At 42.5% G+C, this 52,952-nt stretch overlaps 1 protein-coding gene and 1 long non-coding RNA gene across 3 annotated transcripts; both read left to right on the forward strand.

Moving 5' to 3' along the window:
* Nucleotides 1–23,878: 23,878 nt before the first annotated feature.
* LOC149270122 (uncharacterized) lies at nt 23,879–33,011 on the forward strand. The gene is given in 2 exon segments (XM_089464976.1): nt 23,879–24,595; nt 24,597–33,011. Coding segments are annotated over 2 exon segments (6,840 nt in total). The 5' UTR covers nt 23,879; the 3' UTR covers nt 30,721–33,011.
* Nucleotides 33,012–38,661: 5,650 nt separating this feature from the next.
* On the forward strand, nt 38,662–46,391 carry LOC149270123 (uncharacterized). 2 transcript variants are annotated; one of them, XR_016269028.1, is made up of 2 exons: nt 38,662–40,500; nt 45,753–46,391. It is a non-coding gene; the product is annotated as an uncharacterized LOC149270123 (long non-coding RNA). The 2 variants fall into 2 exon arrangements; XR_016269027.1 differs by lacking the exon at nt 45,753–46,391 and adding an exon at nt 40,805–41,090.
* Nucleotides 46,392–52,952: the final 6,561 nt, after the last annotated feature.

A 52,952-nucleotide genomic window follows, 5' to 3' on the forward strand; every position in this document is an offset into this window, starting at 1 on the left:
TAACCAACACTGCTCCAGGGCCGGACGGGATCCCAAATCGTGCGCTAAAGCTAGCCCTCGCCTTGCACCCTAGTACGTTCGCTGAATTATTCAACGAGTGTCTGATTCAAGAGACGTTCCCGGCAAAATGGAAAGCCCAGAACCTGGTGTTGCTACCCAAGGCCGGCAAACCACCAGATGATCCATCTTCATAGAGACCGATCTGTCTGGACTGATTGGACTGGACTGGAGACTGCTTTTGGTAGCGCCGGAGGCCTATCACTAAATCAATTTGGATTCCGGAAGGCCCGGTCAACAACGGATGCGCTAAACAAAGTTGTTGGTCTGGCCACTTCCGCCATCCATGGCACAAGATGGAAGCATGGGACGAAGCAATACTGCATTATTGCGACCCAGGACGTAAAGAATGCCTTAAATACAGCTAGTTGGGATATGATACTGAATGCGCTGTCACAATATAATATCCCTAAATATCTTAAAGAAACAATAAAGAGTTACTTCAGAGGAGGAACACTGGTATACAATACGATTGAGGGTCCCCAAACTCATACCCCAAGGCTCAGTGCTGGGGCCTTTCCTATGGAATATCATGTACGACGGCGTACTGCGCTTGGAACTACCAGCAGGTGCGCACACCATTGGCTTTGCTGATGATGTAGCTGTCGTAGCCATAGGAAAGGAGCTCAAAGATACAGAGGATATGTGCATACGAAGCTGGTTGACTGGAGCTGGGCTCAAGCTAGCGGCACACAAAACTGAAGTTGTCCTAGTCAGCAGTCGCAAAAGAGTGGAAACTGCCAATATAAAGATCGGCAGCGTTACCATTGCGTCAAAGAGGGCGATTAAGTATCTTGGTGTCATGATAGACACAAGATTAACTTTCCGCGAGCACTTAGAGTATGTGCATAACAAGGCAGCTGATTCTTGTAGAGCTCTCTCGAGAATTATGCTTAACACGCGGGGACCTAAACAGCAACGACGTCTCCTTCTAATGAGCGTCATTAGGTCCGTCATCCTCTATGCTGCGGCTATATGGGCAAGAGCGATGGCAACGCCGAGCTACAGCCGGGGCATTTGCGCGATCTACAGACTGAGCGCAATCAGAGTCAGCTGCGCTTTCAGGACTATCTCCGATGACGCGGCGCTCGTCATAGCTGGTATGGTACCACTGGAGTACTTGGTCGCCGAAGCCGTGGAGCGGAATTCGCACGCGCCTGCGCGTCTTAACGCTATCAGGGCGAACAGCATTGCACGATGACAAAGAAAGTGGAATAGCTCAGCCAAAGGGCGGTGGACGCACAAGCTCATCCCGGAGCTTGAACCATGGGTCAACCGCAAACACGGCGAGGTAAACTTCTACCTTACGCAGATTCTCTCGGGCCATGGATGCTTTCGGAGCTATTTGAAGCGCTTTGGCCACGAGGAATCTGACGAGTGCCCCTGGTGCGAGCGAGGGCATGTGGAAGACGACAACCACATTCTTTTCGAATGTGGACGGTTCCTGGAGGAGAGGCGTCGTCTGGAAGAGGCAGTGGGCCGCTCCATCAGAGCGGACAACATTGTCAACGCCATGCTGGAATCGGAGGAAGCTTGGGAACTAACAAGCACCTTCGCGGCCACAGTGATGATGGAGCTCCGCAGAGTCGAGCGATCGAGAAGACGAGCTGTCCCAGGCTAAGGTAGCGCATAGTGCTTGCGAAGCAATGCTTTACGGCCGTCCCGCAAGCATCGCGCACTATCCTAGCCACCACACAACTTGCAACTTGTATTAAGATTGTCAATAAACGAATATAAAAAAAAAAATACATACACATTTACACACACATACACACACAAGCATAAACACGCATGGGCGCAGTGTGCGCTTACTATGATAACTCAATTGTTTAATAATATTAATGTTTTTGTGAACGTACGATCTTCATGAAACTTTCAGATTATGATTATAACATGGATATGCATGTAATTGCCCAAGCACAAGTCTCTAGTATTTGAAATACGCTTTTTACAAAAGTGATGGTGAGGGGGTGAATTTAAGGGTGGGGGGTAAATTTTAACAAAAAGCGAAATTGTATAAATTGCATATAAGCATACATTAAAAATTTGGAGACTATAGCAATAAAGGTGTAGAAGATATAATTTTATAACTGGTTTTCGATAAGATTTTTTTATCGAAAAAAAGATTGGTATGAGTTATCGATTTTTAATGATAAACTTGATATGCGCGCTGTAATTACAGGCATTTAAAAAAAAAATTTGAAGTCTCTAGCTCTTATATCTTCTGAAATCGACGCGTTCATACAGACGGACAGACGGACAGACAGACGGACAGGGCCAAATCAACTCAGCTCGTCGCCCTGATCAAGAATATATATACTTTGTGGGGTCTGCCACGCCTCCTTCTCCCTGTTACATACATTTCAACAAAACCATTATACCCTGATTTCCCATTGAAAATGGGTTCAGGGTATAAAAAGAGGACGATACAATATAATGGTGTCATATTAGGCGTAAGACAAACAAGTAAGAAAGCTCTAGTCGAGACTGCTCGACTACGACATCCCCTGAACCCTTGGAGCAATAGATACTTCAATAATTTTTCGCGTCTTTCAGCTTACACAAGAAACACGCACACACACACACGCACGTACGCACACACAGGCATACATACACACACACGCATACAGACACACATACACACACACACGCATACACACACAAACGCATACACACACACGCGCATACACACACACACATACACACACACATACACACACATACACAAACATTTACATACATATACGCTTACTATGAGAACTTAATTGCTTAATAACTTAATAACCCTGATTTCTCATTGAAAATGGGTTCAGGGTATAAAAACGCATTTCAAATAGTAGAGACCTGTTTTTTTTAAATGTAACCATATGAGCACTCTCTGAATGTTTCATAATGAAAGTTATACTACAAGAGAAATTATTCAATTAATAAATTTTCATAATATTGCCCACACTGCAGTGCAGCCCAAGCGCAGTCGATGTAACTGAGTAGTTAGCAGAGCGCCTGCTTATGCATGCTCGTACGTGCGTGTTTATGCATGTTTGCCTAAAAGAAGTGCAGAATGAGTAGAACATCAGCTTAGAGGGTTCACGGTACGTCCCAGTCGAGCAGTCTCGACTAGAGCACTCTTACTTGTTTTAGATGAAGGCGTGGCAGACCCCATGAAGTATATATATTCTTGATCAGGGACGACGACGAGCTTAGTTGATTTAGCCCTGTCCGTCTCTACGTCCGTCCGTCTGTCCGTATGTTTGAAAGCATCGATCTCAGAAGATATAAGAGCTAGAGACTTGAAATTTTTTTCCTAGGTCCGTGTATATCACGCGCATATCGGGTCTTGTTTTAAATATCGATAAATTGCCCCGTCATTTTGATATCGATTAAAAACATTATCGAAAACCAGTAATAAATTTATATATCCTACATCCTTAAGGCTAGAGTCATTAAATCTTTTATTTATTTATGCATTTTATACAATTTCGGGTTTTGTCAAAATTTACTCCCCACCCCTAACTCACCCCCTCACCCTTACATTTGTAAAAAGCGTATTTCAAATACTAGAGACTTGTGCTTTAGCAAATACATGCATATCTATGTTATATTCATAGTCTGAAAGTTTCACAAGGATAGTCTATTCACAAGAAAAGTTATTAAACAATTAAGTTCCCAAAGTAAGCCCACACTGCAGCCAATTCGTGTTTATGCGGGCGTACGTATGTCTGTGTGTGTGCGTGTATTTGTGCATATGCGAATAATTATTGAACTATCAGTTGCTCGAAGGGTTCAGGGGATCTCGTAGTCGAGCAGTGTTCTTACTTGTTATTGATATGCTTGCTTGGCTGTCCAAAATAGAACTGAACTCAGGTCTGCTTATTTACGTCGCCAGAAATCTTTAGTATAGCCTCTGCAGTTCCGTTGTCTGTGTCGCCAGAAATCTCGAGAATTGTTCCTATGCTCGTTAATTCTGTCATCTGGGGCACCGCTGTGTGATAGGCAAGACACGACAGCTTTGGTGGTGACATCTCGAGGGGAGTAGAGATGGTAACTCTTCCCCCATAGTGTAAAGTACTGGCCAGAACGAAGGCTGGAATGCGTATAAGGCTGGAATGCTTTATGCTATGCGTGCAGACTTATTTATTATATATACATATGTATGTATGTATATGCGTATAGGTATTTGAGGGCTATTTAAGAAGAAACAAATTTAAGCTTATAAAATTATTTGACTAAGAAAAAGAATAAAATATATATTTTATAAAAAACGAAATATGTATGAAAAAAAGAAAATATCATCTAAGAGGTTTCGAGCCTCCCCTACTCTCACATAACTTTCGTCGCCCTTGCTTTATCTACCAGATGCTAAAATAGAGCAACTTAATAATGAAGCGTCATCTGAAAAGCTACAGTAACGACTAGAAAACCCAGAAGTTAAGATTCTAAGAACGAAGAAAGAAGAGAAAAGGCGCGCTTCTGTATGTACGCATAGAATACACGATGAGTGTGTGCAAATGTATAGTAAAATCGCGCTGATCTGCTGTTAGCTTGAAGCCGGTGTCCAATGTATGGAAATACATATGTAACAACACTAACCAGAGAGCACATAGATGAGACAACTAGTGTAAAGCGTTTTGCACACTTATTTTCGAGCGTAATCTCCCAAACACTTCGTATTTGCTCGGCTCTTCGCTTTTAGGGTTCAGGCTACGAAAATATAGGAGGTCAAAATCATTCGTCTTCATGCGCTCGACCACTAACCAGAGAGCACATAGATGAGACAACTAGTGTAAAGCGTTTTGCACACTTATTTTCGAGCGTAATCTCCCAGACACTTCGTATTTGCTCGGCTCTTCGCTTTTAGGGTTCAGGCTACGAAAATATGGGAGGTCAAAATCATTCGTCTTCATGCGCTCGACCGAGATGGTCGACTATTGAACAAAAGATCTCTATGCGCTGAATGTTTCCCTTGCTCTCTCTCTCTCACGATGCTCTCTGCTCTCTCAAATATGTATATGTATGTATGCATGTGAGCCTCACATTGTGAGCACAAGCAGCAGCTCACGAAAATTGAAATTTCTTCGCTGCGAGAACCCATGCCTTCCCTTCTGTGTGAAGAGTATACCGAACTTTTCAAACCGTTTGTCATGCGTTTTCCTTATTATTTGTGGGAAGGGTATGAAAGCGTTGGTGCGCATAATGAAAATGTTTTCGCGACGAGCATGCACACACACACTTACAGTATGCTACATGTACTATGAGCATTTGTATGCCTGTGTGTGAAGCTCTGGCTGCCTGTAGCAATTTTGAAGCCCAGCATTTGCATTTGTCGATCTTGTGAAGTGCTCACATACATATGTATGTATGTATATACATTTGATTGTGTGTACGCATGGGAGGTGCTGCTCACAATTATGGGATATAACTTGTAGAAGCACTTGTATGCCTGTGTGCCTTTACATGTGCGTGTGTGTATGCATGGGAGATGAATATTGGCGTGTGCCTCCCTCAACTTAGAATGGTGTGAACGATTTTGGGTTTCATTTGAAGAGGCGCGCTTACATTTAAGTAGCTGATTTTATTTCAATGATCGTGGGCTTGCCTATCAGAATTATTTTTTCTTTTAATGTAGTACTTGATTAATCCCAGTGGGTGCTTACATTTAAGTAGCTGACTAACTAAAGTAACAAGTGCACTTCCCATTGCTTTTATACGTATTTTTTAATTGCATGATTTTTATGACATCCAACAGATGCACCCTTTAAAATGTGTCCATTTGGCCACTATATGTATGTATGTACATACATATGCTTCTTATTAAAAAGATAAATTTCACCTGTATATGGTCAGGTGCAAGGGATCGAAAATCGCATTCCAATTAGCCCACTGGGATTAATCAAGTACTACATTAAAAGAAAAAATAATTCTGATAGGCAAGCCCACGATCATTGAAATAAAATCAGCTACTTAAATGTAAGCGCGCCTCTTCAAATGAAACCCAAAATCGTTCACACCATTCTAAGTTGAGGGAGGCACACGCCAATATTCATCTCCCATGCATACACACACGCACATGTAAAGGCACACAGGCATACAAGTGCTTCTACAAGTTATATCCCATAATTGTGAGCAGCACCTCCCATGCGTACACACAATCAAATGTATATACATACATACATATGTATGTGAGCACTTCACAAGATCGACAAATGCAAATGCTGGGCTTCAAAATTGCTACAGGCAGCCAGAGCTTCACACACAGGCATACAAATGCTCATAGTACATGTAGCATACTGTAAGTGTGTGTGTGCATGCTCGTCGCGAAAACATTTTCATTATGCGCACCAACGCTTTCATACCCTTCCCACAAATAATAAGGAAAACGCATGACAAACGGTTTGAAAAGTTCGGTATACTCTTCACACAGAAGGGAAGGCATGGGTTCTCGCAGCGAAGAAATTTCAATTTTCGTGAGCTGCTGCTTGTGCTCACAATGTGAGGCTCACATGCATACATACATATACATATTTGAGAGAGCAGAGAGCATCGTGAGAGAGAGAGAGAGCAAGGGAAACATTCAGCGCATAGAGATCTTTTGTTCAATAGTCGACCATCTCGGTCGAGCGCATGAAGACGAATGATTTTGACCTCCCATATTTTCGTAGCCTGAACCCTAAAAGCGAAGAGCCGAGCAAATACGAAGTGTCTGGGAGATTACGCTCGAAAATAAGTGTGTAAAACGCTTTACACTAGTTGTCTCATCTATGTGCTCTCTGGTTAGTGGTAACAAGTAAGAAAGATCTAGTCGAGACTGCTCGACTACGAGATCCCCTGAACCCTTCAAGCAACTGATATTTCAATAATTGTATAAAATACATATAAGTTTACATTTAAAATTGGGAAGCTTTAGCTCTAAAGGTATAGGAGATATAACTAAAAAGACAGTTTTAGAGAAAATCTCGATATTCGCGTGATATACACGGACCTAGGAAACAAAATTTCAAATCTCTAGCCCTTATATCGTCTGAGATCGACGCGTTCATACATGCGGACGGACGGACAGAGAGACGGGCAGGGCCAAATCGACTCAGCTCGTCGCCCTGATCAAGGATATATATATTTTGTGGCGTCTGCCACGCCTCCTTCTGCCTGTTACATACCTTTAATACATACATGTTACATACTTTTAATATATTTTTATACCCTGATTTCCCATTTAAAATGGATTCAGGGTATGAAAATCAAAATTGTATAAATTATTTGTATATGTAATTTGAAGATCCTAGCTGCAATGATGATAGCAATAGCTATCGATGATTTTCCAATTTTAAGGGGATCATACCTTGTTTTTTGTTGCGCACTAGACTTGAAAATTGCACTATATACTCTGGTTGACAGCGTTTGGGCTGTGAATGAGTATTCTAGAATCGGTATCGCCCGACTGCAACGTTCTGTGAGGTGGCCTTTTTTGCCCACCTTACATGTTTGTAGGTAATAGGTAAAGATATCGAATGAAATAGATTTTTGTTATGGTGAATAGGATTTGAATAGGATTTGAGGCATAGTTTGATTTTGTAGAGATTAAGGAAATGAAATGGAATTTTGTTGTTATGGATTTTGATTTTTGTAATTATTAAGATCATATTTCGAAATCGTTGTTTATATTTCAGATGTAGGACGTAAGTTGATATTAGATGATTATTATTAGGTAGTAAGTAGAATAAGCGTTAGTTCGTAAGGTAGCACTAAATAGTTAATAATTAGATGTAAGTGCCGTACCGATTAGCCTTAGAAAGTAAGCGAAACTCAAATGAGTGGGCGGGCACGCGATCAGCAATGCAACCGTGCAGCTCGAAAGCTCGCGGTGGTGAATTGCATTGCTGGACGCGTAGTAAAATCTGCACAGCGGCAGAAGAGGATTGAAAGCTGCGTGTAGTTTTTAGTCAGTCTGGAGCTCTCGATGTGAGCAGACGCGCTCAAAAGGGAAGAATAAAACTAATTAGCAAACATAAAGGTTATAAGGCGACATCCCACAGCACGCCTTCGCAGCCCCGACCCCCGCAATCTAGAGTGCGCTTGACCGCGCCACTCGATTGCGGCCGCCCTCCCGCGTGCAAACGCGTGGGCGTGGTCGGCGAGCTCAGGCCGCGTGGTCGCCTAACCTATAACACTCCTTCCCCCCCCCCCCCCCCCCCACCCCTCTCCCATTTCTCTAACTTAATACGTCCCGTATCAACTTACAAATTTCTTGTGAGTTATGGCCCTGGGCAGACTGAGACTCTGACCCCGGCTGGAAAATAATGTAACCTTACAAGTGGCGCCCGAGCAGGGACGCGGGGCTAGAGAGAGTGTGGTATACGGGCGGCGTAAAAACCCGCCGGCATACCCAAATAGAGGTGACGGGCAATAGAGGCGATTGTGTAGTTATTTGGTGGTTAATTTTAATATAAGCAGTGTGCGTATAAATGCAGCAAAAGGCAAGAACATTCATGGTAAAGTGCAAAAATTATAAAGTGAAGACACCCGTTGCGGCGCCGAAATGTACAGTGCGTGCGAAAATATTACGCAGAAGCGTAAAACCGAAATGCATAAGCATGTGCACGCTCGGGGGCAGCGTAGCGAACGTCGCCGAAATGCAGCAACGAGAAATGGTAAGAGCAGTGTGTACATACATATGTATGCACACACCAAAAGTAAGTAACAGAGGACAAAAAAAAAAAAAAGGTGGTCAGAGTGAACGAAATTAAAGGTCAACAAGATTATTGATGCCGCTGCAATTGCACCAAGGAGCTAATAGTTGAGTATAAAAGTGGTTACGAATGAAGTAAGAAGAGAGGTGAAAGCATTTAGTGCCGACAAAAAGTGAAATAGTGAAGTGTATATATATACATATGTGCGCATAGACCAGTGCGCATATGTATATATATGTGCATGTGAGACAATGAGTTAAGAGGGGGTGAGCGGCGGAGTGTATATATGTATGTGCGTGGGTGCATGCGTGCGTACATATGTACATATATACATGCGCAGCGCTCAGTTAAGAGAGAGTGAACAGTGAAGGGTACTATGCGCGCATAGGCAAGGGTACATATGTGTATATGTATGTGAGAAAACAAATTGAGAGAGAGAGAGCGATCGGTCAAGCGTATGTGTGTGACTATGCGCATATGACACTGGCCGATTTTTTTTTGTATGCTTGCACATGCGGGTGCGTGTATGTGTGTAATTATGCGCATATGACACTAGGCGATTTTTGCTGATGCGCATGTGACACTAGGCGATATTGCTGATGCGCATGTGACACTAGGCGATTTTTCTGTTGCGCATATGACACGAGGCGATTTTGATCGTGGGAGTGGACAATAGGCCGAGACCACTGAAAATAAAATAAAATAAAATAAAATAAAATAAAATAAAACAAAATAAAATAAAATAAAATAAAATAAAATAAAATAAAACAAAATAAAACAAAATAAAATAAAATAAATAAAATAAAATAAAATAAAACAAAATAAAATAAAATAAAAACGCACTGGAACGGAGCGAAGCGGAAGCGGAAGCGTAAGCGGGATAAGTAGAGACAGGAAAGTCAAGTAAAGTAACCAGAGTAAAGAGAAGAGGAGTAAGTCAAGTAAAACGGTAGTAAAAGCAAAGCAAGTTAAAGCGAACAAACTAAGATAAAGGGATAAAGTTAAGTCGGATGAGCAAGCGGAAAGTGTAAAAGAAAAAATAATATAGTTTAGATTATTTTACTTTGTTATTTCTTTTTTTTTTTTCTCTTTCAATTTTACTTCTTTATTGATTTTATTCCCCTTCTTTTTTCTTGTTTATATATATATATATATATAAACAAGATAAGTAAACTAAACAAGAAAAAAGAAGGGGAATAAAATCAATAAAGAAGTAAAATTGAAAGAGAAAAAAAAAAGAAATAACAAAGTAAAATAATCTAAACTAGGTTGAGAAAGAATAAAGAAAGCGAAATAAAACAAAATAGATTAAGAAAAATAAAGAAAACGAAATAAAACTGTAAGGTGGCCTTTTTGCCCACCTTACATATTGCATTCTAGCTGTCGAGTTTATTGGAGTTTGTAGTGAGTAAGTTAGTAGTAAGTTATATTTGTAGTGAGTAAGTTAGTAGTAAGTTATATTTGTAGTAAGTAAGTTGGTTAGTGAGTTATATTCGTAGCATGTAAGATAGTGAAAGGAAATGAATTGGATTATAGTCATTAAGTTTATATCTGTAGTTTTGTAGCCATTAAGTTTACATTCTGGAGTCATTGATTATTTTGGTAGATAGTAAGTAGGCTAAGTGTTAGATAGTTAAGTAGATATAGGTGTCATAGTCGTTAGCTTTAGATAGCAGGCAAAATTCAAATTAGTAGGCGGGCACGCGATCAGCAATGCAACCGTGCAGCTCGAAAGCTCGCGGTGGTGAATTGCATTGCTGGTCGCGTGGTAAAATCTGCACAGCGGCAGAAGAGGCTCGAAAGCTGCGTGCAGTAGGGAGTTAGTTTTGAGCTCTCGATGCGAGCAGTTGACAGCGAAGAAAGTAAGAAACAGATAAACAAGGGGTGAAGGACGTAAGGTAATAATATGGAATAAAAATGTTAAATGTATCTATATAAATGATTGTGTACTCATTTGTAGTTGATTTGACAACAATAATCTACTAATAATAACAACACTAACTGGTGGTTAGAACGAGGGCAATCCTGTTCGCCAGAAGGTCAAAACTCTGGCACACAAAATCGCGTGGTCTGGAGAGAACGCCGGCGACAACGCTGGGCGTTCCTCGATCTGCGATCCACCAATGATAGAAGCCCCACTAACACCCCGCAATATGCCTTTGTAGCCCCGACCCCAGCAATCTAGAGTGCGCTTGATCGCGCCACTCGATCGCTGCAGCCATCCCACGTGCAAGCGTGTGCGGGCGTGGTCGGCGAGTTCGGGCTGCGCGGCCATTTAATACATAATGACTCCCTCACCCTCTCCCATTTCTCTAACCACGTGCAGTCCCGTATTAATTTACAAATGTCTTGTAAGTTGTGGCCCTGGGCAGACTGAGACTCTGACGCCGGCTGGAAAACATAACCTGTAAAATTGTAACCTTACAAGTGGCGCCCGAGCAGGGACGCGGGGCTAGAGAGAGTGCGGTATACGGGCGGCGTAAAATCCCGCCGGCATACCCAAATAGAGGTGATGGTATAATTGTTGGTGGCGGTTATTTCATGCAAGGTAGTGAGCATAGAAAAGTGAAGAAAAATTAAGGAAAACTAAGTACATTCGCGAAAAGTGTCGTAAATTTAAAATCGAATATACCCTACGACGGCCAGGGGGTCGGGGGTAAAAACTTCGAGAAGCGTCGAGAGAAAAAAAAAACGGGATTAGAAAACCGTTGCGGCGCCGAAAAAGTACAGTGCGCGCGAAAATATTACGCAGAAGCGTAAGCCGAAGACGCATATGCACAAGCATATGCACGCGCGGGGGCAGCATAGCGAACGTCGCCGAAATCCAGCGAAGAGAGGTGGTAAGGATATAAAACGGGTATATGCGCCCACACCGAGAGTAAGTAACAAAAAAAAAAGGAGAGAAAGAAGGGTATCATGAGTGCAGCAAGAAGCCAGAAGCTGAATTGGAAAGTGGTAAAAGTGAGCGAAATGAATCATCATTAAGAGACAGTGTGATTGCAGCAAGAAGTTAATAATTGAATGTAAAAGTGTTTGTGAGCGAATATACCCGGTGACAGAGAAGTTAAATTGTGAAGGGTATTAGCGCACGCATATGTAAGCGTGCATAGATGCGTGTATGTATGTATGTATGCATATGTATATATACAGGCATATGAAAATAGTAAAGTGTTCGATAAAGAGTGCATATATATATGTATGCACGTATATGTATATATGTGTGTATGTGCATATGTATGTGTATATGTGTGCATATATATATACATATATATATAATTAGTGAAGAGTAAATAGTGGTGAATATTCCATGATGCGCGCATAGATGAATGCGCGCATGTATGTAGGCATATACATATATACATATATATATACTGGCATGAGAGAGTGAAGGGTACTTGGCGAGAGAGTGAAGAGTTTTGTGCATAGGAAAAAGGGCAAGCGCATGTATATATGCATAGGTGCAAGTGAGAAGGCGAGCGCGAATACATATATATGTATGCGAGAATAGATCAAGAGAGAGAGAGAGTAATTGGTCAAGCGTGGGCGATTTTGCTAATGCGCATATGACATGAGGCGATTTTGTTGATGCGCATGTGACACTAGGCGATTTTTGATGCGCATATGACATGAGGCGATTTTGTTGATGCGCATATGACATGAGGCGATTTTGATCGTGAGAGTGGACAGTGGGCCGAGACCAGTGAAAATAAAATAAAATAAAATAAAATAAAATGAAATAAAATAAAATAAAATAAAATAAAATAAAATAAAATAAAATAAAATAAAATGAAAACGCACTGGAACGGAGCGAAGCGGAACATAGCAAGGTTAAGTAGGATAAAGCGAAGCGAAGTAAAAGCAAAGATAAAGCGAAGCCAAGTCAAGGGAAGACGAAGTGAGGCGATATGAGATAAAGTGAAGAGAAAATGCAGCAAGGAGAACTGAAGCGGAGTGAATCAGAACAAAAGCGGAGTAATAAAGATAAGAGTAAAGGGAGATAAAATAAGGCGGAATAAGTAGAGACAGGAAAGTCGAGTAAAGTAACCAGAGTAAAGAGAAGAGGAGTAAGCCAAGTAAAACGGTAGTGAAAGCAAAGCAAGTTGAAGCGAACAAACTAGGATAAAGGGATAAAGTTGAGTGGGATGAGCGAACGGAAAGTGAAAAAAAAGGGAAGGGGAACAAGATCAATTGAGAAGTAAAATTGAAAGAGAAAAAAAAAAGAAATAAAACAAAATAGATTAAGAAAAAACGAAGGAAAGAAATAAAACAAAATAGATTAAGAAAAATAAAGAAAGCGAAATAAAAATAAAATAAACCAAGAAGGGCAAAGAAAGAGAAGTAAAGTAAATTGAGAAAAATAAAGGAAAAGAAATAAAAGAAAGTGCATTAAGAAGAATAAGATAAAAGAGAATAAAGTAGATTAAGACGAATAAAGAAAAGTAAACCGAAACTAGAATAAGTGTAATATAAGATAGATTAAGACAGTAAAAGCAAACAGAATTGTATAAGATAAGAAAATTTGGGGGAAAATATATATAATAATAAATAAATAGATTAAAAAAAAAAAAAAAAAAAAAAAAAAGAGAAAGAGAAAAAAAAAATTATTAAAAAGAAAAAAAAAGAAAAAAAAAGTAATAATAATAATAATAATAAAAGAAGAAAAGAAAGAATAAAGGAAAAAAAAACGGAAGAAAAAAAAAGGGGGAAAAAAAAAGAGAAAAGAAAAGAAGAGCTAAACGACTGGAGATTGTTAGTATAAGTAACCAAAGTAACGCAGAGCACCCAGGCATCAAGGATGGAAGGAGCGGCATCCCACAGTTCGGGACTGAACGTCGGCTGGGTTTACCAGCGCTGCAAAGAAGAATTGATAGCGGTTGCACGAGATCTCGGCCTTGACGACGAGGGCCGCGTGGAGGATTTAAGAAAGAGATTGTCGTCCTACATCCAGGGCGGTAGCTATTCGGCGGAGGTCAAAGGGCGACTGACCGAATGGGAGGCACGATTCTATTCGGGAGGTGCGATGTCGAGCATGGGCGGCCGCGCATACCAAAAGTCAGAGCCCGATCTGCGAAAGATCCAGGAGAATGGTTCTAGTTCGACAGCGCCGCTGAGGCTTAGCGTACCGACGGCAAGCAGCACGGCTGGGAGCCGGAGGGACGAAAGGTCGAAGGGGTCCGGCAATGGAGGCGAGATGAGTGTTGAGCGTCGGACTCCAGCGCTCTCACCGCCACCAGAGAGGCACCCGCCTTGGAATATCGCCGAGCAAGTCAGGAAGTGGGGAATGAAGTACGACGGTCGGTCGGATCCCCTCGGCTTCGTCGAGATCTTGGAGGAGCGAGCCATAACTTATGGAATCGAGCTGGACAGGATGCAGAGGGCACTGAGCGAGGTGTTGGTAGACAAGGCAGCCAAGTGGTTCCTGACCAGCGGGCTAAGAGATGTGCCCTGGTTGGAATTTAAGAAGGAGTTCTTGGACTTTTTCTTACCCCCCCAATACCTCGAGCGTTTGGAGGATCAGATCCGGGCGCGCCGGCAGCGGGAAGGCGAACCCTTCAAGGACTACTTGATTGAGCTGCGTCTATTGATGCGTCAGGCTAGATACAGCCCGGACCAAGAATTGAATAGGGCCTACGAGAACGCATCCCCAGAATGCAGATTGTACGTACGGAGGCACGATTTCTCATCTCTAACGCAGCTGACCCAGATGGCCGCGGAGTTCGAGAACGTGAGGAGTCAACAAAGAGAACAAGGAAGGAAGGCTACGGTGGAGACCAGCTGGCCCAAGCCGGTGGAGGTGCGGCAGAGTAATGCCTTCCGCGCAAAGACATCTGATCCCCGATCCGGAGGACAAGCCGAGGGGCGGACAGAGACGCCGGCGGCGACACAGCCGGCGGAGGCAACTAGCCGGATGATGGCCCAGGACGCTGGATCTAGGCCAAGCCGAGTTTGTTATCGATGTGCACAACCCGGACATTTCGCGCGAGAGTGTCATAACGCACAGGTGTTGTTTTGTCGACACTGTGGTCAGCGAGGCCGGACTGCGAGGGAGTGTTGCGAACGAGACGGCTCGGGAAACGGCCAGGGGCGCCCTCCAAGAGAGCGGAGCGGCGCCAATTAAACACGAGGGATGAGGAGGAAAACCCGCTCCGAGTGAAGGAGTGGAAGATCGTCGCGACGGTGACGGTCGGGGGTCAAAGGATGACCGCCACGATCGACACCGGGGCCACGCGCAGTTTTGTCAGTGAAGGCTGCGCGCGCCGGCGGACGATAGGAGGCGAGCGTTGCCAGATCGAGTCGCGGATCAGGTTGGCCGATGGATCAGCACTGAACGTGACGGAGATGGTGAGGACAGATGTGAGCCTGGCAGGAAAAACGGCGGAAGTAAATTTGCTGATAATGCCGACCATGCTGGACCATGTCATCCTCGGTATGGATTTCCTATGCGCCATCGGCACTACGGTGCGTTGTGGCAACGCGGAGCTGGAAATGAGGATGGTGGACGACGTGGGAGAAGGGGCGTCGCCACCGAGTGAACGAAGAGGAGAGAAAGGCAGCAGCGGCTTTGGAGAGCAAGGCCAGCTCACTAAAGGATATGTGAAGGAGTCGGGCCCAGAGGTGTCGCGCGAGGCCGCGACGTCGAAGGAGGATCCGAGGTCGGCAATCACGGTGTCGACAGTCGGCGTTCAGGAATCGTCGAGCCAAGGCGCACCGCCCGACAAGAAAAGAGGAGAGAGGAACCAGGGGAAGAAAAGCAGAGGAAAAGAATGAAAAAGGGAACGCCGGAGGAGAGACTTAGAGGGAGTCTCCCAGCGACAAGGAGAGATAAAAAGGACAGAAGCGAGATAATGGAGGACAAAAGGGGAGCTGAGCCTCCCGCGAGAGCTGTGAAGCAGAGCGAGGACTTGAGGAGCGGACCCGAGGAGCGGTCGCCGGAGTTTAAATCAGTCGAGTTGGAGAGGGAAGGTGAGCCCGAGGGCGGCCCACTGACAAGAGAGGCAGCAGAGAGCGAATACGGAGGACATGAACGATCCGCGCCCAATAGCAAGGAGTGGCCGGACGAGTTAGAGAAAGAGTTGCAAGAATTCCTTGAGGCAGAGTTGGCATTGTTCGAGGATCTCAGAGGCATGACGCACATCGCTGAGCATAGCATCCGGATGAAGGACGACAAGCCTTTGAAGCAAAGGTACTACCCTAAAAATCCGGCTATGCAAAAGGTGATCGACGAACAGGTGGACGAGCTGCTTCAAGCTGGAGCGATTGAACCGTCGAAGAGCCCACACAGCGCACCCATAGTCTTGGTCAAGAAAAAGACTGGGGATTGGCGCATGTGCGTAGATTATCGACAGCTCAACGCTCACTCAGTCCCGGATGCGTACCCTGTTCCGCGGATTCTTCACATTTTGGAGAAGTTAAGACACGCACGATTCATATCCACGCTGGATCTAAAGAGCGGTTACTGGCAGATCCCAATGGCGGCGGATAGCAGGGAATACACGGCGTTCACCGTACCAGGCAGAGGATTGTTCCAATGGCGAGTGATGCCATTCGGTTTGCATTCGGCGGGGGCGACATTCCAGAGGGCATTGGATACGGTCATCGGGCCCGACATGGAGCCTCACGCGTTTGCGTATCTAGACGACATAGTGGTCATCGGAGAGACGAAGGAGCAATACGTGGCCAACCTGAAGGAAGTTTTCCGGCGGTTGCTAAAGGCCAATCTCAGACTCAACAGAAAGAAATGTAGTTTCTTTCGGGAGAAGTTGGCATACCTTGGCCACGTGATAAGCGGAGAGGGGTTTGTACTGATCCCGCGAAGGTCGAGGCGATCCAGAGCCTCCCATCACCTTCAAATCTCAAGGAGCTGCGGCAGTGCCTAGGGATGGCATCGTGGTATCGACGCTTTGTACCAAACTTCGCGTCACTGGTACAACCGATGACGAAGCTGCTAAAGAAGGGCCAGAAGTGGAGCGAAGAGCAGGAGGAAGCGTTGCAGAAGCTTAAGGAGAGTTTGACAACCGCGCCATCAATTCGTCGGGGGGCGTCACAGTCGCTCTGTCGAAGTAAGGGGGGGGTGTAAGGTGGCCTTTTTGCCCACCTTACATATTGCATTCTAGCTGTCGAGTTTACTGGAGTTTGTAGTGAGTAAGTTAGTAGTAAGTTATATTTGTAGTGAGTAAGTTAGTAGTAAGTTATATTTGTAGTAAGTAAGTTGGTTAGTGAGTTATATTCGTAGCATGTAAGATAGTGAAAGGAAATGAATTGGATTATAGTCATTAAGTTTATATCTGTAGTTTTGTAGCCATTAAGTTTACATTCTGGAGTCATTGATTATTTTGGTAGATAGTAAGTAGGCTAAGTGTTAGATAGTTAAGTAGATATAGGTGTCATAGTCGTTAGCTTTAGATAGCAGGCAAAATTCAAATTAGTAGGCGGGCACGCGATCAGCAATGCAACCGTGCAGCTCGAAAGCTCGCGGTGGTGAATTGCATTGCTGGTCGCGTGGTAAAATCTGCACAGCGGCAGAAGAGGCTCGAAAGCTGCGTGCAGTAGGGAGTTAGTTTTGAGCTCTCGATGCGAGCAGTTGACAGCGAAGAAAGTAAGAAACAGATAAACAAGGGGTGAAGGACGTAAGGTAATAATATGGAATAAAAATGTTAAATGTATCTATATAAATGATTGTGTACTCATTTGTAGTTGATTTGACAACAATAATCTACTAATAATAACAACACTAACTGGTGGTTAGAACGAGGGCAATCCTGTTCGCCAGAAGGTCAAAACTCTGGCACTAAAAATCGCGTGGTCTGGAGTGAACGCCGGCGACAACGCTGGGCGTTCCTCGATCTGCGATCCACCAATGATAGAAGCCCCACTAACACCCCGCAATATGCTTTTGTAGCCCCGACCCCAGCAATCTAGAGTGCGCTTGATCGCGCCACTCGATCGCTGCAGCCATCCCACGTGCAAGCGTGTGCGGGCGTGGTCGGCGAGTTCGGGCTGCGCGGCCATTTAATACATAATGACTCCCCCACCCTCTCCCATTTCTCTAACCACGTGCAGTCCCGTATTAATTTACAAATGTCTTGTAAGTTGTGGCCCTGGGCAGACTGAGACTCTGACCCCGGCTGGAAAACATAATCTGTAAAATTGTAACCTTACAAAACAAAATAGATTAAGAAAAATAAAGAAAACGAAATAAAACAAAATAGATTAAGAAAAATAATGAAAACAAAATAAAATAAAATAGATTAAGAAAAAAAAAAACAAAACAAAACAAAAGGAATAAAACAAAAGAGAACGAAATAGGTTAAGGCGAATAAAGAAAGTACAGCAAAACTAGAATAAGTGTAGAAAGGCAAGGAAGAGGATAAAGGAATAAAATAAGATAGATTAGGACGGGGAAAGCAAACAAAATTGAAGAAGGAGAAAAAAAAATCTTAATAATAATAATAATAATAATAATACTGATAAAGAAAGAGTAAAAAAAAACAAGTAAGAAAGCTCTAGTCGAGACTGCTCGACTACGAGATCCCCTGAACCCTTGGAGCAATAGATATTTTAATAATTTTTCGCGTCTTTCAGCTTACACAAGAAACACGCACACACACACACACACACAGGCACGTACGCACACACAGGCACACATACACACACACGCATACAGACACACATACACACACACACACGCATACACACGCAAACGCATACACACACACATACACAAACACATACACACACAAGCACCCACGCATAAACACGCATGGGCTGCAGTGTGCGCTTACTATGAGAACTTAATTGCTTAATAACTTTTTTTGTGGACGTACGATCTTCATGAAACTTTCAGATTATGATTATAACATGGATATGCATGTAATTGCTAAAGCACAAGTCTCTAGTATTTGAAATACGCTTTTTACAAAAGTGATGGTGAGGGGGTGAATTTAAGGGTGAGGGGTAAATTTTAACAAAAACCGAAATTGTATAAATTGCATATAAGCATACATTAAAAATTTGGAGACTCTAAAGGTATAGAAGATATAATTTTATAACTGGTTTTCGATAAGGGTTTTTATCGATAAAAAAAGATCGGGATAAGTTATCGATTTTTAATGATAAACTTGATATGCGCGTTGTAATTACGGACATTTTAAAAAAAGTTTAAAGTCTCTAGCTCTTATATCTTCTGAAATTACGCGTTCATACATACGGACAGACGGACAGACGGACAGACGGACGGACGGACGGACGGGCGGACGGACGGACGGACGGACGGACGGACGGACGGACGGACGGACGGACGGACAGACAGACGGACAGGGCCAAATCGACTCAGCTCGTCGCCCTGATCAAGAATATATATACTTTGTGGGGTCTGCCACGCCTCCTTCTGCCTGTTACATACTTTTAACAAAACCATTATACCCTGATTTCCCATTTTCAATGGGTTCAGGGTATAAAAAGAAAGGAAATAAAACAAGGCAAAGATATTAGTATAAGCGAACAAGGAAGCATCAAGACAGCAAGGCATCAAGAATGGAAGGAGGAACACCCCATACTTCGGGACTAAGCGTCGGCTGGGTCTACCAGCGCTGTAAAGAGGAGTTGATAGCGATAGCACGGGATCTCGGCCTTGAAGATGAAGGCCGCGTGGAGGATCTCAGAAAGAGGTTGTCGTCATTCATCCAGGGCGGCAACTATTCGGTAGAAATCAAAGGGCGACTGGCCGAATGGGAGACACGTTTCTCTTCGGGAGGCGCGGCGTCGAGTATGGGTGGCCGCGCGTACCAGAAATCAGAGCCCGATTTGCGGAAGATCCAGGAGAGTGGTTCCATTTCGGCGGCGCCGCTGAGGCTTAGCGTGCCGACGGCGAGCAGCGTGGCTGGGAGCCGAAGGGACGAGAGGCCGAGGGAATCCGGCAGTGGTGGCGAAATGAGGATTGAGCGTCAGGCTCCAGCGCTCTCGTTGCCGCCGGAGAGGCACGCACCTTGAAATATCGCCGAGCAAGTGAGAAAGTGGGGAATGAAATACGACGGTCGGTCGGATCCTCTCGGTTTCATCGAAATCCTGGAGGAGCGAGCCATAACTTATGGGATCGAACTGGACAGGATGCCGAGGGCGCTGAGCGAGGTGTTGGTAGACAAGGCGGCTAAGTGGTTCCTAACTAGTGGACTAAGAGACGTGCCCTGTATAGAATTCAAGAAAGAGTTCTTGGATTTCTTCTTACCTCCCCAATACCTCGAGCGTTTGGAAGATCAGATCCGGGCGAGCCGGCAATGGGAGGGCGAACCCTTCAAGGACTACTTGATCGAGTTGCGTTTATTGATGCGTCAGGCTAGATACAGTCCGGCCCAAGAGTTGAATAGGGCCTACGAAAACGCATCCCCGGAATACAGGCTGTACGTACGGAGGCACGATTTTTCATCCCTGACCCAGCTGACACAGATGGCTGCAGAGTTCGAAAACGTGAGGAATCAACAGAGAGGTGCGGCAGAATAATCCCTCCCGCGAGAAGATGTCTGATCCCCGGTCTGGAGGACAAGCCGGGGGGCAGAAGGAGACGCCGGCAACGACACCTTCGACGGAGGCAACTAGCCGGATGATGGCGCAGGACGCTGGACCCAGGCCGAGTCGGGTCTGTTATCGATGCGCACAACCTGGACACTTCGCGTGGGAATGTCGTAACGCGACGGTGTTGTTCTGCCGGCACTGCGGGCAGCGGCGGGAAACGTCCAGGGGCGCCCTCCAAGAGAGCGGAGCGGCGCCAATTAGATACGGAAGACGAAGAAAGGTACCCGCTCCGAGTAAAAGAGTGGAAGATCGTCGCGACGGTGATGGTCCGGGGTCAAAGGATGACCGGCACGATCGACACCGGGGCCACGCGCAGTTTTGTCAGCGAAGATTGCGTGCGCCAACGGACGATACGAGGCGAGCGTTGCCAGGTGGAGTCGCGATCAGCGCTAGACGTGACAAGGATGATGAAAACGGATGTAACTGACTGGAAAGACGGCGAAAGCGAACCTGCTAATAATGCAGACCATGCTGGACCATGTCATCCTCGGCATGGATTTTTTATGCGCCATCGGCACTACGGTGCGTTGCGGCAACGCGGAGCTGGAGATGAGGATGGTGGACGACGTGGGAGAAGGAGCGTCGCTACTGCGTAAACAAAGAGTAGAGAAAGGCAGCAGCGGTTTTGGAGAGCAAGGCCAGCTCGCTAAAGGAGATGTAAGGAGTCGGGGCCAGAGGTGTCGCGCGAAGCCGCGACGTTGAAGGAGGACCTAAGGTCGGCAATCATGGTGTCGACAGTTGGCGTTGAGGAGGCGTCGAACCAAGGCGCGCCGCCCGACAAGGAAAGAGGTGAGAGGAAACGGACGAAGAAAAGCGGCAATAAGAGGAAAAGAATGAATAAAGGAACGCCGAAGGAGAGACTTGGAGAGAATCTTCCGGCGACAAAAAGGAATGAAGAGAAAAGAGGCCAGACACTGGAGTATAAACGGGGAGCTAGGCCTCCCGCGAGAGCTGTGAAGCAGAGCGAGGATTTGAGGGGCGGACCCGAGGAGCGGCCGCCGGAGTTTAGGTCGGTCGAGTTGGAGAAGGGAGGTGAGCCCGGAGGCGGCCCACCGACAAGAGAAGAATCAGAAAGCGAGTATGGAGGAAATGAACGATCCGCGCCCGGTAGCAAGGAGTGGCCGGAGGAGTTGGAGGAAGAACTGCAGGAGTTTCTAGAAGCAGAGCTAGCATTGTTTGAGGACCTCAGAGGCGTGACGCACATCGCCGAGCATAGTATCCGGATGAAGGACGACAAGCCATTGAAGCAAAGGTACTACCCTAAAAAACCGGCTATGCAAAAGGTGATCGACGAGCAGGTGGACGAGCTACTCCATCGCAGGGGCGATTGAGCCGTCGAAGAGCCCACACAGCGCACTCATAGTCTTAGTCAAGAAAAAGACTGGGGATTGGCGCATGTGCGTAGATTATCGTCAACTCAATGCCCACTCGATCCCGGATGCGTACCCCGTTCCGCGGACTCTGCACATTTTAGAGAGGTTGCGGCACGCACGTTTCATATCGACGCTGGATCTAAAGAGCGGGTGCTGGCAGATCCCGATGGCGGCGGATAGTAGGGAATATACGGCGTTCACTGTGCCAGGTAGGGGACTGTTCCAATGGCGAGTCATGCCGTTCGGCAGCATGTGGCCAACCTGAAGGAAGTTTTCCGGCGGTTGCGGGCGGCCAATCTGAAACTCAACAGAAAGAAATGCAGTTTCTTTCGGGAAAAGTTGGCGTACCTTAGCCACGTGATAAGCGGAGAGGGGATTTGCACGGATCCCGCGAAGGTTGAGGCGATTCGGAGCCTCCCATCACCTTCGTGTCTAAAGGAGTTGCGGCAATGCCTGGGAATGGCATCATGGTATAGACGGTTCGTGCCAGACTTCGCATCGCTAGTACAACCGATGACGAAGCTCCTGAAGAAAGGTCAGAAGTGGATCTGGAGCGAGGAACAGGAGGAGGCGTTGCAGAAACTCAAGGAGAGTTTGACGACCGCGCCTTTTCTGGCCTGTTCGTGCTGCAGACCGACGACAGCGACTACGGCCTCGGTGCAGTGCTGACGCAAGTTGAGGGGCAGGAGCGAGTAATAGCATATGCCAGTCGGAAGTTACTGAAGGCGGAGCTTAACTACTCGGCCACGGAAAAGGAGTGTCTCGCGATCGTCTGGGTGATCCGAAAGATGCGATGTTACCTGGAGGGCTACAGGTTCGACGTCGTCACGGATCACCTAGCGCTGAAATGGCTCAACTCTATAGAAAGTCCCACGAGCCGGATCGCTCGTTGGGCGCTAGAGTTGCAGCAATTCCAGTTCGACGTACGCTATCGCCGTGGGAAATTGAATGTGGTGGCCGACGCACTGTCCCGACAGCCCATAGACAGTTGCAAGCAGGCCGTGGAAGAAAATTCCCCTCGCGGGTGGATAAAAAGGATGCGTGAAAGGATCGTAAAGGAGCCTGAGAAGTTCCAGTATTACGTGGAGGAGAACGGGCAGTTATACCGGAATTTAGGCCATAGGATAGACGAGGAGGACTTTATCCCATGGAAGCTCTGCGTCCCAAGCAGTTTGAGGGGCAGAGTCATGAGGGAGTGTCACGAGGCTCTCACGGCCGGACATCAAGGAGTGAGGAAAACGGCAGCACGACTTGCGCAAAGGTACTATTGGCCGGGCATGTTCCGAGATGCCGCCAAGTACGTGAGGTGTTGCGAAACGTGCCAAAGATTTAAATGCGTGCTGTCTGAGTTTTGTGTTCAATCTACAATCAACAATCTACATAACTCATCCTAAACAAATTAAGATAGTAGGTAGAATGGTTATCTGCAGTACCAGAACAATTAGCAAATAACCCATCATTATCGCTAGGTATAAGCATTGGGTTATCTGTTATAAGATAGCCTTTTCTGACCGTAATAAAAGCTTTTATATATTTATTTAGGTTTATTAAATAAGTAAAATTCCATAATCACTGTCTTGTATTGATACCTACCACCTAAAAATAGTATATAAGGCCATTACGTTCATAAAATAAATTAGTAAGAAAATAGCACTTGAAAATAGAGCAACGAGTCTCGTCTTTCACTATTTGATACTCATCTCCGTTGTCCAACTGGTTCAAGTACTTGTTGCGACGCCCGTAGTCACTGGTTCTGTACTAGAGGCTTACAATTAAACACAAATACAACTACCTAGTCTTGGTTTTGTACCAAGGTCTAATAGATACTCAACATTTGGTGACCCCGACGTGAAGGAAGACGAATTTTTAGAAATCATAGCGTTCATTTGGCGAACCCTATTTCTAAATCAACCGGTAGACGTGGTCAACTTAACGACCAACATCTTCATAACCAAACAAAATACAGTGGATTCCTTTGGCGAATCCTATATCTTCGAATTGATCAATAAGTGGTCAAACTAAGCGCTGAATCGGCCTCAACTCAATCAACCAGACTCACCAGGATTGTCATCTTGGCGACAAGTCAGCATAGGCATCAGCACTACTGCATCATTCTGATTAATCAAACATCAGACAACAAGAATTAAAAAAAAAAAAAAGAAACGAATTTATAAAAAATAAAACAAATCAATTAAAAATGGAGAGTTTAATTAATAACCAAACCACGCTTGGTGAGGAGATCCAAGCTCTAATTAGGAACTATAAAAAGGATCCTCAGGAACGGAAGTCAAATGCAACATACTTCCATAATAAGGCTGCTCAGTTAAATCAGCTTTGGAGTGCGTTCGATCAAGGAAATGAGAAAATAAGGAATCTAATGGCGGAAAATCCTGTGGAGAATCCTTATGTAAGGGAAGGTTACTTCTCAAAGATCGTAATTAAATATCAGGAGGAATTTTCCACAAAACTGAACAAGCTAAGCCCTCCAGATACAGCACGCTCGGACTTGATACCTCTCCAAAGGCATCAAACGCAAGTACAGCTACCAAAGGTATCCATACCACAATTCGACGGATGCTATTTAAAATGGCAACAATTTCATGATCTATTCACAAAAATGATTCATGAGTCAACATTGCCAACAGTACAAAAAATGTGGTACTTAAAATCAAACCTCTCTGGAGATGCTGAAAGACTGGTTAGACACTTGGATCTAACAGAGTCCAACTATGAAACTGCCTGGACAATGCTGAAGGAGCGTTTTGACAACAAGCGAGTCCTGACTACAACGACTCTACACAAACTTTTGGATCAACCATCAGTGACAAACGATGCATCATCAATAAAAGGTTTCCACGATATTATTCAAGAAACGTTAGCTACGTTGAGAAACGGCGGCATAGAAGTCAACAATTCCACTTTTGCTAGTGCTACTGGCAAGAAAATTGGACAGGACTACTCATGTACTGTATGAGCAATCCATTAAAGACACAAGAAAGCTACAACCCATCAAGGAATTCTTAGCCTTCTTAGAACAAAGATTCTTGGCACTGGAAGCGATAGGAGGGAAACAATACGTCCCTAAAGAAAAGCAAAGGATATGCGCGTCTGCCTCAACAGAAAAGAATAAAGGCTGTCAATTCTGTGATTCAGCAGAACATAAAATTTATCGATGTGACAAGTTCGCGTCAAAATCTGGAGACGCACGACTAAAATGGGCACTAAACCAAAAACTGTGCCTAAACTGTCTGCGGCCCAATCATATGGCAAAATCATGTTTCCTACGCAATTGCATGAAGTGCAACAAAAAACATAATACGTTGCTACATCTGGAGAACAAAGATGACGTCAAAATAACTGCCGCAGCACATAGTACAATAAATAATTATGTGCTACTCGCCACTGCTCGAGTCGAAGTGCATGGAAACAACGGCCAATATGGAAGTTTCAGAGCACTCCTGGATTCAGGCTCTCAGATAAACATGATCTCTGAAAGAGCTGTAAAAACATTATCACTTGCAGTCAAAAACTCAACCATGCGAATCGAAGGCATTGGAGGAAACCCAAGTTCAATGAAATCCAGGGTCAATGTCCTCATAAAATCTCAGAATGGAAGTTACACGACACGGGTAGAGGCGTTCGTATTACCACATATTGTGGCGGATCAACCAAACCACAAAATAGACAACATATCTTGGGTACCAAGCAACATACCATTGGCGGACCCAACCTTTGCGAAACCTGGAAAGATTGACTTACTACTCGGAGCCGAACATTATTTCGAGCTCATACTACCGGAGCAAATCAAAAGGACCCCAAAATTACCTATGATGCAAAACTCCAAACTAGGCTGGATAATAGCTGGAAGAGTTAACAGATCAACTTCGACAGTCGCCACATGCTCGGTAGCAACTACAACTGATGACACAACTACTCTATTGGAACGATTTTGGAAACTGGATAATCTGGAATCAACACAGCCCTATCGGACACCAGCAGAGTCACATTGTGAAACACATTTTAAAGAGAATATACAAAGGGCAGTTGACGGAAAATTGATAGTAAAATTACCTTTTTCTGAAGATGTGTCAGAACTGGGAGAGTCTCGGGAGCTAGCTATAAGGCGTTTCTTAGCATTGGAAAAGAGACTATGCCGTGATCCAGACCTACAAGGCAACTACGTGGAATTCATGAAGGATTACGAAAAACTCGGCCACATGAAGGAAGTAACACCGCAGATGGTTCCGAAATCACATTATTTCATTCCGCATCACTGTGTGTTAAAACCAGATAGCAGTACCACAAAACTACGAGTTGTGTTTGACGCTTCTGCTAAATCATCGTCAGGCAAGGCCCTAAATGATATACTGTACGCTGGGCCTACGGTACAAAGTGAATTATTTTCAATTCTACTGCGTTTTAGAACTCATAAATATGTTTTTACCGCTGACATTGAAAAGATGTATCGTCAAATATGGATGAATCCGGCAGATCAGTTTCATCAGATGATTGTCTGGAGAAACTCACCTCAGGAACAGCTTAAGTACTACCGACTAAAAACTGTCACATACGGTACAACATCAGCCCCATTTTTAGCGACAAAATGTTTGCAGCATTTAGCAAATTCAAGCAAGGATCAATATCCAGTCGGAGCAAAGGCAGTAGAATATGACTTTTATGTTGATGACTGCTTAACGGGAGCAGACTCAATAACGGAAGCCATAAGACTTCGAGATGAAATCAACAAAATACTTCTACCAGCAGGATTAAGGCTTCGAAAATGGTGTGCTAACCATGACCAGATTCTCGCGGGAATTTCTAAGGAAGATACAACACAAATGGTGAAATTGGATAATACGGAAGACAACAGTATTAAGACATTGGGCCTTACATGGAGTCCAAAATCTGACAGCCTGCATGGACGAGCTGAAGCGGCAAAGGCAACGAAAATCACAAAAAGAACGGTATGCTCTGAATTGGCAAAAATATTTGACCCTCTCGGAATCTTTGCCCCAGTTGTGGTAAGGGCAAAAATATTCATGCAACAACTATGGGAATCAAAAATTGGATGGGACGAGGAGTTATCGCCAAGCCTTCAGCAAGATTGGAAAATATACCGAGACGATCTACAAAGTCTTAACAAGCTCAAGATCCCTCGACACATGTTTGACGGAAAAATTCCAGTAGCACGGGAAATACATACCTTCGTTGATGCCTCGGAAAAAGCATATGGAGCTGCGACGTACATTCGGGCGACATACAAAGACAATGGAATAACTGTACGCTTGTTATGTGCGAAATCTAAGGTAGCACCATTATCAAGGCAATCACTGCCTCGTCTGGAACTCTGTGCAGCACTATTAGGAGCGGAACTCACTGCTCGAGTACGAAAGGACCTTAATATGACGAGCAGCTGCAATCCAGCATATTTATGGACAGACTCAAGAATTGTACTATCATGGATAAATTCACAATCATCCAGTTTGGAAACCTTTGTCGCAAATAGAGTTGCAAAAATCCAGGAATTGACTATAGCAACTCAGTGGCGTCATGTCTCCTCACAAAACAACGCTGCTGATATACTGTCACGAGGAACATTAGCGAAGAATCTGGATTCAACGACCTTGTGGCTACACGGGCCATTATTCCTTCATGGATCACCATCAAAATGGCCAGAGCCGTTCGTCAAAATTCCCAGCGCTAACGACACATTGGGACGAAAGGGAAACCCAAGGGCTGTAGCAGCTCCTGTCGCAAAAACATGTGATGTAATCTATTCCATCAATCACAATAATTCCTTCCGAAGACTACAACGCATTATAGCATATATAATGCGGCTACGACACCCAAACAAAAATGGTAATACACTCACACATGAGGAGTTGGAACGTGCCAGGATTGTTATATTACGTAAGATTCAACAGGTAGACTTCCCTGAGGAGTTGACGAACCTCACAAAGCATGGCGTAGTAGACAGCAAAAGCAACCTCAAATCTATGACACCGTTTCTAGACAAGGATAACATCATACGAGTGGGCGGTAGGATCGAAAAATCAGCTCTATCATTTGATGAAAAACATCCTATATTGTTACCATACAATGACCCAATTGTCAAATCACTGTTACGAGAACTCCACATAGACAACATGCACTGTGGACCACAAGCACTACTTGCAAGGTCAAGGCAAAATTACTGGATACTTAAAGGCAAAACATTAGCACGGAACATTACTAAAAACTGCGTCCGATGTACTCGAGCAAAACCAAAGATGTTTCAACAATTAATGGGCAATCTACCGGAACTACGCGTCAGCCCAGCAAGACCATTTAAAAATGCTGGGGTCGATTACTGTGGCCCATTCTGGGTTCATCATAAAGTGCGAGGAAAGCGCCCAGACAAGGCTTACATCGCGATATTCTGTTGTTTTGCGACTAAGGCCATCCATATGGAAACAGTAAGTGATTTAACGACTGACAAATTCATTGCGGCCTTAAAACGATTTATGGGACGGCGTGGAAATTGCCAAACACTACACTGCGACAATGCTACAAACTTTGTGGGCGCCAACAACAAACTGAAAGAGCTAGAAGACGCAATCTACAGCGACAAGGCAAAAGACAGGATATTAGCTGAATGCCACAAAACAAATGTAAAATTCCATTTCATTCCTCCTCGAGCACCACACTTTGGCGGGCTCTGGGAAGCAGCAGTTAAGTCAGCAAAACACTTACTATTGAAAAATGTATCGACCGCCTCATTAACGTATGATGAACTTGAAACCGTTGTCATTGAGATAGAGGCAATACTTAACTCTCGGCCAATAACTCCTATGTCAACCGATCCAAATGATCTTGCTGCACTAACACCTGGACACTTTCTGATTGGAGAACCGCTAACAGCACAAGCCCATGACGTAGAAAGGGAAGACGGAAGGTCGCTTGGACAAAGATTAGAGTTAATTCAACATCTGAAGCATACGTTCTGGACTCGATGGTCACAGGAATACCTCCACGAACTTCAGCAACGTACAAAATGGACGAGATCAACGGCAAACGTATCAGAAGGAATGTTGGTACTCATCAAAGAGGACAATGTACCATGTCGACAATGGCCTATGGGAAGAATACAAAGAGTATACACCGGCCCCGACAACCATATACGAGTGGTCGATGTGAAGACAGCACATGGCACCTTCAAACGACCTATACACAAATTGGCGCCACTACTAGCCATCGATGAGCCACAACACAAACATCCACTCGAAGACATATCACAAAATGATCCCTCGGCTAACCAAAAGGCGAAACGGCTCAGAACACCCTGGACGCCCTCCCTTACAACAATGCTGCTTACCATCATATTGTTTCTACCACTCATATTGACGCAATCTATCAACATTACATATTTTGAATCTAAGCCTGGTATCTACTACGGAATCGGATCAGCTCGATTGGCAGTTGCAGATTGGACCATCATTGCTTATTACGATCTGGAACCATATTGGAATGAAATGAAAACATTCTCTAAAGGGACCAACAGCATAAAGAAATTATGTGCCGACCTAAGTATCACAGTTCCATGCCAGAGCGTGTATCAGCATTTCAAGCATGTGGAGACCGAATTATTAGCTGAAAATGAGCTTCTACAACAAGCAAGACCTAAAAGAGCGCCACTGGATATAATTGGAAACATAGCGAGCAGTTTATTCGGGGTGTTGGATTCAACATATGCAAAGGAAATGTCCGAAACGATTTTGAAGGTGAAACAAAACGAAGACTATTTGGTATCAGTCTTAAAAAATCAAACCTCCTTTGTGGATTCCACATTCAACGTATTAAAACGTGACGAAGCCACAATGGAAAGACGTCTAAATAACATGGAAGACCAACTTAACGCCATGATTACAGAGAAAACCCAACATAATCTCTTTCATTGGTATATATCTCTGACAACGCAACTAACATTAACGGCAGCAAACCTTCAACGAATGCAAACAGAAATTATAAAAGTACTGACGGATGCTCGACACAACACAATTAGTCCACTGTTACTATCGCCAAGCCAACTGCGAGATCAATTAGAACAAATGAAGGATCATTTAAAAATAGGACAACAAGTTCCTAGTACAAATGGAAATGTACTCCAGTTATATAAAATGATGCAAGCCGAAGGAGCCATTGTAAACAGGCACGCTGTGTTCAAAATAACATTGCCACTTATATCCACACAGATACTGGAATTGTACAACTTGATACCTATTCCAGTGGTATCCTCCCGAGGAATCACAAAAATATCAATAAGCGTGCCACTAATTGCCGTTAATGATCATCGCGATGAATTTCTGAGCCTTACACATGAAGAATTCAGACATTGTCATCCCCTTCAAACTAGTGAACACATATGTTATCACAAACAATCATTGTTCAGAATGGAACATTGCTGTGAATTCCTCATGTTCAACAATCAAACGTCAGATAATTGCAAAACTTCAACAACAAACCACTCGCTCAGTTGGGCCAATATGTTTTTTAAAAATCAATGGATATTTGCGACACGGACCCCAATGGATCTCTCCGCTGTTTGTCCTGATGGCACCTCAAGCATTGGACTACGAGATGCTGGACTCCTCATCATGAAGTCAGGATGTAACATCCGCAACGCAGATATGATCATAACGGGTCATAGCACATCAACCAGCACCATGTATTCATCTTACATGCGATTTGGCAATTTAACTACACAACCACCTCATCAAAATCCATCGAGAAATAAGTCAAGTGAGCTACTCGAGGCAACTAACCTTAAAAATATGCACTTGATACCAGCATCTGAAATTCAACTTCCACAATGGATCTCACCGATAAATCATTCCGTCATCATGTCGTATGTTGCACTAGCAGCGTCATTGATCTTGCTTGCACTATATTTCAGCAGAAGGATTAATCAAGCAGGACCAACAACACCCAGGACACAAGACGGTATATCGGCCCCAGCAATTGGACAAGATGCCTTCCGGATCAACGTATCTGATAGTTAAACCATCGTTTAACGGCCGGGAGTATGTCTGAGTTTTGTGTTCAATCTACAATCAACAATCTACATAACTCATCCTAAACAAATTAAGATAGTAGGTAGAATGGTTATCTGCAGTACCAGAACAATTAGCAAATAACCCATCATTATCGCTAGGTATAAGTATTGGGTTATCTGTTATAAGATAGCCTTTTCTGACCGTAATAAAAGCTTTTATATATTTATTTAGGTTTATTAAATAAGTAAAATTCCATAATCACTGTCTTGTATTGATACCTACCACCTAAAAATAGTATATAAGGCCATTACGTTCATAAAATAAATTAGTAAGAAAATAGCACTTGAAAATAGAGCAACGAGTCTCGTCTTTCACTATTTGATACTCATCTCCGTTGTCCAACTGGTTCAAGTACTTGTTGCGACGCCCGTAGTCACTGGTTCTGTACTAGAGGCTTACAATTAAACACAAATACAACTACCTAGTCTTGGTTTTGTACCAAGGTCTAATAGATACTCAACACGTGCAACAAAAGCCGGCCGGGCATATGCTCACCAGGCAGGTGGCGGAGCCAATGGCGTTCTTGTGCGCAGACTTCGTGGGACCTTTGCCGCGTTCCAAGCGTGGGAATACGATGTTGTTGGTGTTCCACGACGCTTTCGCTAAGTGGGTGGAGCTGGTGCCATTGAGGAGAGCTACTACCGCTCTGCTGCAACTGGCGTTCCGGGAACGTATACTCAGCAGATTTGGAGTACCTAGGACATTCGTGTGCAACAACGGCGTACAATTTGCAAGTAGGAGTTTCAAGGCGTTCATGGAATCATTGTGGGTGACACTCCAGTACACCCGACGGAGAGAACGAATCGCACGGTGAAGACAATGATAGCTCAGCATATCGAAGGCCATCAGAGCTCATGGGACGAGCTGCTGCCGGAGATAACGCTGGCCGTCACTTCGAGCGTGGCCGACTCCACGGGCTTCACTCCAGCATTTCTGATGTTAGGGCGGGAACCACGTCTACCCGCCGATTTGTACGATGAAGTCACTCCCGGTTTGGCGACTACTCTAGTCCGAGGCCAAAGAAGTTAAAATGAGAGAGGTTTTCGACATAGTGCGCAGTAACTTGCAGCGAGCATCAAAAGATCAAGGCAGACACTATAACTTAAGACGGCGTGACTGGAGGCCAACGTTGGGTTCGGCAGTTCTGTTGCGACAACATCAACTGTCGAACGCGGCGGAAGGAGGAGAGAAAGGTGGCTAACATTCCACAGTTGAAGCCATTTCATCAAGGAGATGAGGAAACTAACATGGCCCCGGTAACCGAGACCGGGGAAACGGGGAACAGGCCTATACGGTGACCGTCGACTCATCGGGGGGCGTAATAATTTCCCTGTCGAAGTAAGGGGGGGTGTAAGGTGGCCTTTTTTGCCCACCTTACATGTTTGTAGGTAATAAGTAAAGATATCGAATGAAATCGATTTTTGTTATGGTGAATAGGATTTGAATAGGATTTGAGGCATAGTTTGATTTTGTAGCGATTAAGGAAAATGAAATGGAATTTTGTTGTTATGGATTTTGAGTTTTGTAATTATTAAGATTATATTTTGAAATCATTGTTTATATTTCAGATGTAGGACATAAGTTGATATTAGTTGATTATTATTAGGTAGTAAGTAGAATAAGCGTTAGTTCGTAAGGTAGCACTAAATAGTTAATAATTAGATGTAAGTGCCGTACCGATTAGGCTTAGAAAGTAAGCGAAATTCAAATGAGTGGGCGGGCACGCGATCAGCCATGCAACCGTGCAATGCAAAGCTGCGTGTAGTTTTTAGTCAGTCTGGAGCTCTCGATGTGAGCAGACGCGCTCAAAAGGGAAGAATAAAACTAATTAGCAAACATAAAGGTTATAAGGCGACAAGTTTAATAAAGTAAGGAAATACACGTAGAGATGGTTGCGTATTTATTCGTAGCTAGTTTACTAATCAATTTGTTAGTTTACTAGTCATAACTAACACTAACTGGTAGTTTGAACGAGATCACGCAGTAAAATCGCGTGGTCTTGAGTGAACGCCGGCGGCAACGCTGGGCGTTCCTCGATCCGCGGTCTACCGATCGTAGTGGCCCCACTAACATCCCACAGGACGCCTTCGCAGCCCCGACCCCCGCAATCTAGAGTGCGCTTGACCGCGCCACTCGATTGCGGCCGTCCTCCCGCGTGCAAACGCGTGGGCGTGGTCGGCGAGCTCAGGACGCGTGGTCGCCTAACCTATAAAACTTCCCCTGTGTGTAAATGAATGAATGAATAAAGAGAGTAGGATGAATAGCGCATTGCTGTGCTTCATATAAGAATGGGACCATTTCGTTTGAGCGCTTGCAGCGCATTGACTTTGTCATGCGATATTTTCACTGCTCGAACCTTCAACGCCCGAGTCGAGCAATAAACTAAGAATAGTGGTCAACCAACTTAACATTTTCTGCTGTACATGTCTAGTCTATGTGTTCTCTGGTCAGTGTCAGTAATATTGGTTTGTTTCCATTTTTTTTATACCCTGAACCCATTTTCAATGGGAAATCAGGGTATAATGGTTTTGTTGAAATGTATGTAACAGGGATAAGGAGACGTGGCAAACCCCACAAAGTATATATATTCTTGATCAGGGTGACGAGCTGAGTTGATTTGGCCCTGTCCGTCTGTCCGTTTGTATGAACGGGTCGATTTCAGAAGATATAAGAGCTAGAGACTTCAATTTTTTTTTTAAATGTCCGTAATTACAGCGTGCATATCAAGTTTATCATTAAAAATCGATAACTCATCCCGATCTTTTCTTATCGATAAAAACCTTATCGAAATCCAGTTATAAAATTATATCTTCTACACCTTTATTGCTAGAGTCTCCAAATTGTTAATGTATGCTTATATGCAATTTATACAATTTCGGTTGATGTTAAAATTTACCCCTGGCAATTACATGCATATCCATGTTATAATCATTATCTGAAAGTTTCATGAAGATGGTACGTCCACAAAAAAAGTTATTAAGCAATTAATTTCTCATAGTAAGCGCTCACTGTGTATGCGTACGTGCGTGTGTGTGTGCGTGTTTCTTGTGTAAGCTGAAAGACGCGAAAAATTATTGAAATATCTATTGCTCCAAGGGTTCAGGGGATCTCGCAGTCGAGCGTAGTCGTAGTTGACCTTGTTTAAGTTGTCGCTGCAAGGATCGCTGAGAAATTGGCGACTGCATAGTATGTAATGGCGACCGAGTTGATCGCGCAGACAAAGTTGAAGATGGTGAAGATAAATTTTTGTTCTTGAGTGGACGACCTGGCAAGTCTTTTGACTGATATCCCACTAGACCCGCTGCAATAGACTCTCGAAATTCCGGAAGCTCAATCAATTTCTCGCTGCTCATGGTTTCCTTCTGTATACGTCTGTATAGGATGTAGGCGTTTGTTAGGGCCATACCTACCAAATGGTAGAAAATTCGGGTTACAGCATCTTGAGTTTTACTTCGTATATGGTATCGGCCCATCCATCAGATCCACACCCCCCATAAGAGCAATATGCTCTCTAATAACTTGTGGACAGTCAACTTCTACATGGCGCTTCGACTTTCTATCGTAACGAGCTGTCTTTGCTGTTCCTTCTTGTGCATGTGACCTCTTAAACGGCTTAACGCCCACATAAGTCGACAACATCCGAACGGCCTTGTTGTCTTTCCACAGTACGTTACTAATTTCTACTCCATATGAGGAACTCACGTACAAACTGAAAAACGAACAACTCCAGTAGTTGTTCATCCGTCAAATCAGTATTGGCAAGTATTTTTAACAGTCCTACCATTTTTAAATTAGCTAAAAGCTCTTAGTTATTTTTAAAAAATTAAAAATAAAATAAGTGCCTAGAAGCACTCTTGGGGCTTAGAGGGTTAATATCTGGGGAATAAAGAAACAAATAAAATTTGTTCAATTCTGCTATCAATCTGTTTGTATTTCGTTAAACTTATTAATTTCCTGTTTTAACGGTCTTTTAATATTACTTGTGTGAATGTTTTCTAACTTTGCAAATCTAAAATAAAGCTAATCCTTATGTCTGACCCTTTTATAGTTTTTAATTGGATCTTCCTGTCTTTGTTCTTTGTATTCTTCTCTTGTTTTATTCATAATTGTTAATGCCAGCTCCCATTAACAGGATTGCACCTCCCCCACATAACCCGATTATGCTATTAACAGATTTCCGAGATTGGCCCTCCGCCAAGTACTCTGACACTATTTTTACCTTTTACTTCCCACTTGTGAATATACAACATCGCCATCTTGCGCGACCCATCTTGAATTTAATAAATAATTTAAAAACCACACAACAACGTGTCTTCACTCATCTGATGACTCCACCCTACATATTTTGGTCCTTCGAGCCGGATATCATCCACCACATTCACCAGCGATTCTTGGGAGTATTCAGATAAGTACTTGCTTGCTTTTCATCTCACTGCAACTTGCATATATCTGTGCATACATACATATACCGGTAATCAAAACATCATCTGTTATCTCCGCTCAATTCGGATGTAAATTTTTAAAACTATTAGTTTCTGTTTTTTTTAAACCTTTATCTCAGGTTGATATTGAGTTTAACGTAGCAAAGTTCATCCTATTTCTTATTTAATATTTTATTCAATTGACTTGGCTAGAGACCCTTCAACGTCGGCATTCCACCAAGGTAACGAATGTATGCGAAGCGCAACAGCAAATCTATCTGACCACTATATGTATGATAGAGATGAAAGTATTGCAGAACTTGTGATGTTAGTCTTTAAAATAAATTTAAACAAGTAAGAAAGCTCTAGTCGAGACTGCTCGACTACGAGATCCCCTGAACCCTTGGAGTGCTAGCTATTTCAATAATTTTTCGCGTCTTTCAGCTTACACAAGAAACACACACACATACACAAACACATACACATACAAGCACCCACGCATAAACACGCATGGGCTGCAGTGTGCGCTTACTATGAGAACTTAATTGTTTAATAACTTTTTTTGTGGACGTACGATCTTCATGAATTCTTCAGATTATGATTATAACATGAATATGCATGTAATTGCCAAAGCACAAGTCTCTAGTATTTGAAATACGCGTTTTACAAAAGTGAGGGTGAGGGAGTGAATTTAGAGGTGGGGGGTAAATTTTAACAAAAACCGAAATTGTATAAATTGCATATAAGCATACATTCAAAATTTGGAGACTCTAGCAATAAAGGTGTAGAAGATATAATTTTATAACTGGTTTTCGATAAGGTTTTTCATCGATAAAAAAAGATCGGGATGAGTTATCGAATTTTAATGATAAACTCGATATCCGCGCTGTAATTACGAACATTTTACAAAAAAATTGAAGTCTCTAGCTCTTATATCTTCGGAAATCGACGCGTTCAAACATACGGACAGACGGACAGACGGACAGACGGACAGGGCCAAATCAACTCAGCTCGTCACCCTGATCAAGAATATATATACTTTGTGGGGTCTGCCACGCCTCCTTCTGCCTGTTACATACATTTCAACAAAACCATTATACCCTGATTTCCCATTTTCAATGGGTTCAGGGTATAAAAAGCCAAAACGGCAACACTGATTCTTACATACACTTGCTCGCAGAACTCTGCGTACACTTGCAAACAAACCCCTATTTTTAAGTTTACATGTATATTGTATTTAATATAGAAGACTTATGGCAATACTTCTTTTTGTATAACAATTTTCATGTATTTATTAACATAATTATGTTTTCATTTTATTATTAAAACTAATCCTAATATTAAACAAGTAAGAAGGCTCCAGTCGAGACTGCTCGACTAGGAGATACCCTGAACCCTCTAAGCTGATATTCTAATTATTCTGCACCTCTTTTATGCACACATACATACAGATGCATCCACACGCACGCATATGCCTGCGCTCTGCTAACTGCGCAGTAAGCAGCGACTGCGCTTGGGCTGCGCTGCAATGTGGGCAATATTATGAGAATTTATTTGTTGAATAACTTCTTTTGTAGACATACGATCTTAATGAAACTTTTAGAGCGTAATCATATGATAAATATGTGTGTACATTCCAAAGCCCAAGTCTCTAGTACTTGAAATGCGTCTTTTACAAATTGGGGGTGAGGGGGGCGTGGTATCCAAAATCTGTAAATTACAAAATCTTTGTACCGATTAACTTTATATACAACGCAAATTTGAAGACTCCAGGTCTAACAAGTAAGAAAGCTCTAGTCGAGACTGCTCGACTACGAGATCCCCTGAACCCTTGGAGCAATAGATATTTCAATATTTTTTCGCGTCTTTCAGCTTACACAAGAAACACGCACACACACACACAGGCACGTACGCACACACAGGCATACATACTCACACACGGATACAGACACACATACACACACACACACGCATACATACACAAACGCATACACACACACATACACACACATACACAAACACATACACACACAAGCACCCACGCATAAACACGCATGGGCTGCAGTGTGCGCTTACTATGAGAACTTAATTGTTTTTTATGGACGTACGATCTTCATGAAACTTTCAGATTATGATTATAACATGGATATGCATGTAATTGCCAAAGCACAAGTCTCTAGTATTTGAAATACGCTTTTTACAAAAGTGAGGGTGAGGGGGTGAATTTAAGGGTGGGAGGTAAATTTTAACAAAAACCGAAATTGTATAAATTGCATGTAAGCATACATTAAAAATTTGGAGACTCAAGCAATAAAGGTGTAGAAGATATAATTTTATAACTGGTTTTCGATAGGGTTTTTTATCGATAAAAAAAAGATCGGGATGAGTTATCGAATTTTAATGATAAACTTGATATGCGCGCTGTAATTATGGACATTTTAAAAAAAATTTGAGGTCTCTAGCTCTTATATCTTCTGAAATCGGCGCGTTCATACATACGGACGGACGGACGGACGGACGGACGGACGGACGGACAGACAGACGGACAGGGCCAAATCGACTCAGCTCGTCGCCCTGATCAAGAATATATATATTTTGTTGGGTCTGCCACGCCTCCTTCTGCCTGTTACATACTTTTAACAAAACCATTATACCCTGATTTCCCATTGAAAATGGGTTCAGGGTATAAAAATGTTCAAATTAGGCCAAAAAAACAAAATCAATTTTTCGATTATTCTCGATAAAAAAGTTATCGGACGATTTATCGAAAAAATAAAGCAAACTCGTACTGCGTATGGTACTGACGAGTATGCATGCCAAATTTCAGCTCTCTAGCTCTTGTAACTTCTGAGATCGACGCACTCATACGGACGGACGGACAGACGGACAGGGCTATATCGACTCAGCTCGTCACGCTGATCAAGAATATATATACTTTGTGGGGTCTGCCACGCCTCCTTCTGCCCGTTACATACTTTTTCACAAAACCATTATACCCTGATTTCCCATTTTCAATGGGATAACAATAAACAAAACACATTACCAAAAAATGGCACCTCAAAAGTCTGCGTACATTTTAAGTTTGCTACGTACAGCGCTGGAATTCACGATCACCCTTAGTTTTTAAATGTTTCTTTAATTCCCCTTCGCTGACTTGCGTAATTTGCTATCACTTTGAAAAGAAATTTGGCACGCGTTTCATCATTGAGCAAAAAGGAAAAGAAATATCGGTAGAAGTTCGTAAGCTTATATTAAAATATAGATTAGAAGGCAAATCCTACCGAGAAATTGGTCTATTGGTAGGCAGAACTCATTCTTCGTGCCAAAGAGTCTACGACAATTATGTCTCATCGGGCTCTATATTGACAAAGCCTCGTTCAGGCCGCCCACCCTTGCTCACGAAACGAGAGAAAAACGTATTGTCTAAATGGTACCTCAAAATCCAATGATATCTGGTCACCAAGGACGTCTGGAAGTTGCAGTCCGTTTCTCCATAACTGTTTCTGAGGAAACCGTTCGACGCACTTGGAAAAAAGCGGGCTATCATGGCCGCGTTGCACGTAGGAAGCCACAGGTATCAGAGGTGAACAGGAAAAAGCGTATGGACTTCGCCAATGAGCACATTTCCAAGCCTTCTAGCTTCTGGAAAAGGGTAATTTTCTCAGATGAGAACAAGTTTTGCCTATTTGGCATAAAAGGAAAGAAAATAGTATGGAGAAAAAGCGGAACAGCCATGGATAAGGAAAATTTATTGCCTACAGTAAGGCATGGTGGAGGTGGTGTAATGGTGTGGGGATGTATGGCGGCAAGTGGCGTGGGAAATCTCTCTTTTATAGAATCAACAATGGACCATAAGGATTATATAAAAGTTCTTAGTGAGAATCTGCATCAGAGTGCCCAAAAATTGCACCTGGAGGGCGAATTTTGCTTCCAACAGGACAATGATCCGAAGCATACAGCCCACAATGTAAAGCTCTGGCTACTTTACAATGTAAAAAGCCAACTCCGAACGCCTCCCCAGTCCCCAGACCTCAATCCTATTGAGTGTTAATGCCAGATCCCATTAACAAGAATTGCTCCTCCCGCACCACACAATGTTATGTTGTTAACAGCATTCCGTTAATAACATCACCCAGTTCTCCTACTGGTTCGCGGTACTTAGTGCCCGCTGAGTACTTCGTCTCACGACTACTTGTCACTTGCCTATCCTGGCATACATAGATATATTTAACACCATGATACGAGCTGAACAGCTATCATCCTACAAATAAAGACGAGGAAATTACCACCCGGTCTTTTTACTTATCGGCGACGCCACCACTCCAACATTTGGTCCTTCGAGCCGGATCTTCATCCACCTTCACAACAGCATTCCATCGGCCGTCGAGATAAGTACCCCATTCTTGTCTAGAGTAGTACATACATATATATATGCATAAATACACTGGCACCTCTCATCCGCCTTCCCTTGTATATACATATATATGTACTAATCTAGCAATATTTCGACTACATGCCTATATGTATATATTCTTATATATATAGATATGTATTAAGCTGTGTTTAAATCCGATTAATATTTATTAACACGAAAAGAACAATATCCTTTGTTGATCGTTTAATAAATTTATTTACATATTCTGCCTTTTCACACATCCGCACATACTCATATTTATAACTAGTCGCCGGCTGCAGAGTGACATATATACATACTTATATATGTACATGCTCCTCGCTTAACTATTGAATAAAACACAATATCCTTTGTTATTTTTAATAGTTTTATTTTGCAATTTAATAATTAATCCTCCAAGCATAATTATTTCTACTTGTTTTATTTATCTATTTGCTAATTGTGTGTCCGCTTTCTTCTGTTTGTACGAACATACGCTCATACATACATACACATCCATGTATGCACATATGACAACATATGGCGTACAAATAGCCCAGCAACACAATTAACATATATGTAAATTCACAATTGCAACTTCCACATACATATTAGACGTCTGCATGATTACATTCATAACAAAGCCACATTGAGTACATTCGAATTGAGTGGAATATGATTGAGTGAAAAGGACAGAATGAGACGAATGTGTATACTACTGTTTCGCAAGACGAACATGTTGTGTCTCATGCCGAATGACTGAGTATAACGAAAGAAGAGCAAAGTGAAATGAAAACTTCGAAAACACTCGAACTACTCAAGTAGTTCGAAGAATATTTTGTGTATTCATTTTGTGCTTTGAGAAATTGTGAGCAGACGTGCGAAATGGAAGCGGAACCTGCAGGAAAAAATGTATGTATTTTTCGGCAAATACCAACGTGTTGTTTTTGTGTTTTGTTTTGTTTAAAGCTTGTGTTTTAGTTTTACTAACAAAATGTGTAGTTGTGACCGTCTATATATGTTTCCTGTGTTGATATTTGCAGATTTAATATTTATTTGGTCAATAGCTTCCAACCCTGATAGCATTAATAAAATTATGTTTTTAAATTCTAATATTATTAATTAATTATTTGTAATAAATATATAAGTTAAAAATTCCACAACAAAAAATACATTGCTCACATACTTCTTTATTTTTTCCTCTTTCTTTTAACAGATACACACAGCAGAAAACAGCTGACAATATTCGAATGTATTCAATATACAACATTTAATAGCTTCTGCTGCTCACTCACTCACTTCGTTTCTTTTCGGCTATATTTTTGTGCTGCCGAGAGAAACACGACTTCAGTCGCTCACTCATTCTCATTTCGTTTTGTACAAGTTTTCACTCAATTCAATGATGACTTTGTACAGTTGAATGTGCTTTTTTTTGCCATTCATGCAGACGTCTAATACATATACACGACACATTTACAAAATAATAAACTTAAATTGTTAAATTGGTTGTTTTGTTTTGTGTCTAAGCAGCTGAGATCGTCACTAGTATCGATAACATTTTCAATAACTATCACCGGCCGCCACAATTTCTGACGATAGCTGTGTCACGATCAGTATTTATCGTATTTCAAAGGGCCATTGTAAAGCAAAATATAAAGCCACCCTTTTAATTATTAAATTTATCCTAATTACAATAATTAATTACAAAGTCGAATTTCAAATTAAAAATTTGGTTATTTAATTTATCCTAATTAAATAAATTAAACTTTTTTGCCTCTTCTTCTTCTTTGTTTTCGCTTTACTTGCTTAACAAGGCAATAATTCTTTTCCAATTTGCTCTACATTCAGTTGACAACTTTCTTGCTCTTGTCAACTGAATTACTTTGCTCTTTGAGTGAATTTCTGTCTCCATATCAGACATTTCCAGCAGCTAACTTCTAGCACTGACCAGAGAACACATAGACTAGACATGTAGTACAAAGTTTTTTAACACCGAAAAATCTGACTCCTAGGGTCTATCAATTTCGTATTTGCTCGGCTCTTCACTTTTTAGGTTCGGGCTACGAAAATATGCGAAGGTACAATCATTCCGCTTCATGCGCTCGACCGAGATGGTCAAATGTTGAATAAAAGATTCCTCTATGCTCAATTTTTGTTCTTGCTCTCTCGCTCTCTCTGCTCTCTGCTCTCTCAATATGTATATGTATGTATGCATGTGAGCACAAGCAGCAGCTCACGAAAATTGAAATTTCTTCGCGTTAGACTGCCGTTTCTTCCCTTACGTGAAGTGTATTCCGAACTCTTCAAGCCGTTTGCCATGCGTTTTCGTTATTATTTGTGGGAAGGGTATGAAAGCGTTGGTGCGCATAATGAAAATGTTTTCGCGATTAGCATGCATACACACTCTCGCTTGCTACATGTACTATGAGCATTTGTATGCCTGTGTGCAAAGCTCTGGCTGCCTGTAGCAATTTTGAAGCCCAGCATTTGCATTTGTCGATCTTGTGAAGTGCTCACATACATATGTATGTATGTATGTATATAAATTTGACTGTGTGTACGCATGGGACATGAACATTGGCGCGTGCCTACCTCAACTTTTAATGGTGTGAACGATTTTGGGTTTTAATTGAAGATGCGCGCTTATATTTAAATAGCGGACTAACTAAAGTGACAGGTGCACTTCCCATTACTTTTGATACGTTTTTTTACTTGCATGCACCTGTATATGTATGTACATATATGAACGGGTGCAGGGGATCGAAAATTTATTGAATTATAAATTTATTGAATTATCTTGTTAATTTTATTAAATTATCCTTGTTTTTATTGATTTCTTTATATTGAATTTAATGTTTTCTATTTTTATATTTATTAAATTAGTGATATAATATTACCCAGATTTCTATTTAAAACAATTGTTTTTATGAATTGTTAATAGAAAATAAAAGGTACTTAAATACAAGCGCGCCTCTTCATATATGTACATACATATACAGGTGCACGCAAGTAAAAAAACGTATCAAAAGTAATGGGAAGTGCACCTGTCACTTTAGTTAGTCCGCTATTTAAATATAAGCGCGCATCTTCAATTAAAACCCAAAATCGTTCACACCATTAAAAGTTGAGGTAGGCACACGCCAATGTTCATCTCCCAAGCATACAAACAAAAATATACACACACGCACATGTAAAGGCACATAGGCATACAAATGCTTCTACAAGTGATATCCCATAATTGTGAACAGCACATCCCATGCGTACACACAGTCAAATGTATATACATACATACATACATATGTATGTGAGGACTTCACAAGATCGACCAAATGCAAATGCTGGGCTGTAAAATTGCTACAGGCGGCAAGAGCTTCGCACACAGGCATACAAATGCTCATAGTACATGTAGCAAGCGAGAGTGTGTATGCATGCTAATCGCGAAAACATTTTCATTATGCGCACCAACGCTTTCATACCCTTCCCACAAATAATAACGAAAACGCATGGCAAACGGCTTGAAGAGTTCGGAATACACTTCACGTAAGGGAAGAAACGGCAGTCTAACGCGAAGAAATTTCAATTTTCGTGAGCTGCTGCTTGTGCTCACATGCATACATACATATACATATTGAGAGAGCAGAGAGCAGAGAGAGCGAGAGAGCAAGAACAAAAATTGAGCATAGAGGCATCTTTTATTCAACATTTGACCATCTCGGTCGAGCGCATGAAGCGGAATGATTGTACCTTCGCATATTTTCGTAGCCCGAACCTAAAAAGTGAAGAGCCGAGCAAATACGAAATTGATAGGCCCTAGGAGTCAGATTTTTCGGTGTTGAAAAACTTTGTACTACATGTCTAGTCTATGTGTTCTCTGGTCAGTGCTTCTAGTTAGCATCCATGTCTGATCGTTCGGGTCGAGCGCAACTTAGTGTACCAGCTTCGCGTCTGATCAAGCGCAGTGCCTCTGCATCACCCATTCCGTCCGGAAAACCGCAGACAAGCAGCACTTTCAAGCGTAGTCCGGTCGTCACCCGATCCAGTATAAAGCCCGCCAGTCCGTCTAAAATGTCGTTGTCTGACTTCATCTCGGCTGCGGATAGGCTCATCAAGTTTGAGTCGCGCATTGACGGTCCGGAGACTCTAATGCCACCCAGGCGGCTCAGCTCCGGGCCTTCGAGATCCGTCGAGATCGGGTCAAGGCATTGTGGGATGATGCTGAGCAGCAATATAAGGTCTGTGCCAGAGCATTGAGCCAAGGGGCGAGCAGTGGCGAAGTTGAAGCCACGGAGGCCAAATTCGACAACTGCTACACTGTCTACGAGCGGTGTACGACCCATCTGGGTGTACAGATCGACGCACTTTCCGTATCGAGTACACCGCCCGCTCCTATGTCCGCTCCTTTCGCCACGTCTGAAGGCTGTCGCCTTCCACCCGTTGACATGGAAGTGTTCCACGGCGACTACTTGCGCTGGTCAACATTCCGCGATCTTTTTACTGCGATCTACATAAACAATCCGTGTTTAACTCCGGTGGAAAAGCTATTCCACCTTAATTCAAAAACAGCAGGCGATGCAAACGCACTAGTCGCAGAGTATCCTCTCACAAACGACGGCTTTGCATCGGCTTGGGTCTCTTTGTGTGATCGGTTTGAGAATAAGCGGCTGTTAGTCAACAGCCAGCTTAAAACTCTTCTCAACCTTTCCAAGATCACCAAGGAGTCAGGCTCGGCTCTCAGAGAGTTGCATAGCACTATGCACAGATGTGTCACGGCAATCGAGCATGCTCAGATATCCACTGAAAGTTGGGATTGCATTCTTGTGTTCCTGTGTACTTCAAATTTGCCGGAACAAACTCGATCTCTCTGGGAGCATTCATTGAAACGAAAAACAGAAATCACAGCCTGGCAGGACGTCAGTCACTTCCTTAGCGAGCGCGCTCGTGCTCTTGAAGCTATGGAAGGTGACCGTTTTGTTCCAAAAGTTCTGAACTCAATTCCGAGATCTGCGAACCCTGCCCTTCCCGAACGACTGAACTCGTTCAGAACGCAAGTGGACACAATCGGCACAAAGTGCGATCTGTGTTCAAGAGAGAATCATCCAATCCGATTCTGCCATCAGTTTCTCCAACTATCCATTCATGAACGAGAAACTTACATAAAATCGAAGAAGCTTTGTCTAAACTGTTTCGCTAAAGGTCACCAGTTACGAGAGTGTACCAGTACTCACAACTGTTTCACGTGCAATGGTCGACATAACACCCTACTCCATAGGGACAATAATCTTCGGACCGCTGCTGCCTCCGCAACAGCTATAGCTCCGACTCGTACTCCAGTTATGTCCAACGTCCAAACGTATCTGGCTACCAACACACGAGGTGTCCTCCTCGGCACGACGGTGATTAATATATGCCATTTCGGCGCAACTTATCCCGCCCGTGCTTTAGTCGACTCAGGGTCCGAAGCGACTTTAATTTCTGAGCGACTGTTCCGAAAAATCAAGTTGCCATTCAAGTCCGTGCATACTCAGGTCTCCGGCCTGAATCAAGCAGTGACAGCTGAGGCACACAAGGTATGCAACTTTGATATTGGCTCTCCGTTGAAGCCGAGAATGCGAATCAAGGCTTCTGCTCTCGTCGTTCCAAATCTGGCTGGTAACATCCCTTCGTCCCCAGTTCCGCAACTCTTGTTAAACAAACTTCCGAAAATTCAGCTAGCTGACCCCGAGTTCTACAAGAGTGCGGAAATTGATGTCCTGATAGGCGCGGATATCCTTCCGACTATCATTCAGGAAGGTTATCACCCTAATATTTGTGGGCCTCTTATAGGTCTGGAGACTGTTTTCGGTTGGGTACTGACAGGCCCATTTTCACAGATGATACCAGGAACGGTCTCCTCCTTCACAACTCAGGTTTCCGTTTCGGAAGAGGCGAAACTTGAGTCTCCGCCAACCGTATCATCTGACGAAGCTCTTCCATTCCGAGCTCCAAACAGCACCACTCCGAAAGTGAGGGTCGGTTTCAAGGCTCTTCGTCCAGCACTGAATGATATTCTTCATTCAGGCCCATCATTTCAACCCGATCCTCGTCCTCCTTGTGCTGTCAAACTAACCTCCATGTTGTGTCCTAACGAGCAAGTAATTCTACCTCCAACTCATTCGATCTTCCAGATAAAGACGCCGTCATCAGAAAGCAGCAAGCCACGCGGTACCAATTCCTTCCAGTGCCGCGTGTGCCCAGGAGCCCACGATCTCCGGGATTGCCAGCGTTTCCTGGACCTTTCAGGGGAGAAGCGGATGCGTGCGGTACTTACACATAAGTACTGTACGAACTGCTTGGCTCACGAGCACTCCGGGCAATCCTGCCGAAGCAAGGGACGTTGCAAAACGTGTGGCCAGAATCACCACACGCTCCTGCATCTCCAGGAATCAGCACGTCTCTCGGCCTCGACGCCTAAACAGGCGGTCACAGCTCCGCTGACAACCTTGATCCGCACAGCAAGAGGTCTCCAGCTTGGACACGACGTCTTAATTTGCAATCCTTGCAAGGGGGGGGGGGGGGGGGGAGTATGTTAATGCCAGATCCCATTAACAAGAATTGCTCCTCCCGCACCACACAATGTTATGTTGTTAACAGCATTCCGTTAATAACATCACCCAGTTCTCCTACTGGTTCGCGGTACTTAGCGCCCGCTGAGTACTTCGTCTCGCGACTACTTGTCACTTGCCTATCCTGGCATACATAGATATATTTAACACCATGATACGAGCTGAACAGCTACCATCCTACAAATAAAGACGAGGAAATTACCACCCGGTCTTTTTACTTATCGGCGACGCCACCACTCCAACATTGAGCATCTATGGGACTTACTCGAGCGTAGGATTCGGCAGCACACCATAAGGTCTAAGAACATGCTGAAGGAGGTCATGATGGAAGAATGGGGCAAAATAACTGCAGAGGACACTAAAAAGCTGGTTGAGTCAATGCCTCGCCGTCTGGCTGAGGTGTTAAAAAAAAAAGGGTATCCTACAAGATACTAAAAACTAACAAATTCCAGCGCTGTTCGCAGCAAACTTAAAATGTACACAGACTTTTGAGGTGTCATTTTTTGGTAATGGGTTTTGTTTATAATTTTTTTTAATATTAGGATTAGTTTTAATAATAAAGTGAAAACATAATTATGTTAATAAATTAAAAATGAAAATTGTTATACAAAAAGAAGTATTGCCGTAAGTCTTCTATATTAAATACAATATACATGTAAACTTAGAAATAGGGGTTTGTTTGCCAGTGTACGCAGAGTTCTGCGAGCAAGTGTATTCAGATACGTGCAGTCCATAACGATACATACATACATATATGTATGTATGCATTAACCTTTAAGCCTTCAAGTCCGTTGCATATTCACATACATATGCACATACATATATTTCCTATTCTTTTCGTTTTGCTAAGACATAATACACAATATTCTTTGTGTCTTGTCGCAATTCAACCACGCACTCATAATAGTCCGATTGTACATGCGATTTCACTGCAATATACGTACATACAAAACTCCCGCTGCATATATTTACATACATACTACTTGTGTTTGTTAATCATGATTCGCTCAGTAATGTCGCGAGATCAACTCCTTTCTTCTTACCTGAGGATATATATCACTCCACTTTAGAGGTTTTATTATCTGTCCCTCTACTACTCCAATTCCTTCCAAACTTAGTCGCTGTTATCGTAAATGCAATTTCGTTTTGCTTAACGAATTAATTATTTCAACAGACTGGTCTATTTTATATGAGTCGGTTGATATTAATTTAGCAGCATCGTTTTTGTATTCTACCTTGAACTCTATTCTGGATATTTGTGTCCCTCTCCGCCGTATTTCGCCAGTTTCAAATAAGCCACCTTGGTTCACCAAAACTCATTCAAACTTAAGAAACATTAAAACTAAATGTTTTAAAAATTACAAAAAGTCTGGTTCAAGTGTTGACTGGTCCAAATATTCCGTTGCAAAGTCAAACTTCAATCTTTTCAATTCTAGCTGTTATGAGAATTATCTTACACGTTGCAAACGTCAGTTTACTCGAGATCCCAAACAATTTTTATACTCATTCACGAAAGTGAATCAGTATATTGGTTTTGTGCAATGTCCGTCTTGCTGTCCGTCCGTCTGTCCGTCTGTCCGTCCGTCCGTCTGTCCGTCTGTCCGTATGAACGCAATCTATTTCGGCGCTATTGAAGCTAGAGACTTGAAATTTGGAACACATACTCGTGTATATCTCCGATTTATAAAGTGTTAAAATTTTCCCGATCCGCCCACTAGGGGCGTGGCAAATCGGAAAATGCATTTTCCGATATACCAGAAATCATGTTTGTTGAAGAGCTAGAAAGCTGAAACTTGGTATGTAGGTCCGCGTTGACCACCCAAGATCACGAGCTATGGCGGATATATCTACGCCCATTGGGGGCGTGGCAAATCGGATAAAACTGTATCTCCTAAAGTTGTAAACCTAGAATGCTGAAATTTTGCACGTCAGCTAATGGTATGATTCCATAAAGTCTGAAGATAAATTATAAGTCTACGCCCGTTGGGGGCGTGGCAAATCGGACCTGAAGATATAGTGATTTTTTAAATTCTCCTATATTTTGGACACTATTGATGGCAGAGACCTCAAATTTTGTATATATACTCGGACTGATCACCCAAGACCAAAAAGTTTTGTCGGATATATGTCCGCCCACAGGGGGCGTGGCAAACCGCAAAAGTTTATATCTCCTAAAGTATAATAGCTAGAAGCTTCAAATTTGGATATTTGAGTTACTGGTAGCCTCCTCTATCGATTCCCCAAAAATAATTTTTACGCCTCTTTAGGGGCGTGGCATATCGAAAAATACCCTGTAATTTTCACATTTTTTTAGGGTAAGCATTCAAACTTTGCAGTTAGGGTAACGTTATCTCTTTCTAAAAACTGACCAAAAATGAGGTGTCTACGCCCAGTTGGGGCGTGGCAAATCGGAAAAACCTGTATATTCTACAGTATTAGAACGAAACTTAACTACTAAATTGTTGATGGGATGTGAATGAGTATTCCGCAGTCGGTTACGCCCGACTGCAACGTTCTTACTTGTTTTCATTTGTAAACGCGAAGCGTAAATCTTCTGGTTTGCCGTCCTTATTTGTCCTTGGAGGTGAAAAAACTTGCAATGACCAGGATTCCTCTGATCTATTTGCAGATTTTTTTCAATCCACTTATTCTTCTGCTAATCTCTACAGCAACTCATATCCATATTCACTTCCTGAATATGGATCTTTAAATACTCCCAAAGTTACTGCATCCTCTCTGTCTGCAGCCATTAGGACATTGAAATCATCTTTCTCTCTTGGTGCCGATAATATTCCTAGTTGTGTGATTAAAGAGTGCAGTGTTTCTCTTCAGTCACAATTACTAAAATTGTTTAACTTGTCCTTGGATATTTCTGTGTTCCCTTCAATTTGGAAAGAATCTTTCATCATTCCCTTATACATATAAACAAGTAAGAAAGCTCTAGTCGAGACTACTCGACTACGAGATCCCCTGAACCCTTGAAGTAATAGCTATTTCAATAATTTTTCGCGTCTTTCAGCTTACACAAGAAACACGCATACACACACACACGCACGCACACACATACACAAACATTTACATACATATACACACAAGCATAAACACGCATGGGCGGCAGAGAGCGCTTACTATAAGAACTTAATTGCTTAATAACTTACGTAATGAAATGTATGTAACAGGCAGAAGGAGGCGTGGCAGACCACAAAGTATATATATTCTTGATCAGGGCGACGAGCTGAGTTGATTTGGCCCTGTCCGTCTGTCTGTCCGTCTGTCCGTATGTATGAACGCATCGATTTCAGAAGATATAAGAGCTAGACACTTCACATGTATAAAATGTCCGTAACTACAGCGCGCAAATCAAGTTTATCATTAAAAATCGATAACTCATCCCGATCTTTTTTTTATCGAAAAAAACCTTATCGAAAACCAATTATAAAATTATATCTTCTACACCTTTATTGCTAGAGTCTCCAAATTTTTAATGTATGCTTATATGCAATTTATACAATTTCGGTTTTTGTTAAAATTTACCCTCCACCTCTATATTCACCCCCTCACCCTCACATTTGTAAAAAGCGTATTTCAAATACTAGAGACTTGTGCATATCCATGTTATAATCATAATTTGAAAGTTTCATAAAGATCGTACGTCCACAAAAAAGTTATTAAGCAATTAAGTTCTCATAGTAAGCGCTCACTGCCGCCCATGCGTGTTTATGCTTGTGTGTGTATATGTATGTAATTGTTTGTGTATGTGTGTGTGTGTGTGTGTGTGTGTGTGTGTGCGTGTTTCTTGTGTAAGCTGAAAGACGCGAAAAATTATTGAAATAGCTATTACTCCAAGGGTTCAGGGGATCTCGTAGTCGAGTAGTCTCGACTAGAGCTTTCTTACTTATTTATACTGACTTCAGTAAAGCATTTGACTCAGTACATCATCGTATACTAATTCTTAGGCTTGTACGCTTAGGATTTTCACCCAGTCTTGTTTCTTGGATTTCATCCTATTTAACGGGTAGAACCCAAAGAGTCTTGCTGAGAACAGCTATGTCTAAACTTATCTTTGTTTCGTCTGGTGTACCTCAGGGTAGCCATTTGGGCCCATTGCTCTTTTCCCTTTTTATACCCTGAACCCATTTTCAATGGGAAATCAGGGTATAATGGTTTTGTTGAAATGTATGTAACAGGCAGAAGGAGGCGTGGCAGACCCCACAAAGTATATATATTCTTGATCAGGGCGACGAGCTGAGTTGATTTGGCCCTGTCCGTCTGTCTGTCCGTCTGTCCGTCCGTCCGTCTGTCCGTCTGTCCGTATGTATGAACGCGTCGATTTCAGAAGATATAAGAGCTAGAGACTTCAAATTTTTTTTAAAATGTCCGTAATTACAGCGCGCATATCAAGTTTATCATTAAAAATCGATAACTCATCCCAATCGTTTTTTTATCGATAAAAAACCTTATCGAAAACCAGTTATAAAATTATATCTTCTATACCTTTAGAGTCTCCAAATTTTTAATGTATGCTTATATGCAATTTATACAATTTCGGTTTTTGTTAAAATTTACCCCCACCCTTAAATTCACCCCCTCACCCTCACTTTTGTAAAAAGCGTATTTCAAATACTAGAGACTTGTGCTTTGGCAATTAAATGCATATTGATGTTATAATCATAATCTGAAATTTTCATGAAGATCGTACGTCCACAAAAAAAGTTATTAAGCAATTAAGTTCTCATAGTAAGCGCTCACTGCCGCCCATGCGTGTTTATGCGTGTGTGTGTATATGTATGTAATTGTTTGTGTATGTGTGTGTGTGTATGTGTGTGTGTGTATGCGTTTGTGTGTGTATGCATGTGTGTGTGTGTGTGTCGCAGTTCGCAGTTCGTGTCGTGTTTCTTATGTAAGCTCAAAGACGCGAAAAATTATTGAAATATCTATTGCTCCAAGGGTTCAGGGGATCTCGTAGTCGAGCAGTCTCGACTAGAGCTTTCTTACTTGTTATAAATGACCTTCATAGTTGTATCTCGTATTCCACTATATTTATGTATGCTGATGATGTAAAACTTTGCCTTCCATACTCCAGGGCAAATGGACATCATCACCTTCAAGATGACCTATATGCATTTCAACTGTGGTGTGTGACAAACCAGCTGGACTTAAATTGCTCAAAGTGTATGACAATGACCTTCAGTCGTACCGTTCCTCTAATTGTTGATTATAAAATTAGCAATATTTCCTTACGACGCATCTTTACAGTCAAAGATCTTGGTGTGTTCTTTGACTGTAAACTTAACTTTAATCTTCATATTTCTACCATCATTAATGAAGCCTAAAAAAAAGTGTGCTTGGCTTTATTAAACGTTGGTCTAAGGAATTTAAAGATCCTTTTACCACCAAGCGCTTATTTACTTCGATTGTGCGTCCTATCTTAGAGTATTGCTCTGATGTATGGTCTCCGCAGCATAAACTGTATCAGGATCGTATCGAATCGGTCCGAAAACAGTTTCTTCTCATTGCCTTAAGAGACCTTAGATGGGACAGTAATTTACGATTACCGTCTTATCATAGTAGGCTCCAGCTAATTGATCTTCCATCGCTAACCAATCGCAGAACAGTTTTAGGAATTGTTTTTTTGCATAAATTGATTAGTGGTGATATTGATTCGTCCTCTTTGTTGGGTCGTCTAAATTTTTCGGTTCCGTCCCGAGCAACTAGACACTATCGTCCGCTTCATTTACCTGTGTGCACTAGGGATTATTCTTTGCACAGTGCGTTTCATGTTCTTTGTGTTAATTTTAATAAATATTATCACGTTTTTTCCTTAGAGCTCTCTCTTCCTAAAATAAAAAGTTTACTATCAGCTTATCTTAAGTAAATCACTCACAATGCCCAGGCATAGCCATTGGCATACGTTTTTGCTGCTAATGATGAGTTAGTGATTTCTCAATTCTATTCTTATTTTCTATTTTTGGCTCTTCCCTTACTCTTTTCTTTTTATTATTTCTTATTCTTTTTTATTAACTTATATTGCAACTTCTTTTAATACCGTTGTTGATTTGTCCCTGTCCGTCTGTCTGTCCGTCTGTCCGTATGTATGAACGCGTCGATTTCAGAAGATATAAGAGCTAGAGACTTCAAATTTTTTGTAAAATGTTCTTAATTATAGCGCGAATATCGAGTTTATCATTAAAATAAAATTATATCTTCTACACCTTTATTGCTAGAGTCTCCAAATTTTTAACGCATGCTTAAATGCAATTTATATAATTTCGGTTTTTTGTTAAAATTTACCCTCCACCTCTATATTCACCCCCTCACCATCACATTTGTAAAAGGCGTATTTCTAATTCTTGTGCTTTGGCAAATACATGCATATCCATGTTATAATCATAATCTGAAAATTTCATGAAGATCGTATATACACAAAAAAAGTTATTAAACAATTGAGTTCTCATAATAAGGGCACACTGTTGTATGTGTGTGTAAATGTTTATATGTATATGTGTGTGTGTATGCGTGATTCTTGTGTAAGCTGAAAGACGCGAAAAATTATTGAAATAGCTATTACTCCAAGGGTTCAGGGGATCTCGTAGTCGAGCAGTCTCGACTAGAGCTTTCTTACTGATTTCCCATTGAAAATGGGTTCAGGGTATAAAAAGTAGTAAACATATGTACATACATATATCCATATGAATGTACAACCAGAGTAGCAACACAATTAAAACATAATTAATATATTATAATAACCAGTGTTTGAAAAGC

The sequence above is a fragment of the Drosophila arizonae genome, chromosome 3, assembly GCF_054131065.1.
Source record: "Drosophila arizonae isolate 15081-1271.41 chromosome 3, UAZ_ARI_1.0, whole genome shotgun sequence".
NCBI classification, from domain to species: domain Eukaryota; kingdom Metazoa; phylum Arthropoda; class Insecta; order Diptera; family Drosophilidae; genus Drosophila; species Drosophila arizonae.